Consider the following 72089-nt stretch of genomic DNA (forward strand, 5'->3'; position numbering starts at 1 on the left):
GGTTAGAATTTTTTCGAGGCACAAAATTAGAGAGAGATACTGAAGTACATAATATTACCAAAGTAAAATTATGCAAAAGATAAATTCGGATGCCATAAAAATTGCCTGTGGGCTAAATTTTTACGCATAATGAATTTACCAAAACCGATGATGGAAACGGAATGGGTGCGATTTTAATTTTTCCACCCTTAATGATAAAACTACCAAAACTATATGCCGATAAATAACCCCTGTGGACAAATTATGATCATAGTATGGTTTTTCATCCTAATTAACCCTACAAATATAACAAAAGTGCATGTGGGCTAAATTTTGCCATATCACGCAGAGTGAATTACAATATTCTTGCATTAACTTTATGTGAGTAAAACTTAATATGTAATTTTGGTAAATTAAAGATGTTGTGGCTACTCTTTAATTAACCAAAGAACATAATCACATTAGCAAGAAATCCTAATAAACAAACAAATTAAACCAAAATATGATAGACAATCTTTAGGTATACTCCCAGGAAAGTTGGTCGAGACGAAAATCGGTTAAAAACCAACTCCTTAGACAGAGTAGCGTCGCAAGGGGACTAGTAGCAACAAGGCTTTTAAGCCAGGGCCATAGAACTAGTATTCCTCCCCAAGAAACTTCCCTAGTTCATGTGTTCTCATTTTTGAAGTAAAATCTTTTGAGAGATCTAAAGAGTTGCAGTTTCACCTATGGATAAGGCTTTGAATAGGGTAAACTACGAATGGTTTATGTACTAAGTGCTTTAGGAACTTTATAAAACACGAGTGGAGTAATAACTGAAGAGTAAGTAAGAATATGCATAATATAACCTGAAAGTCACCAATTCACCTAATGGCACTAAATCATGCATAGCATATAATTCAGACCTAAAAGGCTCTAAATTTTTCTTAATGAACATGCTTTTCTATAGGCATATAATTATAACAGTCAAATAATTATTGCAATAAAGAGATAAATAGCATGCTCAGATTATGCATATTACTCACAAAATACTTCACAATTAAATTGCAACACTTAATACAATTTAAACTGAAAAACATTATTAAATTAAAATTCAACTGAAAAATTAAAACTGAATAATTATTCAAAGTTGAATAATAATTTAATAATAGACTTATAAAAAAATTCAATTGGATAATTTAATTAGAAGAAGTCCAAATATGATGAAGATATTAAACTGAATGAATTGATGTTATTCAAATATCAATTCAAGTTTGGCCCAAAACTATAACAAGCCCAGTAAAAAATTATTTATTTTTTTAATGATGAGCTCAAATCTGGCCCAATTGGACCAGACCTGGGCCAGACCTGGCCCATTAACTTATAGCATTCATCATCTTCTTCACTAATCTCCTAGCAGCAAACAGAAGCTGCCTTGGAGGATGAATTGCCAGAAACCAATAACAAATATCCAAATTGTTTTTTTTTTAATTCTTAATGCGAGAAATTATTTTCAGCAGTCCAGAAAATTTAATTCTGGACTCAAGAATATTTACACATGTATCTCAATTATATAACAAAGTATATAAAATATGCAAATATTTAAGCAATTAAAAAAAATAGGCAGAGATTATTTATGGCAACTGATACCAACTGTTAGACTAAAATATCACATGCATCATTATAATATGCGATAATAACATCGACTAACCTCCAGCCATAGCTCTTAACACGGTTGAACGATCCGGACTGCTGCAGAGATAACGAGTATTTTGTCTCTCACTTTACTCAGCTCTCTCTAGATGGTGTATGAGGTATGTAATGTGAGCAGTGAGAGGACTAGTGGCCTTATATAACCACTGACCATCATTGTGGTTGTATGTCTTTAGGTCTCCTAAACCCTAACTAGACTCCTAATCATAATGGTAGTCTAGCTATTAGGTTATTAGTGTTGCACCACATATCAAATACTAAATATTATCATAACTTATCCTAATGTTATAATAATAGTACGGATAAACGTTACATTAATTATATATTCTGTTTCTTTATAACATTAATTTAATATATAGTAATCTAAATTCAAAATAATTTTACATTGTAAATTAACTGCAAAATTTCTATGAAAATAAAAATGAGAATGCATATCAACGAACAGTCTTATGTTTCTATAAAAGCTGGATTATTTGAAACTGTGTATAGAAAAAAAAAACATTTCTACTTTGTATAGAAAAAAAAACATTTCTTAAGATATGTAGAAATTAATAGCTTCAATGATTATTGGAAATAAGAGGAAACAACCATTAGATAACAAGATCAGTTCAAAGTTTACCTTCTTATACTTTGTACTAGCCATTGGTCATGTAACAATTCATCCTCATAATGTAAGCACTGTTGACCAAAAAACAGTAAAAATTCAAATTACACTTTATTTTAATAATATGCCATTGCAAGTATAAATGTTCATAGATAGAATGTATATAACCGAAGGCAATAGAATTCGATATTTTTGGATACAAAATTTTCTTAGTGTCCATTCTTTCGGTTATAGAGACATTTTCATAAGCATTTTCCAACTTATTTGTAAAAGCAGTCCTGTATACTTTTTATATAGCTGTAAAAATTCATTTTAGTTAGTGACATAGAAATGGTAGCCGACTCGGACCAACAAAGACACCAACAAATACCTGACCCGGTATCATTTAAGAGTCCAATGGGTAGAAGTCTAACGAACAGAAGTTCAACGGGAAAAGTAATTTACTGCGGGTCATTTACTACCGCCCATTCAAGACATGGAAATAAGTGTCAGACTCCTCATTATGGTGTAGCTGTTACTTACTGTTAGGAGACTTAGTATAAGTAGAAGGCTCCTTGTTGAGCCGAGATACACTCTGATTTCGGTACTAAAACTATAGCAACATGATTTATCTTCACTCATTTATACAATAATATTATCCGGTAACATATTTACCAGGTGCTTTCATTGAGAGCCTGAGATCAACTCTCAAGCAGGCGAATACATACATCTTTCTCTTTCAGCAAACAAGCTTGAAGCAATAGCATGCTCAGGATCCAGCAGCTCCCACGGTGCCCACGGTTCCTGCAACTTGAACAACGGCAACACCTCAGAGGACTTCCGAGAGCAACTCAATAGCGGAAGAGCAGGAGACCTCCGAGAACAACTCAACAATGGAGGAACAGGGGCATCCGTCCAAATCATGAAACTCCAGACGACAACCGAAGCCATCCAGCAAGCGGCGACAGCACTAGAGCAGGCAATGGCGGGATTGCAAGGCCAAGTGCCCCCGCCACGGCCCCAAGAAATAGAAGTGGAATCACCACGAAGGGAAGTAACCCAGCAATGACAGGAAACAACCCGTGCAGCGAGGGACGTAGGATGTCACACCAGGACAGAGGGTCCAGAGGAGGGCGCCCAAAGATGTAGACCGGCCAGACGACAACCATGGCCTTCCCGGTCTACCCCGGAACGGTTGGGACAGAGGGCGTCCGTGCGGCGACGGTTGGGATCGCTAGCTGAGGGGTCCTACATTAGAGGCTCTCGCCGACACGAGAGTAGAGTAGCGAAGAAATCACCCACGGAGAAAATGGGCGAATCAGATGAGCCGGCCCCGCGACGGCACTTTGATGAGTTGGCCCAGCGCCGGCACTTTGATGAGCCGGCCCCACGCTAGCACTCTAATTAGTCGGCCCCGCGGCAGCACCCTGATCAGCCGGCCCCACGCCGGCACCCTGATGAATCGGCCCTAGTCGAAAAACTGCAAAGAAAAATTGAAGATTTATTAAAGAAAGTGGAAACGCGGGAGCAATCACCGAAACCCGAGGTGAGGATGGCAGCTCCATTTTCCCCAAGTATAATGGACGCGCCTCTGCCGAAGGACTTTAAGTTGCCCACCATCAAAGCATACACAGGGACCGTTGACCCGCGTGTCCACATGACAAGGTATAATGCTACTATGGTAATGATCGGGGCGAGGGATGCTATCATGGATCGAAGACAATGCTTACAAGATTCGAGGTCGAATGATTTTCAAGAAGGGGAGGATGATGCGGCCCAACATAATGAAGGTCCATCAAGAGTACCAATTGGGCCAATCACAAGGCCCAAGTCCAAACAATTAAGACAACTCTTCATTGGTGATATTCAAAGATGGTGGAAATCCAAGTCAAGCCCATTTGCAAAAGATGAAGAAGAATTCAAGGATTTTTATAATTGTTTAAGTGCTGATTTTGGAGATTAAATTAGTCCCAAATAAGCCTTATTATTTTTAGTCATCATTATTTTTAATTGTTTGGCATTAAATAGAAAACACTAGTTTTTATTTAGAAAGGATTCCTTAAATCCCTTTCTAAATAGAACTATATTTACTTGCTTTCTAGATTAGGTTTAGGACTCTTATTCCCATTGTATTTAGGATTACAATGCTGCCCTATACCTATAAATAGGGCACATCTATATCAGTTTTAAGGAGGCTTTAATTCAATAAAATTCTTAAGCTTTTCTTTACTCTTGTGTAAGAAACCTTATGGCTAATTGTGGACTCAATTAGTGGCTAGTTGTGGACTCGACTAGCAAATTGATTCGTGGACTCGAATCAATCTTCCTTTCTTCAACCTTAGATTTAGGTTCGTGGACTCTTTCTTGAATCGAAGGAAACTAGATCCGACTCTAGTTGATTGAAGATTGCATCATCGAGGTACTTGAAGCTACAATGGGATTCTTCCAAGTCTTTGAGGATTCAAGACAAAGGGTTTCTCATGAGGTTTAAGGTATTTCGATCCATCCCTATCTTTACATTGAGAGCAACCTTGGGGCAATACTCCATCTTATTTGAACCTTGGACTAGGTTCATATCAATTTGGTATTCAGAGCCTAGGTTTGTCTCATTATCATTGGAAATTTGGTTTCTTTGGTTCCCTAGGTTTATCTCGTTCTTATCTTACATACCACTTTTTTTCGTGTCTTATTCGTTAAAAAACCCCAAAAAAATTTTTCTTTTGCATTCTTGATTGTGTTCTTGAATCTTGATACATGTTCTCCAGTTTCTTGAAAAACAATCCCGAACGCGTTTTCCATTTTTACTGTCCAATATAAACGATACCTCACACCTCCTAAGCACCATATTACCACATATTCTGTCAAGAAAATAACCCCATCTCACCCTTACCTATATTCAAAGCGCATTTACGCGCAATCACGTCTCAATCACACCCTGTCCAGATTTCCGCGAGCTGTGACCAGTTTCAAAGAATTACCTATATCTCGAGATCCTCTGGTTAGTTTTATCTGAAATTTGGATATGTTGTAGATATCTTCTGGGGCGGTCTTTTGAAATATTACACACTGTTTAATTCCTTCTGGTTAGTGAGATATTGGTCTTCAAAGTCAGGGCATTGTTTCTGTTTTTCTGGGCGATTCTTGAAATTCTTGATTCTGTTTTGAAGGGGTTGTGTGGTTCCTCTTGGTCCGAATTTTTTTTTATTTATTGTAGTTATTTGGAGGTTACCTATCAAAAAAAAATAAAAAAATCAAGAAATTTGAAAAAAAAAAAAAGAAAAGAAAAGAGAAAGCAATAAAGAAGAAGAATAAGGTTGGGGAAAGAATTTGCCTGGTAGGAGAATTTTGGAGGGACAAGGAAGGGGAAAAGTATAAGGTTGGAAGGAGTTCTTGATAGATTCCTAATTGGTTGTGGTACACGTGAACCCCTTTTATATTCTATTTGTCTCTATCTTTTGATATTGGTCTTGCATATCTTTCTGCCATACTTCCTTCTTTGGTTTCCTTTTTCTTTCAAATCTTGTTTAGTTTCTTTGCTTGTATTGTCCTTTTTTCTTTGCTTCTTTCTCTCAATTTTATTACCTACCTCGCGATAAACCCTTACTCTCAAAGGCTTGTGAAGTCTTCCAATGTACGTTTTCTTGAACTTTGAGGTTGAATCCATATCAACTGGAGTACCGGACTAGAATTTTCCTTTTTGGAAAAAAGCTTGTGAGAGTATCTGCCACCTTGAGCGATACACGAGTGGAGTGTGTGTTTGTAAGAGTGTGTAGTGATCCCCCAGAGCCATATGATCCATCTCTTACCTGATATGAACCTAATCCAATATTCAAATAAGATGGAGTATTGTCCCAAGAATACTCTCAAAGTAAATATAGAGATGGATCAAAATACCTTAAACCTCACGAGAAACTCTTTGTCTCGAATCCTCAAAGACTTGGAAGAATCTCATGTAGCTTCAAGTACCTTGATGTTGCAATCTTCAATCAACTAGAGTCGGATCTAGTTTAATTCGATTCAAGAACGAGTCCACGAACCTAAATCTAAGGTTGAAGAAAGTAAGATTGATTCGAGTCCACGAATCAATTTGCTAGTCGAGTCCACGACTAGCCACTAATTGAGTCCACAATTAGCCATAAGGTTTCTTACACAAGTGTAAAGAAAAACTTAAGAGTTTTATTGAATTAAAGTCTGCCCAAAACTGATATGGATGTGCCTTATTTATAGGTATAGGGCAGCATTGTAATCCTAAATACAATGGGAAAAAGAATCATAAACCTAATCTAGAAAGCAAGTAAATATAGTCCTATTTAGAAAGGGATTTAAGGAATCCTTTCTAAATACAAACTAGTGTTTTCACTTTAATTCCAAACAATTTAAAATAATGATGACAAAAAATAATAAGGCTTATTTGGGACTAATTTAATCTCTAAAATCAGCACTTAAACAATTATAAAAAGTCTTGAGTTCTTCTTCATCTTTTTCAAATGGGCTTGACTTGGATTTTCACCATCTTTGAACATCACCAATGAAGAGTTGACTTAATTGTTTGGACTTGGGCCTTGTGATTGGCCCAATTGGTACTCTTAATGGATCTTCATATGTTGGGTCGCATCATCCTCCCCTTCTTAAAAATGATTCGACCTCGAATCTTGTAAGCATTGTCTTCGATCCATGATATCACTTGAAATTGGCCACTATAATACTTTCCTTTATCGAATGGAATTATTATTGGACCTTCTTGTTTCTTCCACCAATGATGCTTTAAGGTCGTAGTTATGGGCCTTTTGATGAGCCCACTATAGAACCTTATTGGATTCCATGTGTGCTGGTTCCTATTATTACCCGTGAGCTGAGAATAGTGAGGGAGCGAGCCAACTTTTTGGTTTCACTAACATGAATACTCACATATCTTCTATTTTTTAAATTTTGTTTCTCATCTACAGATGGCTGAAGAGGTTCCAAACACACGTAAGAGATTAGAACAAAAAATAGACAGGTTACTCAAACGAGTGACTAATTTAGAGCAACACTCACAGCAAATGCAACCACCACACAATGATGAGCGACACCTGCGACCAGCAGGATTAGTGGATCCTAGATGTCAAAGGATCCAGCAGTGTAATGCGGAGTTAGGAAACATTAAACTTGAAATTCCTAACTTCACCGGTGAGAAAGGACATACCAAATACATAGAATGGGAGAATGCTATTGAAACTCATTATTTTTACTCATCATTATTTTTAATTGTTTGGCATTAAATAGAAAACACTAGTTTTTATTTAGAAAGGATTCCTTAAATCCCTTTCTAAATAGAACTATATTTACTTGCTTTTTAGATTAGGTTTAGGACTCTTATTCCCATTGTATTTAGGATTACAATGCTGCCCTATACCTATAAATATGGCACATCCATATCAGTTTTAAGGAGGCTTTGAATGTTCACCCTATAAAAGAAGATGAGTCTCAAACTGAAAATATATTTTGTGCTAAAGAGTCAATTAGAGGGAATGTTTGTACTGTGGTAATAGATTCTGGAAGTTGCACAAATGTGGCTAGTGCAGCTATGGTTAAATTTCTTCAATTACCTTTGCTTAATCATCTAAATCCTTATTGTTTGCAATGGTTAACTGATGCAGGAGAAGCTAGAGTAACCAAACAGGCTCTTATTCCTTTGTCTATTAACAGTTATTATGATGAAATCTTGTGTGATAATATCCCAATGCAGGCTGCTCATATCTTGTTAGGTAGACCATGGCAATTTGACAGAAAAATAATTTCTGATGGAATGAGGAACACTTATGTGTTTCACATGAATGGAGTTACGTATGTCTTGCCTCGTTTATATCCTAAACAAGTAGAAGAAACTCAATTGACATTGATGCAAGCTCTCAAACCAGCCTCAAAGAAGGAAGAAATCAAAGAGAGAAAAGTGGAACCTCCATGTTTGGAATTGCAATCACCACTCCAATCCTCTAACTCAGTTTGTAGCCAACCAAAGGGACCACAATCAGTGATACAGTCGAAAGAACCAGCCCAAGGTGTCAAAGTGCAACCTCTCTTGGTAACTAAAAAGGATAGTATGCAAGAGAAAGGAAGGGGAGTCACTTTCTACTCACTTTTATTTCAAAAGCATGCATTAATATTCTCTAGATTTCTTTGCCATGTTTCTATTAATGACCTACTTGCTAGATGTGTTAGAAATTTGTTTGCATCCATACATCCAAGATTCCTTAACTTTGATTTTACTAAAACTTTATTTGATAGAGATAAGGAATCACTAGGAAGTTGTAAGGCACATTTGAAAACTTCTTATGCCAAATACTACTTGCTCAAGTGGTTTTGGTTCAAAGTCAATGGCATTGGAACTTTTTGCTTTGTTTTTGGCAATGCTTTAATTGTTGATTCACATAAGGGACAATTTGGTTTTCAAAAGAGTGATGATGTTTTGCATGGATATTTTCATTGGCCAAAGAAGAAAACAGATGTAGAATTTTATGTTCATAATTGTGCTACTTACCACCACAATACATCTAAATCATTACTTGATATTTCCATGGATTTTGTGTTTGGTTTAACCTTATGCTCTAGCAGGAAAGATTTTGTGCTTATTGACAATTCAAACAAGATGGCTAAATTTAATATGTCACATTTTGTTGAACTATTACCATTCATAATGTTTCAATTCCATGATGTGTCATTAGACTTAATTCCCTTACTTGTTGATTGTAGATGATGATTGAAGCTACTCGTGTCAAGCATCCCAAGAAAAAGTTCAATGAGCGTGATAAAACACAAAGTGAGCTTGCTAATTTGTCTTTCATTGAAGATTTGGATTCGAGGACGAATCCTTTTCAAGAAAGGGAGAATAATAGGAAGCAATACAAATGGAATCCAATAAGGGTCTATAGTGGGCACATCACAAGGCCCATAACTACATCCATAAAGAATCATTGGTGGAAGAAACAATAAGGTCCAATAATAATTCCATTCGATAGAGGAAAGTATTATAGTGGCCCATTTCAAGTGATATCATGGATCGAAGACAATGCTTACAAGATTCGAGGTCGAATCATTTTCAAGAAGGGGAGGATGATGCGGCCCAACATAATGAAGGTCCATCAAGAATACCAATTGGGCCAATCACAAGGCCCCAAGTCCAAACAATTAAGACAACTCTTCATTGGTGATATTCAAAGATGGTAGAAATCCAAGTCAAGCCCATTTGCAAAAGATGAAGAAGAATTCAAGGATTTTTATAATTGTTTAAGTGCTGATTTTGAAGATTAAATTAGGCCCAAATAAGCCTTATTATTTTTAGTCATCATTATTTTTAATTGTTTGGCATTAAATAGAAAACACTAGTTTTTATTTAGAAAGGATTCCTTAAATCCCTTTCTAAATAGAACTATATTTACTTGCTTTCTAGATTAGGTTTAGGACTCTTATTCCCATTGTATTTAGGATTACAATGCTGCCCTATACCTATAAATAGGGCACATCCATATCAGTTTTAAGGAGGCTTTTATTCAATAAAATTCTTAAGTTTTTCTTTACACTTGTGTAAGAAACCTTATGGCTAATTGTGGACTCAATTAGTGGCTAGTTGTGGACTCGACTAGAAAATTGATTCGTGGACTCGAATCAATCTTCCTTTCTTCAACCTTAGATTTAGGTTCATGGACTCATTCTTGAATCGAAGGAAACTAGATCCGACTCTAGTTGATTAAAGATTGCATCATCGAGGTACTTGAAGCTACAATGGGATTCTTCCAAGTCTTTGAGGATTCAAGACAAAGGGTTTCTCGTGAGGTTTAAGGTATTTCGATCCATCCCTATCTTTACATTGAGAGCAATCTTGGGGCAATACCCCATCTTATTTGAACCTTGGACTAGGTTCATATCAATTCTTGTCCACTTTGGATGGGCGGCCCAAGACTGGTTTAATACCATCCCGTATGGGTCGATCCAAAACTTTAGAGAATTATCCAAAAGTTTCTTGACATACTTCTCCGGCAACATACATCGTAAGAAACTCTTCTCTCACCTCTGCGTAATAAAGCAAGACAGAGGCAAGAGCATGGAAGATTTCCTGAGCAAATGGAAAAGGAGGTCAACAATGTCTACGACTTTGATTCCAAGGCGGTAATCTCGATATTTATCCATGCCCTAAGATCAAGAGATTTTTACAAGCAATTGAACACCCATCACCCTCGCTCTTATGAGGATTTGGTGAAGACTGCCTACCGTTATGCAGAAGCAGAAGAAACCGATGAGAAGAAAAGGGAAGAGGAAGAAGGCAAGACAGGATGAAAGTCCGAGAAAATGGGTCCAACCAATTAGGTGTCAGGCGCGGCTCCATCGAAGAAGGGAAGTAGATACCAATCTTCAGGAGAATCCCGTTTGATCCCTTCGCGTCATTTGACCCCACTTACCCATCCGGTTAGCATAATCCTAGACCAAGCCGAGGAGATGCGGATGGTGTAGTTCCTAGAAGAGTGCATGAAAGTTTCCCCTAAGGTAGACCAAACCAGGTATTGCCGGTTCCACGGGCAAGTTGGCCATGACACTGACGAGTGTCACGTTTTGAATAGATAAATAGAGGAGCTCAATCAAAGGGGATACTTCACTCAGTTTGTGAAGCATCCAGGGCAACAACGACAGCATCAGCAACAAGGCCAACCCATGAACAAAAACGTGTGGCAAAATAGAGAGGGCCCTGAGCCATACTCCTCAGACACAAAGAGGGGGTACGATCAGATCATGGAAGAAGGAGACAATGAGCTAAAGGTGGAACCCGTGCAGCGCAAAAAAAGCATGTTATTCGCTAAAACACAACAAGATCAACAATATGATTATTGATGTAACTATTGTTCATGGTCCGCCCTGATCAATTTTATTGAATAAGAAAAAAAATTTCATGGAGCCCTTGTGTTAGTAAAGTAGGAGGCCTGTCGTCATCCACCATGCTCGAGGCAGGAAACAAAGAAGAGAGGCCATGGCCAAGGCCCGGCCTCAGCCTCTACTATGGTCCCCGGCTATGGTAGCAGATGCAGTGCTCTGATTCAAAAATAATAATAAAAAACAAAATTAAAAAAATAGCTATTAATTACCGCACTCAACTCCCTAAGGGCCGGCACTAGATCCAGTCTAGCTAGCTACCCGACGGAATGGCGTTTCTTGGTCAAACTCATAGTTTGGTTACGAAAACGCTATCCCCGAAGAAATAGTACGAGGTCTAACCTCGCTCACTACTCTACGGAAGAGCTGACCTTTGACCGAGCATATGGCCGGTCAAAGTAAGCTACGAACACACACATGAAAAAAAAAAGTAGTCGAGTCCCCCTCGGCCACGCCAAACTGGCCGAGGTCCGCCTCGGCCAAAATCGGCCGAGGTCCGCCTCGGCCAAAATCGCCCGAGGTCCGTCTTAGCCAAAATTGGCCGAGGTCCCCTTTAACCAAACTGGCCGAGTTCGCCTCGGCCAAAATTGGTCGAGTCCGCCTCGGCCAAAATTGGCTGAGGTCTGCCTCGGCCAAAACTGGCCGAGTCCGCCTCGGCCAAAATTAGCGGAGGTCCGCCATGGCCAAAACTGGCCGAATCTCGAGCCAAGATTGCACCTCCGCAGCTCTGGTTAAGAAATAAAAGAAAAAGAAAAATGGAAGATCTTTGATGCAATTTTACTCCCAGGCCAGCTTCGCTACATTCGCTTTCTCGGGAGTAGGGGCTGGTGATAGAGTAATGGGAGCCGACTCGGACCAATAAAGACACCAACAAATACCTGACCTGGTGTCATTTAAGAGGCCAAAGGGCAGAAGTCTAACGAGTAGAAGTTCAACAGGCAAAGTAATTTACTGCTGGTCATTTACTACCGCCAATTCAAGACAGGGAAATAAGTGTCGGACTCCTCATCATGGTGTAGCTGTTACTTACCGTTAGGAGACTTAGTATAAGTAGAAGGCTCTTTGCTGAGTCGGGACACACTCTGATTTAGGTACTAAAACTATAGCAACATGATTTATCTTCACTCATACAATAATATTATCCGGTAACATATTTACCGTCAGTTAGTAATCTATGTTAATATAGAGTAAAATTGTAAAAAGCTTAAATAAGTGTTTTAGAGTTTATGATTAAGGTACTAATAGGTATTCCTTCTACGAATAATACTAAAAAAACCACAGAAATCCTAACATTTAAATCATCTTAGTGTTTCGATTATTTCATAAATTTAGAGATAAAGAAATGAAATTTCTAAAATTTAGCATAACTAGTACTCCACTCATGCGATGCACGCACAAAGTATGTATATATATATATATATATATATATATATATATATATATATATATATATATATATATATATATATATGAAATAACAAACAATGAATAATATAAAAGTTTTATAGGTTATTAAACACCTCTTGGGATTGATTTGTCGGTAATTTGCTCGGATACCATATAAGTGGCGCAACTATTACAATGTTAATTCTTTCTTTAGCAATTGAAGTTGTTTGTTTATAACTATTGAACATCACAACATACTATCAATATATATTCTAAAAATTTATCTTATTCTATTTTTATTGATAACACATTCAAAATATGTTCAAATATTATAATCTATATCTATATCTATCTATATATATATAAAAGTCACAAAGATTCGGCCAATGAAATGCTTCCATTTTCCCGCCCATGAAAAATGACTGTGTTTAGTATTTATTTTGTGTGTGTGTGTGTAAGACCTGACGACGTCATTCTAGATTAGTGTTTGATCAAAATATTTTATTTGAATGTTGTCCAATAAGCTTTTGCATATACGAAACTTTTTCCTGACAACTTAATTTTAAAATTTTATTTTTAAAAAATTTCATTCATATTCCTAAACACCTCTTCCTCTTTGTTGGTGCAAAGAAACGGCCCATAAATAGATGTCCAATCAGCTTTTGTGTTATACGAAACTTTTTCCTGACAACTTAATTTTAAAATTTTATTTTTAAAAGATTTCATTACGTCTTTGCTGGTGCAAAGAAACAACCTATATATAAATAGTTCTATGGTTGGTTCTGTGGTGAAACCCACATATACACTGAACGAGTATTCACCTTCATTTTTTATATTTACGCACATTTGAAGGACAGATTTTTTGTTCCTCATTTGTTTTGCAGTAAACTCAGGGAGGCAAAGCTTTACATGAATACACATGCTCAGAAAAGATAATAGAAACCCTTTTTAACGATTTCAATATCATACCAAGCAATACCACTGCATTAATTTTCAAGTGTTTTTACTGCCATTGACACCTGAAATTATTAAAATATGAGCATAATGGCAATATAACTCAAACCCAAGTATGTACATGCCTATTCTTAGGCTAACTCCAGCGGAGCGGCAAAATGCCCACCAATGCCAAAATGACGCCCATTTTGGCACTGAACCTTTTCCAGTGAAGGCGCCAAAGTGGGCGCCATTTTGACGATTTTCTACTGTGTAGCTGTAGCTTTACGCCAAAATGGTGTAAACCATTTTATCCCAACTTTGCCCTTTGTCTTTTTTATTAATTTCTTTTGTTTCCCTATTTTGTTTTTATGGATTTACATATTTTGTTAAATACATAAACATAAAATTTGAATAATTAAAAATAAACTATATCATTGAAAGATTGCATCAAGACGATTAAAACAAGTCTAATATTATATATAGATTAATTAAAAATTAAAGTACATCAAACATAATTTTCATAAAATTAAACTGAATACATATGAAATTATATATTTTGTTAAATATATAAACATAACACAAGCCTAATATTATATATAGATTAATTAAAAATTAAAGTACATCAAACATAATTTTCATAAAATTAAACTGGGATTTAATCCCACAGTTGAAAACAAATTATTATTAAAGTAAAAAATTATAGTTTTAATTTATGAGAAAAAAATTTATTTTAGTGTAGAAATAGAATTTGGTGTAATGGGTTGAAGATGAATAAATTTGATGTAAGAATATGCTGAGAATATTCCTTTTGGTGTAAAATTTGATGCAAAATTTGATGTAATGGGTTGGAGACGGCCTTACATTCTCAACGGCAATGTGCTCATATCTTAAATAGTTATCTTCCATTGTTGTCTCTTAGTTATTGTATGTTATGTCAATCGTTATTCCCTACACCACGGCGCAGTAGGAAGTTGTTGTGATTATGTATATTTGTTCATACAATTATGTATATTTGTTCATACAATTATGTACATTTTTTATACAATTATGTACATCTGAATCAGGAAATTTTTGTGTATTATATTAAGAGTTGATGTGTATTATGTTAAAAGTTTATGTTTATTATGTATTATGTTAGATTATGTGTATTATCTTTTAAAAAAGAGTACGTATATTTTGTTATATAATTATGTACATTCATGTATACAATTATGTGTATTCTAGTATAACATTATGTACATTTTTGAACATGAGTTTTTTTTTAAAGAAAAATTAACTACCAAACACTGGGGCGGAAAATTTCAAAAAAAAAAAAAATTGAAACGACGTCGTTTTGCATCTAGGCGCACAATGCAACGCGCGCCGTGGTGCAAGATATAAATTGCCATGTTATGTTCATCATCATATTTATGCATAAGTGAAGCAAATATTCACATGGACTCCTACTAAAGGAAATGGTAAAGTGGTTGATGACGTAACTCTAACATAATACAGATGTGTTGAATGTAAGTAAACTGAATAAGTTCAATTTTATTTTCGGACTTACCTACGTCTTTAGATCTGGTTTTTTTTTTTTTCTTTTGCTTTTGTTCTTTTTCCGAGTCATGTCTATAAAAACCTGGAAAAATATTATTAGAAAGAACAATTATGTAAATAAACAAGAAAGCTTAAAGATTTATTTTTGAAAAAGAAAATCAGAATTACGTATGTCTTTAGATTAATCAAAAAAGTCCTATATTTCTCTTTAACATATGTTCGAATTAATTTTTTAAAAAATATTTTCTATAATTTTGTATTTGGAAAAAAAAAAAAAAAAGTTAATTCCACCAGAGGTTCCTTGTCTTTGGTGATAATTCCAAATTTAGTATCAGACTATCGTTTTTACCATTTAACATCCCTAGACTGTTATTTTTTGGAGAGTTTTAGTCCTTCTCATCACTTTTCCTATTTTTAGTAAGGGCATTTTTGTCTCTTCATATTTTTCTTTTATTATTTTTTTGATTTCAACCGGTTTAATTGGTTTATAACTTTAACCTCTGAGTTTTAGTAATAATATTTTTCAACCGATTTTTAGTAAAGTTCTAAACCAATTGAAATGGTTGAAACCAAAAAAATAACAAAAAATAAATAAAAGAGTGAATTTCATTTTTGGTCCTACTGTTATAGGGGCGTTTCCAATTTTAGTCCACCTTAATTTTTTTTGCCACTTTATAACCACTATTATTGAATGTGTTCCACTTTTAGTCCCACCGTTAGTATTTCTATCAAGATGCCGTGTAATTTAGGAGTATTTTGACCTTTCTTCTCATCCAAGACAATGTTTGACTAAAGAAATGAGAACATTAAACCTAAAACCTAAGAAACCTCGCCGGCCCATGTTGGAACGAACGAAACGATGTAGCTTTGGCTTCCCATTCTCGTTGTTCGAGGAGCCATCTTCGAATATCGGAGGAGGAGGACGAAGTGCCTGGATTAAAAGAGAAGAGACAAACATAAAAAGATCAAAATACCCTTTGATTATACGGCCTCTTGACGGAAATATTAACGGTGGACTAAAAGTGGAACACATTCAATAACAGTGGTTGTAAAGTGGCAAAAAAAATTAAAGTGGACTGAAATTGGAAACGCCCCTATAACAATAGGACCAAAAATGGAATTCACTCATAAATAAAAATATGAAGAGACAAAAATGTCATTACTAAAAATAGAAAAAGTAAGGACATTTTTTAAAAAGATAATACATATAATCTAACATAATATACATGAACTTTTAACATAATAAACATCAACTCTTAACATAATACACATAAATTTCCTATTTCGGATGTACATAATTGTATAAAAAAGATGTACATGATTGTATAAAAAAGATGTACATGATTGTATAAAAAATTACATAATTGTATAAACAAATACACATATTTGTATAAAAGAATACACATAATCACGTCAACTCCCTAGATAACTTACCAAAACGACATCGTTTTGGGAGGCGCGAGGCGCACAATGCTATGCACACCGTGGTGCAGGGTATAACGATCCAAGAAGTTTGAGGTAAGGTTCATTTTTCATTGGACATGCTTCCCTTCCTTGGTGGAAGTTAAGGAGAACTATGCAGAACATGACTATGAAAACACCTAATATTTTCCCATTGTATTCCGGATTTTGGTGTTGTTCGTATACGCAAAAGCTGATGGGACATCTATTTATGGGCTGTTTCTTTGCACCAGCAAAGACGAAGAGGTGTTTAGGGAGGAGGAATGAAATTTTTAAAAAATAAAATTTTAAAATTATACGAAAAGCTGATTGGACAACATTCAAAAAAAATATTCTAATCAACCACTAATCTAGAATGATGTCGTCAAGCCTTACACACACACAAAAAAAAAAAAAAAAAAAATGCAGTCGTTTTTCATGAGCAGGAAAATGGAAACATTTCATTGGCTGAATCCATATATATATATATATATATATATATATATATATATATATATATATGGAAGGGATCAAGTGCGGGAGGGGCTTCCTGTGCGGTTGTGCGGTTAGACCCACATTAAACATTTAACTAACGCACTTTAAGTACACAACACACGCACATTAAGCACACAAACAAAATACCTTCAGAACACAAACTCACTCACCTTAAGCACAAAACTCACGCATATTAAGCACAACCCTCGCACCTTAAACACAAAAGCACACACATCTTAAGTTTCAACAACTACTCACAATAAGCACAAACTCACGCACCTTAAGCACAAGACTCACGCACCTTAAGCACAAAACTCACACACCTTAAGTACAAAACTCACGCACCTTAAGCACAAAACTCATGCACATTAAGTTTCAACAACTACTCACATTAAGTATACACTCACACACCTAAAGTACAAAACTCACGCACCTTAAGCACAAGCCTCACGCACCTTAAGTACAAAACTCATGCACATTACTCACCGCACAACTGCACGAGAAACATGCACACGCACTGTAACTTAATTATATATATATATATATATACATATATATATATATATATATACATATATATATATATATATATATATATATATATATATATATATATATATATATATATATATACTATACTAATAAGAGCCCAAGAGAGTTAGGCCTATAATGGGTAGAAAAAAAGGGCGGTCAAATTTTTTAATCAAATGAATGGCTCAGATTGATCAGATTTTATTTTTTCCTTTGAGATTTCCTAATTTATCCTTAATTTTATGATTTTCCGTTAATTTTTCCGTTAAATATTATCTTTTCCGTTAATTTCTATTAGTTCACCATTAACTTACTCATTGATTTCAATAAGAAATGTCTTAGGTTCGAACCTCATCCCAATCAAAGTTGGCATAATTATTACTCTATTTTACTCTTATTAAATTAAATAATAATTTAGTAGGTACAATAAAAAAAATACATATGCATTACTTTAATTTAGAATTATGTTTCTACAATGCCTTTATTCAAAAAAAAAATATTCATTATCAATAAATTAAATAAGAGAAATAATTTCATTAGTTATATTTTCTTTATTTTTCTCCAATATAAAAATTCTTTACATTCAAATTCATCAATTGATTATATTCACTACATTGTCCCTACAATGTCTTTATTCAAAAAAATTATTTCATTATCAATAAATTAATTAAAAGAAATAATTTTATTAGTTATATTGTCTTTATTCTTTCTCCAATGTAAAAAATATTATTTACATTCAAATTCATCAATTGATTATATTCACTACATTGTCTATTATCTTTTTTTGTGCAGTGTTTTTTTATTAAATACCAAATTTATAATACAAAATAATGCTATATATTTATTTACCAAATATTTTATTAATACCATGAAAAAATTAAAAATTATAATTAAGTCAATCATATTAACAACTTGAGAGATTTGTTGACAAAGAGAATATTCAAATCACACAACAAATTGAAGTAGGTAACTACCTCGCAATGTCCTTATTTGACAATCAGTAGTTAGCGGATTTGACCAGCGAATTATATCAACCGTTGTTAAACTATATTTTGAAAAATTAACTGTTTAGATTAGCATGTAACATGACCTAATGGTATACATAATAATAATAATAATAATAATAATAATAATAATAATAATAATAATAATAATAATAATAATAATAATAATAATAATAATAATAATAATGGATTCATTCATTGATATTGTATATATGTGCATTTATTAAATATATTAGAACCCTTTGCAACAAAAATACTTGGTAACTATTTTTAAAAAAAAGTTTAGTAACAATTATAATGAATATTCTATATTACATTGTATTCATATACTATGAGTTAGATATTTAAATAAACAAATTCGACATTAAATTACTTATGTATGAACTTCTCATATATACTCTTGCATTAATATACTTTTAAATATTTAATTAATTATAATCATTGGGCATTATCCCAATCGCGCAATGCGCGTAAAGAACTAGTATATATATATATATATATATATATATATATATATATATATATATATATATATATATATATATATACACACACACAGAATATATCATAGATATACCTCTTAGACAAATATACATCCTTACTTAGAAGTGTGGAATTGACGTTACTTTGTAGTGAAATCTTCATATCTGCTTCTAGATCAAACATGCATGTATTCGAAAACTCAACTCTAAGAAAAATAAAATTAAACTCAATTTTGGAGATTAAACTCGGTGAGATATGATAAAAATAATAATTTAGAAAATATGCAAAAAAAAAATTGATGGATTAAGTTCTTTGCTAGATGAATTCATTTAGACACAAACATGCTAAATAACATTCAATCTATTCATTAGAAATACATTTTTTGGTAGATCTATTCACTAATTAGTATAGATCTGAAATAACATTCAATCTATTCACTAACTGTTTACTTGAAAAACACAACTGTTAAATTTTCTTCCCTGAGACAATTAGAGAGTAGAAATTGTTTTGGTACACAAATAGATACAGTTAGCGAATTTCTTAGGGGCATAATACATAGATCTGAAATCCACGATGACCTAAAACAGAGGAAAACATGTGAAATATCCAAGCATTTGTATCAGTTTTAAGGAGTTATATCTCGACCCAAAAATAAAATATTTGAGATACGAACAAAGCTGCAAGGTAGATCTGAAAACTCAAAGCTAATAGGTTTAGATTTTCTCACCAATTTAGTTAGAGCATCCAATGATAAGTGTACTCATGCGTTTGTGCTGTCGATTTGAACATGTACTTCACTTTCCACATTCAACAAAAAATTAGGGTAGAGTCAGAAATTTCACTTCATCCGTGTAACTTTCTTAGCATTACAAATCCCGTGAAGAAGAAATAATAAAAAACATAGGACATAAAATATTATATAGAACCACGAATCTACATAGTCGAAAGCAATTTCTATTTCTATACGAAGCATACTGTGACTGAGACGAAGCATAGAGACATCAAGACTTGTATTGAATTTGAACAAGAACACATAGAATTCTAGAGACAGCAATCATTGAGAAATATAGGGATTTCGTGTAGTCAGCTAGCAGTAGATGAATGAAGAAATGGCTTCATCCCTCCAGAAATGAGATTCCGGCAAAATGACATACGCTTATGTGTTTTCTACCATTGATTTTTTCATCTAAACTAACCTTCATCACACGCAAAGTATCATTACCCGTGTATTCCTCAGATGTAGATAGGGTTGTAATATCTGGAGTCACATGATTTGTTGCCCCAGTGTTTGAAATCCATACATGAGAACCATTCTAATCTGGACTATTATTCTGATATGTCAAATTTGCTTGTTGAGGATGATCATAACGATTGTAACATGCCAAGGTCGTGTGACCGGTACGACCACAAATCTGACATTGGGTATGACCGCTGTTGCCACCTTGACCTCCGCGGCCACGTTGACCACCGTTGCGGCCTCCAAACGATCGGCCACCACCGCGATTGCCGCTGCGGTTCCGCCCTGCTCGTTGGGCGGTAAAAGCTGGCGGCAAACCACCATTAACGGCTCCTCGGATGAATTCTTGACCGCCTAGAAAGTCGGCTAGCTTTGTAAGGGTAACGGGCTAGCCCTGAACTGAAAGCAATGTGGTTAGGTTTTGATACTCCGGCCTTAAACCCTGAAACACATAAAGATTCATCTTGTCCAATCCAACCGGCCGACCGGCTAGGGATAGGTCCTCCATAATAACATGTGCACGACCAATATAGTCGGCAATCGAGGAATCTCCTTGACTAAGAGACTGAAGTTGGCCAAAGAGATTTAGTGACTGGGCACGAGATGCGGAAGCCAAAGACTGTTCGATTGACTCCAAAACTTCTTGCGACGTACAACGTCCAACAGCAAGATGCATAACTTCCTTAGAGAGAGAAGAAATCAACATAGACATATTAGCCCGGTCATGACGAAACCACACCGTGTAGGCGGGGTTAGACGCCGACAGGACGCCATCGGCGGCGGGGAGGAATGTGGCAAGACTAGACCTGGAAATTCGTGTATACGGGTTCGTTAACAGGTTGACATGATAACGACACGAACACGATAAGACTAAACACGAACACGACACGTTAAGACTAGCGGGTTGAAATTTTTAACACGAATACGATTTGTAAACATGTTAAACGGGTTGACACGATAGACGGGTTTTGTTAATAGGTTTCGGGTTATGTCTACACGAATATGACACGAAACCTGTTTAAACTCACTAAACATATTTATATATTATTAAAATTTGAAGTAAAGTTATATATATTAAAAAAAATAAAATAGAACCTACAATTTAATCCATCAAACAAACTAAAAAACTATTCAATTCTTAACTTTCATAAAACGACGAAATAACATCCAAAAATCATAGTTAAAGAAGTCCATAATAATATTTTAGAATAAACTTAAACAATAAAATTCAAATTGCATATTGATGAACATCAATAATTGGTGTAAGGTCTTAGCCTAATGTAGTAAATTCATCCATAATCATATTCATGATATCTTTTGTAATCTCATTCAAGTCGGTTTGTCCTGAATCTACAAATTTTCAAAATATAGAATTATAAAATTACAATATGTAAAACTCCCTATATGTAAATCTGTAATATATTTATTACAGATTATTTGTAATAAATATATTTCAATTTGCAAATGTACATACAATAATATGTGTAATTTTGCATTTTCTCTTTTTAAACAGATTAACTGGATTAATCAACTGACGAAATGGACTGACTGATTCAGCAATGAAGCCAGTCAGTAATAACAAATCATAGAGAAGTTTAAAGACAAGATAACAGCACAAAGCCAACGACACAGAATGTTTACCCAGTACGATACAGTGTGTATCTATGTCTGGGGGACGATCACATAGGCGTCCAATCCACTAAATCATAATCCAATGTACAAAGGTAGATATACAATAATCTTACCCAAGTGCCCCACACAAGGTACATACCCAGTCTACACAGGTTTAGTGGATTGTTGAAGATGGAGAGCCATGCATACAGAAGTCCAATGAAATCCCTTCACTTGGAGAGCCCACTCTGATGCAGTCCACTTCAATGACGCTCTTTACAGTTGTTCCCACAACAGTGTGATCACAGTGTCCTTTCGTTTAAGCAGCAGTGATTCTTCTCAAGTTCGTCATCTTAGTCACCATGAACATGTTGTATTGAGAAGAGGCAAGGTAATCAAAGATCTGATCTCATAAAATTGATGTGGAGTGTTTCTTCTCTCTAAAGGCGTAACCCAAATTCTCTTAGAATGAGGGTACTTATAGATCCGCCAATAGAACACTCCTTCCATAGTTGTCTTTGATTGTAGATGGTAGGACAATATTTGAAGAATGCAATCTTAAAGATTCGGTCCATACCTTTCCAAAGCAGATACGCTGATCTTCCTTCCAAATCTGTCTTCTGTAAACTGCGTACAACTTTTAAGTAAACAACTTCTTAAATCAGATCTTCAGTTTCAGTTCTTCTGTTGTTGCTTCTGATTGATCAGTCTTCTGTAAAGCTGAACGGACACGAAGCTAAACCTATCTTAGTATGCCATAATAATATTTCCAATTATACGATGGGGTTTTTGAACAATTAAAAACACTAACAAACTCCCCCTTTGGCTATTATTTGGCAAAACAACTCGACTATGTAGAAAGACATAAACATAAGGAACTAAGATAGGTTATCATAAAGAAACAACCCATGAGTCTGATCTGATTACATAGCAGAACGAAAACCAAAACACAAACACAGCATACATGTCATGCTGGATAAAAAAAAACAGTCTAAGAACATTCTTCAAATAAGTAGTGGTGCCATGAAAACAATCAACGCCCAGCCAGGGCCAAAAGGTACAAAAACAACAACTCCCCCTGAGTTCATACTACTCCCCCTTTTTGCCAATGAGAGCCAAAGGTCATGCATTGGAGGGAGTGTCACTATCGGATTTCGCAGGTTCAGTAGCAGCAGCAGATTCAGATAGGCTTAAACGAAGAAGAACGGTTGCCAGCTCAGTACAGGCCCCAGTCAGTTGTTTAGCAATTATACCGTGAACTATCTCAAGCTCAGAGACCCGTGCCTTTAACTGAATGGAGAGATGAAGATCTTTGGCATGGGGCGAGTCATCAGCCACAGTATCAGCTTCAAAATTGGGGGGGGGGGGGGGGGGGGGGAGGCAGTCACCGGTATAACATCTTGAATGTGATCTCCAGTCAAAAGACGCCGATCAACAGTATAGAGCAGAGTTGGACTTATCACTTCACTCGGCATAGGCTCAAGACCCTGAGTTGTAAGAATGCCATAAATCAGATTAGGAAAGGGTAGCCTTACTTTCTGCTCTCGTGGATGGATCATGGTGAGGATGTGGTTGTAAATCCAGTTTCCCAGATCAATCGGCATCTTTGTTCCAATTTGGTACAAGAAACCAGCCAGGTGCTTACCAACCGTGTGGAAGTGAGCTGATGGGAGCCAGTTATGAAGAGCCAGACGATGCAGAATAACATATCTGGATGTGAGTTGAGAGCTCTGCAGATAATCCTTGTCACCCGTAGGCCAAGTGTCAATCTGTCCACCCGTTAGAGTCTTGGCCACCAAGTTCCAGTCTGTAATTGCCTCTTCTTGCACAGTAGTCAGTCCATAGTATTGGTTGATCATGTCAGGCCCAAAGATGTACCACTTCTCTCTAATGAAAATCTGCATTGGTCGTGGCCCGGTTAAGATGTCAATCTCGTCATTGAGATTACAATAGAATTCATACGTGAGGAGCTTTGAGTATGGGCAGATGGCTGTGACAGTCTTCAGCAGCCCTACTTCATTCAGCAGTGGTTGAATATCACATACAGAATTCAGTTGATTCTCATCAACAGATTGTTGAACAATAAGATCTCGTCTAACCATAGTGGATCATTTTCCCTGAGCAGCTGGAGAAACAAACTGAGGCTTGTAAACAGATGTGTCAGACCCTTCAACAGGTTGAACTTCAGGAGTTATGCTTCGACCTCTGGAACGTGTGGATGGTTTACCCTTTCTAGCAGATGATGTAGGTACAACAGCAAGTTGAACAACCGTAGGGCCCTTTTGTTTAACAGAAGACCGTAGAGTCTTAAACACTTGTTGAACAGGAGGATTTGTCTCAGGTTTTGCAGACTCAATAGACTTCCTTTTCTTCTCTGGTTGATCTACATCAGCAGTGTCCTCACCAGAGTCAACCACAACCTTCACAGGAACATTCTTCCTTTTCAACCTTCTTGTCTCCTTGGATGGGGAGTGGACAGGAGACACAGAGTGACTAGAATCAGATACGTGAGCAGATGAACCACCAAGGAGATTAATGACCTCTCGTATTTTGAATGTGGTGGAATCAAGATGAGCAGTACCCTCAACAGTTGGAACCCGAGATGTAGGGGCTTGGGTGCCATAGACTTCAGCCAGTATTTTTTCATCTTCACTTGAGGATTCAGAAGGGTGAATCACTCTGTAGGGTTCTGGAATGGAGGCAGCAGGAAGACTAGCAAAATGCCTAACATGATCAAGACTCTTCGCCAAAGATGAGGAGGTGTAGACTGGAATGCCAACCATTTTCTTGGGTTCACGAGGGCTTGAGGATTACACATTCTCAATAGCACCAGGCATATCAGAGGGATTAACAGAGGATTCGACTTCTTGTGGGACATTAGCAACAACAGCAGGAGACAGAGAAATATTATTAGACTCAAACACAACCAAACTTAGATTGTTGGGCTCATCAATCGGTTTGTCTTCCTCTACAGATGCTTTAAGCAACTCACTATTCAAGGGATCAGACTTCACAACAGGTAAGCAAGGAGGATCAACAGATACATATGATTTCTCAGGGCTCCCAAAGGTTCGAACGGCTCTGATACCAATTTGTAACACCCCAAAATTTGACTTCCAAAACTTTCATTAAATGACATTACAATTCAAAACATAGTATAAATAGAATTACTAAAACTAAATTTTCTTATAAATTGTACTTCAATTCAAGTCTCAAATAATTCGTAATTCAAATTCTAACACTTATAGGGTGCTACCGCCACATCTAACCTATCAAGACTAGATGCAAGGCTAATCACAAAACCGTCAAATACTTCATTTACATCTATTACATTTATTCTCTTCTTCTTCTAACGCGCTCTTTCACTTCAAGCTTCATAAATCCCTGTTCACATTTTTTTTCAAGAAACACATAACAACAGTGGAGATTAGCAAAACATGCTAAGTAAGAGTTACTTTGCCGGGAAACAAATTTTAAAATAAAATAAGGTACATTACTTTCAAAAATAACTTTCCTTCAAAATCACTTACAAAACCTTCTTCATTTCATCAACAACCAATACACACATCAAAATGTACCTTTATATATTTAATCCATTTTCCACATACAAATAATCATTTTGGAAGAACATCACCACAATAATAATTAGCCAAAAGACTTACTTAAAAACCGATATGTGCTTTTAAAATATTTGATTTCTCTTTTCAAGTAAATACAAGTTTTTATGGAAAATCACCAATCACCTAAATGGGCACGAAATCACAAATCCGGTAACATAAATGGGCATAAGATCCCATAGCCAATATAAATGTGCGTAAAATCCCATAGCCAATATAAATGGGCATAAAATCCCATAGCCGATATAAATGGGCATAAGATCCCATAGCCGATATAAATGGGCATAAGATCCCAAAGCCAATATAAATGGGCGTAAAATCCCATAGCCAAAATAAATGGGTATAAAATCCCATAGCCAATATAAATGGGCATAAAGTCCCATAGCCAAAATAAATGGGTAAAACAACAAACTTTATATATATAGACAGTAATACATATTTATACTAAAGAATGAGAAATTATTTATTTATTTATTTATTTATTTATTTATTCCATACGGCAAATACATATATATCCAACGAAACACATATTTATTTGTTTCTTGTAAAGCCACCTTCACGTACTACCACAAAACAATTAAATATATATTTATATAAATAAATATTATTTAATATTGTTAAACATAGTAATAATCTTATAAAACAGAAAAATTATAGAAAAATTGCATTTAATAACCATTTTAATAATATTCTACTTCTTTCAAAATTCATAATCCAAATCATTTTCTTTTATGACCATCAACCAACAAAATTCATAATTTTCTTTTGAAAACGATAAGGGCAAAGTAAAATGGAAACAACCACTTACTTGAAGAGAGTTCCACTTAATTTTTCTCTTAGCCATTTAAGAATTCAAAGGCTCCTCTTTAGCTTGAAGGAACTTCTTGGCTCTTGAAAGAATAAAGATTTTTTTTTTTTTAATTTGGGAATGGGGAAATGAAGAAGAAGAGAAGAGAGATTTTTTTTTTTTTTCCTTTGAGAGAATCGGCTATGTGAAGAAAATGAAGAGGAGTAAGGATTATATCATTATCTTCACTTCTATCTTTAGTAAATCAATATTGAATGGGAGAATAATCTAGATTGTAACTCCCAATCTATAAATTGTAACTCCTAATCGAAATCAAAACAATTATAATTATATTATATATAAATAATTTAGACTATACTTTATATACTATATTAGAGAATTGTTACCCTGATAATATATATACATAAATATATATACTACACGCCACATACACATATACTTCAAATATTCCATATATATTTTACTTACATACAAAAATAATATATGTTACATACAAATAATATATGTAAATACGTTACACATATAATACATAATACATAAGTATATAAAATGCACATATATAATTTTACAATCCAAAATAATATAACACACTTGTTCTAAAATAATTAGTTTGTAGTTCAAAAATAATATATACATACTTATGTACAAAATAACAATTATACACTTATTATTTTTATTTTTTTTTATAACGACAATAATAGTAGAGATGAAATTTTCTAATGGCTCAATCAAAATGGCTTGATCAGAAAGAAGTAATTGAGAAAAGGAAGAATTTCAAATTTTAGAGAGGCTAGAAAATCCGGGTGTCACACTAAAGCAGGCACATTCTCAGAATCAACATGAACAATAGATGGGGCAGCATTAGACACTAGATTCTCAGGTTTATCAGGTGAAATTTCTATAGGAGAGTCAGAGGAATTTGACCTGTTTCGCAGAATCTCAATACGATGCCTGGCTTCATTCTGAGCAGCCTGAAGATACAGGGGTTGAGCAATTTCTCGACGACGGGAGATTTCTTCAGACTCAAGGGCTCTTTGAGCAAAGTAATGGAGGAACGCCCCAGCGCGATTTCCATCCGAGGGTTCTGGAATAGATGCCCGATAAATGTCATCACCTGCTTCGGAGGCCAACAGCAATAGTTCACTGGTGTCATCGTCTGACTAGTCTGCATAAAACTCTGGATAATCGAACAGTACAGTGACAATGATTTCATCTCGGAGAATGGGATCAAGCTTCATTTTTTTCTTCATAGCCAACATAAGCAAGGTTTTGACATGTTTGGTGGCTGTTTCTTGTGAATGCACCTTTCTTCCAAGCTTGATGATCATATTACGAACTGCATCCGCCATTGATGAGAGATTCGAGAAGACGAAGTAGTAAACCCTAGATAGGAGATCAAGGAGAATACAGTCTGTGTGCAGAGAGAGTCTCTTGTGTGTTCTCTCAAGTCTTACTCGATACTCGATTATAAGCCCAAGGGAGAAGAACCCCAATAAATGCAACTAGTCAGAATACATGCAGAGCTGATGTGATTGACGCAACGGTATACCTCCTTTTTAGGAAAGAAACGGATGCTAGGCATATTTCAAATTTGAAAAAGCCTAATTACTTTTATGGTAATTTAGGTTAAGATATACTCTTAACAAAAAGAAGGGAGTTTTTAAAAGGAAGTCAAAACTGAAATTTGACCAGAATACGTAAACATTGCACTCTCCTTCTGATTGACGATCTGCCCTATTAGTCAATTCTGCAGATTCCCAGAGCAGATCTGAGAATCTCAAACTGGTTTGCGTCTAGGGGCTTAGTCAGGATATCAGCCAACTGTTTCTCTGTTTGAATATATTCCAATTCAATCTCCTTTGATTCTACCAGATCTCTGATGTAGTGATGCCTTATATCAATATGCTTCGTTCTGGAGTGTTGAACTGGATTCTTTGAGATATTAATAGCACTGACATTGTCACAATAGAGTGTCATAATTCCTTGAGTAAGACCATAGTCTAATAACATCTGTTTCATCCATACTAACTGAGTACAACATCCACCAGCAGCTATGTATTCTGCCTCTGCAGTACTTAAGGAAATTGAGTTCTGTTTCTTACTCAGCCATGACACCAGCACCAAGTTCTTACCAACAAAGAAGCAACCACCAGATGTACTCTTACGGTCATCAATGTTCCCTGCCCAGTCAGCGTCACAGTATGCAATCAGACTCAGTTCACTGTCCTTGGAGTACCATAGACCATTAGACCATATTGAATCGTTCCTTTTATATATTTCAGAATTCGTTTAGCAGCTATGAGGTGTGATTCCTTTGGATCAAATTGGTACCTTGCACATAATCCAACACTAAACATTATGTCTGGTCGACTAGCCATCAAGTACAGCAGACTTCCTATCAGGCTTTGGTAGACTGTGTTATCCACTGATACACTAGTGTCATCTTTGGATACTTTTGTGGAGGTGGAGATCGGTGTCCTGGATGGTTTACATGATTCCAGATCAAACTTCTTGACTAAATTCTTAGCATATTTCTCTTGTGAGATAAAGTACCCTTCAGAACTTTGCTTAACTTGTAGTCCTAGAAAGTATGTCAGTTGACCAACCATTGACATCTCAAATTCTTCCTTCATAACTTTTACTAACTCATATGTGTATTTCGTAGAGTTGATCCAAACACAATGTCATCTACATAGATCTGAGCAATGGTGACATGATTCCCAGTAGTTTTCACGAATAAAGTTTTGTCAACACTCCATCGTTTATAACCATGCTGTAGCAGATACTAAGTCAATCGTTCATACCATGCCCGTGGGGCTTGTTTAAGACCATAGAGAGCCTTTCTAAGCTTGTAGACATGTGATGGATGTTCTGGATCTTCAAATCCCTTATGTTGCGCCACATAGATATCTTCATGCAGGTACCCATTCAAAAACGCTGTCTTGACGTCCATCTTAAACAATGTAAATCCCAGAATGCATGCAACAGATAGCAGAATTCTGATTGACTCTAGTCTAGCCACAGGAGCAAATGTCTCATCATAGTCAATTCCTTATATATGAGTGTACCCTTGTGCCACTAACCGAGCTTTATTCCTTGCAATATTCCCAGCTTCATCAGTTTTGTTTTTGAAGATCCACTTTGTTCCAATTATGTTGACACCATCAGGTCGTGAAACTAGATCCCAAACATGATTTCGTTCAAACTGATGTAGCTCCTCCTGCATAGCCTTGATCCACAGATCATCCTGTAAAGCTTCTTTTACATTCCTGGGTTCTATCTTTGAGGTATAACAAGCAGACCCAGATATTTCTATCAGATTATTTCTTATTCTGTTCCTGGTCTTCATCCCATCTGTTGGATCACCAATGATGTTATCTGATGGGTGGTTTTTCTGAGTTCTGGTGGGTTTGTCTTTACCTGTATCATTTATGAGAGTTGTCTCCTGTTCTGAACTTTCTTGATCTTCATCTGAGGATTCTTGTGATTTGGGCTGACTGTTGCTGTCTGCGGTATTTAGTTCACTGAGAGGAAACTTTGTCACTGGATCTGTCACTGTTGTGTCTACTGATTCTTCTGGACAGTCATCTATAACCACATTTACTGATTCCATCACAGATTGAGTTCTCTTGTTGTAGACTTTGTAGGCACGACTGTTTGGAGAGTATCCAAGGAAGATGCTCTCATCACTCTTAGGTTCAAACTTCCCTCTTTGTTCTCTATCAGCCAGCACATAACACTTTGTCCCGAACACATGAAAATACTTCAGGTTTAGCTTCTTTCCCTTCCAGATCTCATATGGTGTTTTGGTCGTTCCTGGTCTAAGATAGACCCTATTTACAGTATGACAGGCTGTGTGTACTGCTTCAGCCCAGAAGCACTGCGGCAGATGAGAGGCATGTAGCATAACTCTAGCCATTTCTTGTAATGTTCAATTCTTTCTTTCCACCACACCATTCTGTTGAGCAGTTCTAGGAGCTGAGAACTCATGTGATATACCATGCTCGGAGCAGAAATCTGAATATAGTGAATTCTCAAATTCTTTTCCATGATCACTTCTCAGTCTCTGAACTTTTATTATAGACTCATTCTTTTCTTTCTGAACCCTTATGCACAGAGTTTTAAATGCCTTGAATGCTTCTGATTTTTCTCTTAGAAAGTAGACCCAGCTGTATCGAGAGAAATCATCTACACACACAAATATGTATTTCTTTCCCCCAATGCTTTCAGTCTGTGTTGGCCCCGTGAGGTCTATGTGAACAAGATTTAGACACTTCTCAGTAGTGATACCTCTGACTGCTTTGTGCGGAGTTCTGAGTTGTTTCCCAATGGCACATGCACCACAAACTTTTTCCAGATCTATTCTGAACTTAGGTACACCTTTCACAGCTTCCAGTTTTATCAGCTTATCCATATCTCTGAAGTTTACGTGACCCAGTCGTCTATGCCAGAGTTTTGATTCATCAGATTTGGATAGGTGACATGCAGTTTCATTTGCCAAAACATAACAATTGTCTGAGGACCAGGTTCCTTCCATGACAAGTTGATTTGCTTTGTCACTAACTCTGCACCAGTTACGATCGAAGCACACATTCCAATTTTGATCACACAGCTGACTGATGCTAATCAGATTAGCTTTCAACCCGCTGACTAACAGAACTTCTTCTAATTGAGGCAAACCTGGTACATTCAGGGTACCTTTCCCAACCATTTTCCCTTTTTGTCCATCTCCATATGTTACAACTCCACTGCTTGGTTGAACAGCCATCAGACACTTTACATTTCCAGTCATATGTCTGAAACAGCCACTGTCGAAATACCATCTAGCTTCGGTTGTAGATGCAGTCAGAACTATAGTGGGGTAGCATATAACTTCTGACTTTCTGACCCAAACCTGTCTTGTAAACGGTGTAATAGTCTTGTTCTGATATTTCTCCTTCCTTTGATCTCTGTAGGAAAAATAACATTCAGGTCGAGTATGACCTTTTGTTTGACAGTAGTGACAAATGGGTGTGTAATGTCTAACTTTGACAAGCTTATTTTTGAACCTTGAATAATGAGATTGATGGGTTACTTTGGCAAGGTCAGTATCTGCAGTCTGGTCATATCTCCTTCTCTTGTCAATTTTCTGCACTGACCGAGATGACTGTCCTTGTTCAAAGCTGTGAACTGCTGTGGTCTTAAACATACCCTCTTTGACAAACATAGGTGCATTATTTGAAGATTCACCTCGTTCAAAACCTAGACCTTTTTTGTCATTAGGATTTCTGCTAGAGTCTAGAATCTTGTCTAAGGTTGATGTGGTGTCCATCATCTGGATATTTTTCTTCAAACCCTCTAGTTCCTTTATCAGTTTTCCTTCTCTGGATCTTATCTGAGTGATGAGATCTTCTTTTATGACAAGGTCTGTATTCAGTTTTTTTAGAAGATCATCCCTTTGCTTCAGTTCGTCATTCAGATTTTTATTGACTTTCACTAGTTGTTCCCAGCTTGCAACAAGTTTTGCAAATTCTATTTCAAGTTGAGTATGTCTCTCTTCAAAATCATCAGTTGATATGTAAGATTCTTCATCTAATTGGTTTCCGTCTGACTGAATGTCTGTAGCTGTAAAGAAGGCTACACAATTTCCCACATTATCATCTGACTGATCATTGGATGTTTCCTCATCATCATCGCTTAATGTAGCTACTGACATAGCCTTTTTCCTCTTGAGATACGTTGCACATTCAGCCTGTATGTGACCATACCCTTCACATTCTCTACATTGCATTGACCGGTTGAGGGACTTCCCTGTATCTGTGGAACTGTTTCTGTTCTGTCTTGTTCGACCAGTCTGAGATTGATTGTTCTGTGAAAAAGGAGTTGTTTCGGCTTTCTGATATGAGGAGTTATTGCCTTTGTATTGTGTCCTAGTGGGCTGAACTTGACTCTTTCTATTGAAACCTTTTAATATTTTCTTGAAATTCTTGGTTAGAAGTGCCAAAGTTTCATCATCTATGTCGTTTGTGTCAGATTCTCGATCAGCCTCAGCTACAAAAGCCACTGACTTTCCTTTTCTGTTGCTTGCAAGATCATTATCGACAAGCACTTCTAGTTCGTATGTGTGTAAGCTTCCCATAAGTTCTCCGACAGTCTTCTTTTCCCAACTTGTGTGTTCCTGAATAGCAGTTACTTTCATCCGGAAGCGTTTAGGCAAAGATCGAAGGATCTTTTTGACTACTCTCTCATCAGTGAATGGTTCACCAAGAATTGAGGCTCTGTTCATCAGATTCTGAACCCGACTGTGAAAGGTCGAAATGGTTTCCTCTTCATTCATTCTAAGGGCTTCGAATTCTGACAGAACCATTTGTAGCTTTGACTGCTTGACATCACTAGTTCCCTCAAATCTGGTTTCAAGAATTTCCCATACACGTTTAGCTTATTTTACCCCGGTGACAAGAGTAAATACAGATTCATGCAGAGATCCTACAATTGAGTTCAAAGCTTTGTTGTTTAGATCAGAGGCATTCATTTCATCGTCTGTCCAAGTCTCCATAGGCTTATCTCCAGTGGTTCCATCCTCATTCTGAACAGTTGGACGGCTCCACCCAGTTAGGACAGTATGATAAACCCTAGTACCTTGTGCTTTGAGATATATCTCCATGCGAGCCTTCCAGAAAGAGTAGTTGTGACCATCTAGTTCTGGTGGTTTCATACTTGCATCCATCCTGAACAAAAACAACCAGCCAACGAACACACACAGAGGCACTTCCAAAAGACAGAGAACAATGCAAAACTAAAACAACCCGTACGGATCAAGTCACTATGTAGACTTAAAAGCTCTGATACCACATGTAATTTTACATTTTCTCTTTTTAAACAGATAAACTGGATTAATCAACTGACGAAATGGACTGACTGATTCAGCAATGAAGTCAGTCAGTAATAACAAATCATAGAGAAGTTTAAAGACAAGATAACAGCACAAAGCCAACGACACAGAATGTTTACCCAGTTCGATACAATGTGTATCTACGTCTGGGGGACGATCGCATAGATGTCCAATCCACTAAATCATAATCCAATGTACAAAGGTAGATATACAATAATCTTACCCAAGTGCCCCACACAAGGTACATACCCAGTCTACACAGGTTTAGTGGATTGTTGAAGATAGAGAGCCATGCATACAGAAGTCCAATGAAATCCCTTCACTTGGAGAGCCCACTCTGATGCAGTCCACTTCAATGACGCTATTTATAGTTGTTCACACAACAGTGTGATCACAGTGTCCTTTCGTTTAAGCAGCAGTGATTCTTCTCAAGTTCGTCATCTTAATCACCATGAACATCTTGTATTGAGAAGAGGCAAGGTAATCAAAGATCTGATTTCATAAAATTGATGTGGAGTGTTTCTTCTCTCTAAAGACGTAACCCTAATTCTCTTAGAATGAGGGTACTTATAGATCCGTCGATAGAACACTCCTTCCATAGTTGTCTTTGATTGTAGATGGTAGGACAATATTTGAAGAATGCAATCTTAAAGATTCGGTCCATACCTTTCCAAAGCAGATACGCTGATCTTCCATCCAAATCTGTCTTCTGTAACCGCGTACAGCTTTTAAGTAAACAACTTATTAAATCAGATCTTCAGTGTCAGTTCTTCTGTTGTTGCTTCTGATTGATCAGTCTTCTGTAAAGCTGAACGGACACTAAGCTAAACCTATTTTAGTATGCCATAATAATATTGCCAATTATACGATGGGGTTTTTGAACAATTTAAAACACTAACAATATGCAATACAGTTCGCATACATATAATATATACAATACAATTTGCAAATGCAGACGATAGCTTATAATATTATACACAAAGAAATTGAACATATAAGATTGCAAGTATATATTACAAACTTACCGTGAGTGGCGATCAAAGGATTAGATTATTTGTTAAGCTTCAATCTTCAAGGGAGTATTTGGTGATTTAATGGTTGGTTACTTGATTCTTGAAGCGTTTGAGTCGTAAGAAATTAAGAATGAAAGCAAGTCTGAATTCTGAAACCATCTAAATTCCTTAATTAATTAATTCCCATAATACCACGTGAATAAGAATAAAAATTTCCAAATTTCAAGTCTTTTTAGGGTTTTACTTTTTAATTTTCTTTTATATTAATTATTAAATAAGTAAAATAATATTATAACAATGATTCTTAACGGGTTATAAACAGGTTCGTATAAATGGGTTAACACGATAACATTAACGGGTTAAACGGGTGACCCGTTAAGACACGAATCATAACGGGTCAACTTGTTAACGACCCGGAACATGTTAAGGCTAAACACTAACCCGTTATTTTCGTGTCCGATTTCGTGTCGTGTTAACAGGTCGTGTCGATAATTGTCAAGTCTAGGCTGGATACAGATGACTCCCATTGACAAACGACATGAGGCCGTGACCATCCAGGAACGGGACGACTTGAGTCCTCCAAAATAGATAATTTTTGTGGGTGAGCTTAATATTGATAAAGTGGTGAGCAGTAGAAAGTGAATTAACAGCCATGCTAGCGGAAGGCGTGATAGCGGTATCAGAAATGGTTCGTTCGGAGGAGTTAATGGATTCGTCAGCCATAGGAATAAAGAGAAAAATCATAACTTAACTGATACCAAATGAGAACTATATAACTGTATTAGATAAACTGTAACAGGGCGTTTGGTTGGAGAGGGGGAATTACGTGGGAAAGGAATTGCAATTCCATGGGAGATAAATTACTGGGAATAAAGTGGGAATTTAAATTCCAGTGTTTGGTTTACAAGAATAGAATTACTGGGAATTTCAATTCTAATGTTTGGTATACATGGGAATTGAAAGGGAATAAGTAGTACAAAGTCAAAAATGTCCATTGTTGTTGTTAGGCATTAATTTTAGGTTAAAAAAGGAACGGGTAATTTTGACTCATCACCATCTTTTTTTCTTCTTAAAATCCCAGGAATTAAAATTCCAGAGGGGGGACATGGGATTTTAATTACATGAAAATGGGGGAATTGCAATTCCATGGAATTGCAATCCTTTCAACCAAACAAGGGAATTTTGTGTCCTTTGGAATTATGTGGGAATTAAGTGGGAAGGGAATTTAAATACCCTTCAACAAAACGCCTTGTAAGGTTACAACTGTATAGACATGGGATTATATACAAGAGGAATCATATGGAAACTAGGACAATGAGTCATACTAATACTAATCGTAATAGTGGATACATGAACAATAATTCATGAGCCAAAAGCGCTATAACCATATAATTCAAGAGGGAAAACGTGATTTTCCTTTTTTTTTTTTTTTTTTTTTTTTTTTTTTTTTTTTTTTTTTTAACAACTCTACAAGTTCTAAACTCATAAGGAAACATCTTTTCGGGAACAAATACAAATTTTGATCTCACGAGTATTATTAAAATGACAATTTTGGTACACATGTTTTATTCCTACCAAAGTATTATTTAAGACATGTCGAAATTTAAAATTTTAAGGGTGTATTTTTGTCATTTTCAAAGTTAGATCCCAATTTGAGCATGAATAAAATGGATTTAAGCCATAAGATTGATCTCAATTCGCTATTTTCCTCTTCATCCTACCTTAATTTGAGGAGGAGAACTGCGAATTGAGATAGATCTTAGGACTTAATTCCATTTATTCATGCTCAAATTGAGATCGTAATTTGAAAAATGTCAAAAACACCCTTAATAATTTCTTATTTCAACCTATCTTAAATGAATGAGTGATCAACATAATGAATTTTGACACTAAAACAACAGTCGTGAATGAAAATGAGTACTAAAATAATAGTCGATGAAAATTAGTAGAAATTAAACATGTCATTCAAAACTGCCATTTTACTACCAAAATTGGTATTTGCTCATTTTTTGGATAACATGAAATTATCCACACAGAGGGAGGCTAAAGTCGGTATTTCAAAATTTCTACGTCATCTCCCTCCAAAACTTCTGATATTCTAGTTCCCCAGTTTGCTAAAGGCACCGAATCTTGGCTAGGGTTCAGGGTTTTGTAAGAGTGAAAACAATGGGAAGGTACAGAAGCCGGAGTCGGAGCTACAGCCCTGTGAGAAGCAATCGCTACGAGGACCGTCGCGACCGGCGCGGAGACCGCCGTTCCCCTGCTCCCTCTGGCCTTCTCGTCCGAAATATCTCTCTCAAGTCCAGGTCTAATTCTCCTTCGTTTTCAGTTTTTAGATACGTATGCGTGTGTGCCGCAGTGACGATGCAGGCATATACTAGAGCGTATTTAGCCATTGATGTTTTTACGGATTGTAATGATGTAAATGTTTACCCTTTTAAAATAATTGCATTAACAATATTTTTAAGGATGTTTTGGTCTCTGTATGCTTTAAATTCTTGCTAATTACTCTTCTTATACTATCGTTTCGGGCACTGCTAAATTCTAAATGCTTGAGATTTTTTTTTTTTTTTTTTTTTCAAAGGTTCCAGAGATTTTTATGAAGGCATTCCTGATTGTTCTAGCATGCAATCCTTTTACTTTGTACTTCATTTTAATGAACCCTTTTACGCTTTTAATGAACCCTTTTACGCAAAACAAAATGATTATGTTTTTTTAGTATTTTTTGTTAGAAAATTTGAAATTTGATTATGACTTGTCCTTCTGCAGGCCAGAAGATCTCAGAGTCCATTTTGAGCATTTTGGTCCACTAAGAGATGTTTATTTACCAAAAAATTACTACACTGGGTATGTTATGCTCTTGCTCCACTTTCAGGTCATGGTTTAATATGTTTCAGTAGTTTGTGGGTCATTTTCTTTTTGTCTTCTGGTTAATGTTGTCTTACATTTCTATTAGTGTGCTTTTATGTCATTTTGATTAAATGTTCTCCTGCTGGCTTTTGCGTTTATAGAGAACCACGTGGCTTTGGCTTTGTGAAGTTTCGTTATCCCGAAGATGCCGCTGAAGCAAAGAAATACTTAAATCATACTGTCATTGATGGGCGTGAAATTCAAATTGTATTTGCTGATGAAAATAGAAAGACTCCACAGGAAATGCGTAGGCTTTCAAACACAAAGTATGCTGATGCTGTGGCCTTTATTTATTCTTATATTTATTAATATTCCCCTGTATCTCTTGTTTGATGGATCTCAGTGTGCTCTGTGACTCAAACTTGTTTGGTTTTTATGTTATATAGTGGTCGACGGAGCTCCAGAAGACACAGTCCTTCAAGATCACCTCGGCGGAGATATCGCTGTCAGTTTGATTTTGTCCTCCTTTTACTTATTTCTCTGAAGCAAGACACCTTTTAGCATCCTGTTCATAGATTAATACAAAAATTTAATATTTATCATTCTGGTGTAAAAAGGCTGTGTACATGGGACAAAGAAATTTATGAGCTTCATAAGTACATTTCATTTTTCATCTTTCTATGTTTTTGAATATATTGTTATTGTATGCAGCTTCCTGGTGCTTTCTTTGAATGATAATGTTACTTATAGATAAACAAAAATAAATGAATAAAGAAAGCTTTTTAGCATCTTCTTTGTTCAGAAATGCTGATTTGGTAGCAATCAAAACACACACACACTGTGACACACATGTTTATGTATGTATCTATGTGTGTGCTTCCTTGTGCATAAATGTGTATAAGGTGATGGAATCCAATTTTATTTGTGTTTATTGATCAAATAACTTATTATTGCTATACTTATTTATTCTGCTTCTCTTTCCTCAAAGAATAATGGTTTACAATTTTCTGTGGCAGCCTATTCGCGCTCACCCACCCCAACACGACAAGATTTGAGGTCTGTTTATAATCACATAGCAGAAGTTATACTTGCTCTCTTACCTAAATGTCCAGCTTTCCTCTGTCTTCATGTTTTGACTTTTCAGTTTGCAATATTGCTGTAATACTTCTACCCTTTATAAGTACTCTGTGAAAGAAACAACATCTAATCTTTCTTGTGTAGACTGTATTCATCTTTTTGCATGGTTTACAAGGTATTGAAACAAGGATCATGTTAATCATTGTATAGCAATATCTTTTCCTTTGATGGACAATGCTTAGAGACTTCTTTGCTTTTGGTTTATAAAGGCGGATGTGGAATAAGAGCTAAGTTGGTTAGTGTTTCATGTATGCAAATGGTATGATGCCAATATATTCATTTACCTTGTAGGACTGTAAGCAAATCTAGTGCCACCAAGTTATCAGCTAATATATTAATCAAACTTTTGAATGTCATTTTATTATTGGAACTTGAGCCTGCTTTTGAATGTTTGAGCTGGAGTGGGACACTTAGGGGCTAAGAGCAGCTTGGTCACAGCCCTGAGCCTGGCATTTAGATGAGTTCTCTTAATTCTTGATAGTGTTAGGTTCAGTACCCTTTGCTTATGAGCACTACTTGAATTATAATTTCTTGAAGAAATAATTCTAGTAATATGTAGTAAAACTGTGAATCTGTTGGAGGTTAGAATCTGACATCTAGAAATCTACTTTTAATATTTCCTTTTTCTGAGGTTATAGGTCTTCTTGACATCTAGCTGCAGACATCAAAATGAAGTTACAGTTTTATTGGTTTCTTACCTTTTCAACTACATGTGTGTATTTTTGTGTCCTGTGTTGCTAGGATGTTGTGCTTCCCAGTTTAAAGTAGTAATTTTTGTTTTCCTTTATCATTTTCTGTTTTTTCTTTGGTTGATGATAAGCACTAGGAGTTCTGATTTAAAGTTCCCAGGCATAATTTTATTTTTATGGTAGATCTATTTAACAAATGCTAGTTTCTTTCCGTTTGAAGTCTCTAGATTGGGGAGACTTGGGGGAGTCAGGACTGGTAAAGAATTGAGAAAATGGATTATAAAGATGAATTCAAAGACTATTTGCACACATATTTGTGAAAGCTTCACCAAATGCTTCTGTTTTAAATAGACCTCAACATGGGGTATTTTTTTTTATTATTTAAGGACTTTTGAGCATGAGGTTTTGCTTTTTAAGCAATTAATTCAAAATGGTGTGTTACTGATTCCGAGACGAACTTAGTTTATCTATATATTAATATTTATTTGATTTCTTCATGTTGCATATTATTCAGTTAGAGAAAGAATTTATAGCTTAGTTGGCCAAAGAAAGATTCCATCTTCAAAGATGCAAGATTTTATAGTTTTGCTGATTGAGATGTGATGGGATTTGACAAAGGAACCATGGAGACTTTGAAGCTTACTGATATCCTTAAACAATGTTTGCATCAAAATGTAATTTTCCCGAGACTTTGAAAGAACATACAGGTAATAGTCATGATTCAATCACTGGATTTTGCAAGGGAACATACACTATGGTTTGTTTGATGTTGACAGTGATTTGTGGGATTCTTGTGTAATTTTGATTTTTGAGTTGCTATGCACCTACTCATGAGATAACAGAGTCATTGTCAATATGGTTACTTTTAAAGAAAAATCATCAAATGTTGCTAATGAGTTGATATGCCTTCTTTGCATCCTCTTGTAGTTTCTTACCCTATCTGTTTTGCTTATTTGTCTAAAGAGACAGAGATCGTCATGGAAGGGGTGACTACTATTCTCCAAGGAGATCCAGATCACTATCAAGATCTCTCTCCCCTAGGGGTGACAGGTCAATGGATAGGAGGGCAAGGCGGTCCAGATCCATACCCCAGCCTGTTTCTCCACATGGTGACAGGAATGGTAAAACTCAAAGTCCAAGAACTAAAAGCCAGGCTCCCCATGCTGAGGATAATGCTCTGAAGCAGTCTGAGAGTCCAAGAGAGAATTCACGCGTTTGATCAGAGTCTCATATTAGATCCTACAGGTTTGTATGAAATTCTCTCCCTTTTGGTTAAATTAGACTTCAACCTTGCATGGGAAACCAGTTAATGTCAATGTTGGATGATCATATATATACCCATACGTATACAACATTTTGAAGAGGCTAGGAAACTATCACTCTTATTGAGTGATGCCATTTCTTTCGTGCTTTGATTGACAAGTTCAAAGGGCCATTGACACTGTTGCTGTGTTCTGTGCAGTTCTCTTTGACAGCTGTTTTATTCTGGTGATACCCCCTCGTAGCTTTTGCTGAAGTATATATGTGCTCTCTTATCTAGCTGGCATGTCTGAAGCTATGAAGCATTGTTGAGTTAATTTTGCTGTTATTTATGTTTTAATTTATACTCCTTATTTGTATACTTAAGAATACTTTTATGTGTCCTTGTGACTCGATTCAAGTGTTGAGTTAAAAGGCGAGATTGCAGTAACTTGTAGGGTTATTGTCATATTATATATTTACTGTTTTGAGCAAAAAAGTTAAAAAGAAGAAAAAAAAAATGAGTTGATATTACAGAGATGATCTCCATTGAAACTCATGTATTTCTTTCCAATCTCCTGTCCTTTTTCACAAACTGCATCCTAATGCTGTAAAAACTTATTTGGTAGTGAAGTGCAACATATTTGTCATATATGACTGACGTCAACAAGAAGTTTGTGTATTATGAATTGAACCTACAATTTAACGTCTGATTCAGAGGATATATGATGAAATTGAGGAGAGTGCAACGGAAATGACAATGCCCCAAATATGGCTCCAACTCCGGAGAATACACAAATGCACCCACAATTAGTCCTTGTCCTTGTACTTGACTTTATGCCATTTTAAGCAAATACAACCATATATTAGTTCAAAAGGACATCATTAAAGCACAAATTAACTCTAAATAACCCCATAGAGTAGAACATCTTTGGCACTTATTAAACAATTAGTATTTTTGATGCGCGATGCGCAAAAAATAGGTGCTCAATATTAATATATTATATTAAAATTTTAAATTTATTTAGATTTTAGATATTTAAATTTTATTCTAAATAATAATAATAATGTAAATCATTTTTATAAATTTGATATTTATATTTATAAAATAATTAACATATAACTCAAATATTTAATGTGTATATATTATTATTAATGAAGAAGATAAGAAAATATATGGTGGATGCATGCGCATGGTAACAATAATGGAAAAGATAACGGAAGTTATAACGGTAGGGGTATGTTTGTCCAAAATATTTTAATGTACAACCTTTATAGCATAATGTACAAAAAAACTTAACGGAAAAAACGGACATAAATCAGGGGTATAACTTTAATTCACACTTATTATGTTTTTAGATTGTAAATCTTAGCAAAAGCATCCTGCCAATTATCTGTTGGTCAATACACGAAGGATAATAGACGTTTGAGTTTGTTTCCCTTCAAATGGAAAAATTCAAATGGGTCTATAAATACCTTCATTCAAACCCAAATGAAGGGCTAGTCATTTTTAGAACAAAGTATACAAGTGCGAACAAGCAAGTTAATAAGAAAAGTAGAATAAAACTTTGAAGATGTTTGCTTTATCGCTTGTATCATATCACTCTTGACTTCTTCGTCAGATTCCCATGTTGATCTTTAAGTCTTCATGCCTTTTTATAGATAATCAAATGTATCCATTGGAGCGGAATAATTTGATTGAAGTCTTGAATTGGTACTTGTAGACTGATAAGTTGACAATTTGTTCTTCTCTTTCTGCTTGATTTTCAAGTTGCTTTTGACATATTGATCTTCTCCTTTGTCTTGATTTTCAAGTTGCTTTTGACAGATTGATCTTCTCCTTGGTCTTGATTTTCAAGTTGCTTCTGAGAGATTGATCTTTTTCCTTGCAACTTGGTATGTATCTTTAGGCCTTGTTGACTTTGTAGTTCCTTTCACACTTACACTTGACATGTAACCTCCTTGCATTTTCATAGAATTCTTTATTTGTAGTAGATGATCGTCTTTGAAAGACTACTTCATGATTCCTTTGGTGTTGAGATGTTGTTGTTGTACACTTGATGTAGCTTGGTCTTCTACTCTGTTTAATTTAGAGATTTTGATCTCTTCTCTAAAACATTCTCATATGACAGGGGTTGAAACTCTTCCAGGCCATTTCGGGTAGTTTATCCTTCCCTTTCTTAGCATTTTTTCCCTTGATTTTGAATAAGAATTTGGCATTTATAAAAGAAAGTCGTGTTCTTTGTGCCAATCTTCAGTCCCAATCCATCTGAGAGCAAAGTTTTCTTCTTCTTCTTCCATTGTGAGACCTATCTTGGAGAACATAGAATGATAATTATCCAATCTCCAAGTTCTCTATGATTTTACTAACGGATTTAGTTACATGCAGCGAAGAAGAGAAAACAAAGAGCTAAACAGAAACATAATGAATATCTTGTATTATGAAGAAGACGAGTCCTTTATATACATGCATACTTGACAGTTATAACTAACCCCAAGGGGGAAACGTCACAACTGCCCCTTCTACTATTTACTGCTATCATCCATATTGTCTTTCTCTTTATTCTCACATATGCTATCATCCAATACTCCTCCCCCCACCCCCTCCCGTAAATTGGAGCATGGAGATCCTCAATGCCCAGTTTAGAAATAAACAGTTGAAACATAGAGGTTGGCAGAGCTTTGGTGAGACCATCAGCAATTTGAGTGGAAGAAGGTACAACCAGCAACTTGATTAAACCTTGGCTAACTTTTTCCCGAACAATATGACAATTAATGTCTATATGCTTGGTTCTCTCATGAAAAACATGATTCTCGGCAATGGCGATGGCAAATTTGTTGTCACAGAAGACGACTGCGAGTTTGCATAACTGGATTTTCAAGTCTTTAAGAAGAGAGGTGATCCACTGCACCTCACATACAGTGGCGGCTAGAGCACGGTACTCAGCCTCGGATGATGAGCGAGATACTGTTGCTTGTTTCTTTGATCTCCATGAAATGAGAGATGATCCCAAGAAGACAAAAAAAATAGTAATAGAGCAGCGTGTTTCTGCACACGAAGTCCAGTCTGAATCGGAGAACACATTAAGTTGCATGGTGTTGTTCTTCAGGTAAAACATGCCTTGACTGGAATCTTTTCCAAGTTCTTTGTTAGATATGTTGAGGTATCAAGGCTTGTTAGATGGGTTCCTCACCATAAGGGTTGAGACATACCCGAGCTTGGTTAAGGAGTTTTATCATCACATGGTTGTGACTAAAGACGGTGGGAAGCTAGAAGTTACCTCTAAGGTGAGAGGCGTAAAAGTTGTTTTGTCTGATAAAAGACTCGCTCAACTCTTAAGTCTGACCGCTACGGGAGTTTCACAGTACAGTGGTAACTCTTGGGTTAGTACGGATACCATGGGGTACCGGGACTATTTGAGTTATCTGTTGGGTCGGACGAGTGAGTTCACTTAAGCCTCGAGACCGGAGAAGAAATGGTTGTCTGCCGAGCAGAGGATCTTGGTGATGCTTGTGTCGGATTGTTTGTTGCCCCATAACAACAAAAGTCGGTTGTTGGGAAAGCTAGAGTGTACCTTTGCCTTCTGTCTGAAGACCATGGTGAAGTTAAACCTGCCTGCCTTGATGTTGCAACACATGGTCTTATGCCGAGACCACAACCGGAAGAGCCTGCCATACGGGATGGTTTTGAGTTGGATTTTCGCCAAGAAAGGCGTGAGTGTTGAAGGTCGTGTGCCGAAGCCTGTAGGAAAGATGGTGTTGGATGCTATCAATTTGCGAAGCTGCAACTTGTTCCAGTTGGATGATGGTGAGTACATCACGCTTGAGGAAGTTGCTAGGAAAGCCCCCGAGGAGAGAGACGAGTTGGTGGTTGAGCTCGAGATTCCAGTCGGAAAGTTGAACCTCGCGGTTCAAAGTCTAGGAGGTGATGTGGGGGACGATGAAGAAGAAGGCCATGAAGAGGAGGACGCGGTCGTTGGAGCAGCTGCCGAGGTTGAGGAGAGTGACCCGGAGAGTGAGGAGAACCGGAGGAGGAGAGAAGCCCAAACCAAGAGAGAGCACGTTGCTATGACGCACGAAGAGTGCGTGGTCACCCTTCTACGCCAACAAAATAGGATGATAGAAGATGGCTTTGCTTTTATGAAGACGCAGTTCGTCGCAGTTCATCAGAGGTTGGATCAGATAGAGGCCAGCTCGAGCCGAAGAGGAGATGATGAGGAGTCCGATGAAGACACCGAAGAATCGGAGAGCGAGTCGTTCTAGCGCGGTTTTGTGGTAATCCCGTCTGCCTTTCCTTAGTTTGTTGTTATCTTTTTCGTTGTTGCTATCGTTTGCTTGTTGCTTTGTTGGTTGCTTTGTGTGTTCGTTCTTGTTTGCTTGTTGTGTCGAGTAGTTAGCTTTGTGGGTTGTGCTAGGAGTTAGTTGTTTAGACTTTGGTGTTGGTTAGAAGTTTGGTGGTTGTGTTTGGCTTAGTGTTCGTTATGCTCCAAGAACTCTATTGGTTATTTCTTTCAACGTCTCAATGCTATGACTCCCTGCTTGTTTTGGTACCTTTTGAATCCTTTAAGTTTTGACCAAAAGGATATTCTTGACACTCTTGTCACATTGTTGTTCCGTTTTACCATGTTGCTTTTAATTCGTCGTACCCAAGCTTCGGGGACGAAGCTTCTTTTAAGGGGGAGAGGATGTGACACCCCGTCAATCCGAATTCCATTTAAGGATTAATTAAGTAATTAATCCTAATCTAATTGGTAATTTATTCTTTAAATTCCTGAAAATTTAATAGTTGGGGACTAGTAATTGACTAGTCAACCCAAGTCAATGAGTTGTACTCTAAGCTTTGTGAATAGTTCCCTTACACTTTTCCATCTTAGTAAGGGTAATGAAGACATTTCACCTCATGATTGTATTCCAAGCTAACCTAGAGTTTGCCTTTCATTCTTTCCCTTACACTCTCAAAACAAAAGCTCCTCATTCTCTCTAGAATTTAGCTAGCTTCTCCTTCAAGCTAAGTTTGGGCATTCCAAGATCTTCCAAGTTTGTCTCCAAGATTCCACCTTTCCTACTCTTGAGCATCTAGGAGGGTAAGATCTATGGTCCTTTTGTGTTTTTAGTTCTTTCTAAGGTATCTTTTTCCAAAGATGAAATCTTTATGGTCTTTTGGTGTGTTCTTGAAGTTGGGGTTGAAGGAGAGCCTTGTTAGGAGCTTGAAAAGGTGTATTAAGTGAAAGTTTTGCCTACAAGAGGTAACCCATGCTTTACAAAATCTATTTTACTTACCTATATGCATTGTTGCAGTAGGCGCTGGGCGCTAGTCGGGCGCCCTGGCAGCGCCTAGCGCCTAAGCGGCCTAGTCGGCGCCTAGGCGGAATCTATGCGGCGCTAGGCGGTCGTGAAAAAAACAGTAGCAAACTTGCAATTTGACAATTTTAATGAGGCTGTTTTCAACATTCAATCAAATAACACATCCAAATAAATGACATAATGACAATTCATAAGTCATAACATCAAAAAAATATTAAAAAAAATAAAAACTCAAATGAAATACCCAAATACTTTAATCATCCAAAGATTGAAAGTATCAAACTAATCTACGAGTGTATATATGTCATATTATATGTATTTGTCATATAAATGGAAAAAATTAGCAAGGTCGAGTTGGTCGGGTTAACTCGACTAACTCGATAGAAATTGACGAGTTAACTCGGCGTAATCGTACGAGTTAGGCGCTAGGCGGCTGAATTAGGCGCTAGGCGGCCGATCTCCTAGGCGGGAGCCTAGGGCGGAAATCGCCACGGCCTATGGGCACCCAGCGCCTAGGCGCCGATTACTCGGTGCCTAGGCGGGATTTTTACAACCCTGCCTATATGATGATTTCTTGGATTCTACTTGTGATTTTGCTATGAAATGTGAGATTTGATGCATTGTCTTGTGGGAATGCATATCTAGAGCTCGTTATTAGGGTTCTTGTATGCCATTGCTTGGCTATTTCCTTGATTCAAGTCATGTTGTTTTATTTTGTGAGATTTTGGTTGTTTTGGACTTGAATTTGAGTTTGGTGTTGAAAATCCCGAAGGGATATTTTGGTACAGGGTTGTGTACCCGCGGGCAGAACGGCGGGTAGGGGTCCACCCGCCGCCCCACCCGCGGGGTACGTGTGTTGTGGAACATGGTTCCCGCGGGCGGAACCTCGGGTGGGGGTCCACCCATGGCCCCACCCGCGGGGTACAATGGTGGCTTGTGTGGGGATTTGTTCCCCGTGATTCTTTTGATTCGGTATTTGATGTTTTGACTTCCCGATGTTCTTTTGTGGAACTATTTGAGTGTCTTCTTGATGTTTCGTATGTCTAGAACTATGTGGTAGGAATCCATGTAGGTTTTTGGTGTCTTGAATTGTGCTAAGTGTTCAACCTTGTGATTCGTTGAACCATGATGAGTCTTGTATGTTCTTCGGAACTACGTTTGGTTTACCCGTTTAATAAGCATGCTAGTTCGGTGTTGAAATGCTAGCGTGTGTTGTTTGTTCTTTCCTATTGTGGATGATAACTTGTGTTGATCATCGTTGTTGTCGGATTGTGATCCTTTCCTTGTTGAGTATGGTTTCATATCTTTGTTGTGATCCATTGATTGATTCCTATGATAGTGTGGTGTGTGTGGTTGTACCTGGATTGCACGATTAATGGTATGGGACATTAGTCACCAAGGTACGGCAGTGGTCCTCGTAGTGGCCATGATGTGATTATGGAGTTTGTGACCTGTGTGTAAGGTTCACGTGTTCTTGGGTGGCTTCGGCCGTGTGTGTGAACGGTACCCTCGTGTACTATGAAATCTGTGGATATGTTGGAGATTGTCGGAGTTGGGACGACGGTCTTCGGAGGTAAAGGTTGGACCTAGTTATAAGGTTGGGGGTAACCATAAGGTTGGAACCGGGCATAAGGAAGGATTATTGAATTCGTGATGTGTGATGTCACGAAGGCATGTGTTGCCAATGTGTGTTTCTCTATTCGTGATGAGTGATGTCACGAAGGCATGTGTTGCCGTTGTGTGTTTCTTTATTCTTATTTGTTGAGCATGTCGGGTGTTATTCTATTGAGTGATGGTAGAATACGCCTTGAGTCTTACTTGTGTTGTCGTTGTCACTTCTTGATGTGTCTTGGGATGTGTTCCCTTGTCCTTGTTGTGAGTGATATAGAGTCTTTGTGGTTGACTACTATCTTTGGTTTTGAACTGATATATATATATACAGTATTCCGTTTCGAAAATGATTTTGTAATAAACTATCTATCTATATATATGCTATTGATGCGTATTGATGGGTTACCAGCATTATTCGCTGACCAGGCGTCGTCCCATTTATTTATGTGCTTTTCAGGTCCCGAGTAGTCGGCAAGCGCGATAGAAATGGCTAGTTTAGTCCCCCAGACTGTTTTAGTTGTGTTTTGGGCCTGTGTGCCCCTTATGCTAGACATATTAGATTGTGATGTTGTTTTGACCTTGCCTATGCGTTCACTTTAGTGTGGACATGGCATAACACTTTCCGTTTTCTGGCTTTATATAAATAGACTTTCGCTGTGTTTTGCTTATGATTCGTGGTTAGATTTCTTGCATATTTAAGTTTAAAATGGCATGAAAATCGGGGGTGTTACATTAGGGTACAAATCCCCTTATAAGCCTAATTAGTTTTAATTAGTACTTTTGTTAATAGTTGAGATCCGGTTTAATCCACAGGTTCCCGGTAGCTTGGCTTTGTGAGTTGAGCCTAAGTTGGCGTTATTTTGGATGTTTATTGAATGAGGTAACCCATGCTTTACAAAATCTATTTTCTTACCTATATGATGATTTCTTGACTTCTACATGTGATTTTTGCTATGAAATGTGAGATTTGATGCATTGTCTTGTGAGAATGCATATCTAGAGCTTGTTATTAGGTTTCTTGTATGCCATTGCTTGGCTATTCCTTTGATTCAAGTCATGTTGTTGTATTTTGTGAGATTTTGGGTGTTTTGGACTTGAATTTGGACTTGGTGTTGAAAATTCCCGAAGGGATTATTTTTGGTACAGGTTGTACCCGCGGGCAATGGCCTACCCGCGGCCCCACCCGCGGGGTACATGCCTCGCGGGAAGTGGTTCCCGCGGGCGGAACCACGGGTGGAGGTCCACCCGTGGCCCCACCCGCGGGGTACACAATGGTGATGTTTGGGGATTTGTTCCCCGTGATTCTTTTGACTCGGTAATTGATGTTTTGACTTCCCGATGTTCTTTTGTTGGGCTACTTGAGTGTCTTCTTGATGTTTCGTATGTCTAGAACGGTATGGTAGGAATCCATATAGGATTTGGTGTCTTGAATCGTGCTAAGTGTTCAACCTTGTGATTCGTTGCACCATGATGAGTCTTGTATGTTTTTCGGAACTATGTTTGATTTACCCGTTTGATAAGCATGCTAGTTTGATGTTGAAATGCTAGCGTGTGTGGTTTGTTCTTTCCTATTGTGGATGATAACTTGTGTTGATCATCGTTGGTGTCGGATTGTAATCCTTCCTTGATTGAGTATGGTTTCATATCTTTGTTGTGATCCATTGATTGATTCCTATGATGATGTGTGTGTTGGCTGTACCTTGATTGCACGATTAATGGTATGGGACATTAATCACCAAGGTACAGATGTGGTCCTCGTGGTGGCCATGAAATGATATTATGGAGTTGTTTTATGGGCTTCAGGCTCACTTGTTGGTGGTTGTGTGATTGAAATGAACGGTACCCTCGTGTACTATGTGTTGGTGGAATTGTTGGTGGTGTTGGTGGGGGAACGACGGTTCTCGGAGGCATAAGGTTGGACTCAGAAGTACAGGAGTTCTTAGAGGTAATGGTTGGAACTGTAATAAGGCCGGGGGTAGCCATAAGGTCGGAACAGGGCATAAGGTTGGAACATGTGACATGAAGTGTCACGGTGGCATGTAGTGCCAATGAGTAATGTCTATCCTTTTCTGATGAGCATGTCGAGTGGTATTCTACTTTGTGATCAGTAGAATACACATCGAGTTGTACTCGTTTATTGATGTTGTCTTTGCCTTGATGTTTTCTACTTTGTGATCCATAGATTATATCTTGAGCTGTGTTGAGTTGTACTGTTGTTGTTCTTATCTTGATGTTGTCTTGGGATGTTGATTTCCCATGTTCTTTTGAGAGTGAAATAGAGTCTTTGCAGTTGACTTCTCCCTTTACGGTTTTGAACTGATATATACTGTATTCCATTTCAAAAACGATTTTGTATTAAATTATCTATATATGTTACTTAACGCGTATTGATGGGTTACCAGCATTATTTGCTGACCGGGCGTCGTCCCATTTTCTTATGTGCTTTACAGGTCCTGAGTAGATGGCGAGAGCACTAGCCGTGGATAGTTTAGATCCCCTGGACAGTTTATTTAGTGTTTTGGCCTGTGTGCCACATATGTTGAACATACTAGTTGGATGGTTTAGACTTTGCCTGTGCGTTCACGTTGGGGTAAACGTGGCATAACACTCCTTGGTTTTCCCTGTTTATTTAGACTTCCGCTGTGTTTACAATCATGACTAGCAGCTTCTGTTCGGCGGTTAGGCATTTCCTATGTGGCCGGGTGGCCGAGGTGAAGCCGTCTTCCTTTCCTAGTAGGTCCCCGAGGTAATCCTTGTACCGGCCTTGGGTACCGATCCATGCCTTCCAGTCATAATCTGACACACCTGTGGTGGTCAGTTTCAGGAGTTCGGCCAAGCGGCCTTCTGAGAACACTATCTCTTTGCCTTGGACCTTGGAGGTGACTTCCAACTTGTCCCCCTGTTTGATGGATATCAAGTGGTGATAGAATTCCTTCACCAACTTAGGGTACGTATCTCCTTTGATTGTGAGATAGGTATCCAAAAGCCCTTGGTAATTAAGCATATCAACCAATTCCGGAGAGAATTGGTCGGGTTCGAGGGATTTACCTCCGATCACCGTGTAGTCGGCGTTGTTCCACTCCGGGGTTCGGATCCCAACGAGCTTCTTTGGCATTGCGAGATTTTCCAAGGTGGTGTTTTTCCGGCGATGCTTTTCCGGCGAGGCTCCGATGAAACTCCGGCGGGGTTCCCGGCGACGAGGCGGCGGTGTGGCTCGGTTTCTGTGGCGTTTCGGGGTCGATGGCGAGGGAGCGGCTGGCCTGGGCGGAGCAGGAGGCCGTGTTGGCAGTGAGAGCTGGCCGGGCGAGCGACGGGCGTCGTGTGGCAGTGGGGTGCGGCCGGGGGACTTCTGGGGCGGTGACGGCAAGCGTGTGGGTGGCGTCGTCGGCTGGTCGTGGTGGCGGGCCGTCGGCGGGAGCGGGGTGGGTGATCGCCGGACGGTTGACGGCAGTGCGACGGTAGGTTGCGGAGGTGAGGGAGGTGTCGGCGGTTGTGGAGGGGAAGAGAGGGAGAGAGAGGGGAAGTGTGTGGGAGGATAAAGAAGGAGGGTTTTGATTTGGGGATTTTGTGGGTTTTAGGGATTTAGAGGGGTTTAAGAAGGGAGTGTTCCCTTGAGGTTTCAAGAAACACTCCTAGCTTAATGGTTAAGACTTTGATTTTGTAAGTGAGAGGTTTAAGGTTCCATTTCCATTGATAGCATTAGTCTTCTTTGTTGTGCAGTGGTAAGAGGTTTTACCGGTCCTCCTTGTTGAACTTTCGCCTCCATTGTGTGTGAATTTTGCGACTCGTGGGTTCATGGGGGATGTTTAGTCATTCTTTTTATGCTAATTTAATTGACTTTGTCTTTTATTTATAAAAATTTCTAAATAACTAAACTAAACAAGTGGCTTCACTACGAGCGTGGTTTACAAGGGTTCACTGGTCATCCTAAGCAGAATTCTTCTCCCTGATTTTCTTCCGATTGATTTGCGGGGTCCTCGTCTCCCGGGGCCACGTTTTCTTCGTCGAAGTTGTCATCGTTTTCGAGATCGGCCTGAGTGTGGCTCATGACGAATACTTTTCCGGGAGCACCGTAATTCCCTTGATTATTTGCGCCCCCGTGTTGGCTCATGATTGTAGGGCGCGAGTTCGGGGGTTGAGTGCACTGGAAGGACTTGTGTCCTTCTTCCCCGCAGTTGAAGCATCGCCAGGGGTTTCCCAGGCAGTCCTTGCCTCTATGGTACTTGTTGCATCTTCGGCAAAGGAAGGGTCTGGTGTTTGCTTCATTATATCTCGTGGGCAGCCCTTGACTGGCTGGGTTGACCGGTCTCGTGTTAGGGTCGTTTCTAGTCCTTTTTACAGGCGGCGCCCCACCTCTTGTGTTTCTTTTACGGAGCTGTTCCTGAACTCCTCGTTGTAGTAGTTGGATTCGATAGAGATTGGCGGCGCTGGTGTAGGCTTCGTTGAGGGTTTGGGGTCTGCTTACGATTAGGGCCTTTCGGGCTTCGAAATTGAGGCCTGACACAAACTTCTCTATCTTGGTCGTCTCTGTGGGGACTAATTCGGGCGCGAAACGAGCTAGCTCGAGGAACCGTTTGCGGTATTCCATGACGGTGGTTATCTCTTGTTTTAAGTGGAGGAATTCCTCGTACATGGTTGCCCTTACGTGTGCGGGATAGAATCGTTCTCGCAGCCGTGTCTTTAGGCTTTCCCAGTTGAATCTCGGTTATTGTCCGTAAGTGGGTTCTTTGTGGATCCACCACAGGTCGGCCTCGTGTCCGAAATAGAACGAGGCTATTTCTACGTGGCGCTCCTCTGGGCATTCCACTAACCCGAGGATTTTGTCGAAGGTTCGGATCCATTCTTTGAGGATCGTGGGGTCCTCTTCCCCTGAGAAGGCGGGTGGCCGATGATTTAAGACTTGTCGAGTGATATCCGAGTTTCCGTTTGGCGGTGGTGGTGGTTGGTTGTTGTTACGGAGGGCTACGTCGCTTAGTGTTTGGGCGACCTAAGTCAGTTGCTGTAGAGTCTGAGCCAGAGGATCGTGAGTGGTAGGTTCAGGGGTCCTTGATTGCCTTCTGTTTGGTGCCTTGCCGATGGTCTACAGGGCCAATGTTTATTGTAATGATGAGTTAGTGTATTGCACCCTTACCTTGATGCGATAAGCGTAGGGGGAGTTCTTTAAATTAAGTGTAGAATAGAGTGAGGGGAAAGTTATGTAATGATAGGTAGGCTCACAATCTCACTGCGCGTCCTAAGATTCCTGAATCCTAAAATACCTAGAATTCAAGCTTAATGTCCTACAGTCTTATCTTAAGAGTCTTATCCTATGGTCAAACTTAGGCTCTGATACCAACTGTAACACCCCTAAAATTTAAAACTTTGAATGCTTATGAAATAAAGACAATACTATCATTAATCCCAAAACAGAGCGTACTTAAACATAAGTGTTTGGGGTGCTATGCCACATCTGAGCTGGAGAACTCAGATACACAAGCTAAACTATCTAATTATCCTCAAAACAATGTCATTACATCATCATGGCACGCAGCCCGAAAGGAAACTAACTATCTAAGCCTTGGGTCCTCTGGCGCGCTGCGGAGCTACTCATCTGTGCCTGAAAGCCAAATATATCTGTTCAGCGAATAATGTTGGTAACCCACTCCAACGCGTTAAAATACAATATAGGTATATATATATATATATATATATATATATATATATATATATATATATATATATATATATATATATATATATATATATATATATATATATATATATATATATATATATAGGAAAACCATTTTGAAGCCGGAAGATATATACTTTAGAAGACGCTAGCTTTAAAACCGAGAATAGACTCAGCAGGTAAGGACAAGCACATATAACAGTTATAAACAAGCATATCAAGATACTAGCACACTTCCTAAGGTCACAAGAATACTTCACATCATTCGTATCATCTTTCAATCATTATCTCAACACATAAGCACACTTTGGTGGCGCCACAGGACCAATCGCATGCCTATACATGAGGGTCAGCACATATAGCGCTAACACGGACCCGCAGCACCCTGCCTCGTACCACAGCACGAAAGGGTTGATCGCAACCAACCGATGAACCGCAGCTCATCATAACGTTTGATCGCAACCAAACGGTGGACCGCAGCCCAAAAAGTGTATTTCTGATCGCAACCAGATTATGAACCGCAGCTCACGTGTAACGTTTGATCACAACCAAACGGTGGATCGCAGCCCTATATAATATTTATATACCTGACCAATCGCAATCGGCCTGGTTAACAGCCGATGGTTCTCAACCCATCCAACTGTCCGTATAGCCAATTTGATCACAACCAAATTGGGGTATCAAGCACACATAACACATAGCAAGCACATGCAACCCACATTAACACATTGGGAAGAGGGAAAAAGTATAAATAAAACTTATGTGTGGTCAACCACTTACTAGGAATAAGCCTAAGGGGTTCATACATCTTTCACCTAGGCCAACAGGATACCAATTCAACTAGCATGCAATACACAAGACTCTTTTATCCTACGAATGGTACCCGAACATCAAACTAGACTCAGGCATGACAAACAGGGTCCGTTGGGACACCACGGGGAACGGGGAAAAATTAAACGGGGAAAACCACCATCCCACACTGGGAAAACCAGCGGGTAGCCGGCGGGTGGAGGACCACCCGCCGGCGACACCAATAGGGGCAGTGGGTAGGTGGCGGGTTCCCCTACCCCCACCTATCCCCCACTGACTCTTTTGTAATATCTTGGTCCCGGGATCTTTCGTGGAACCCAAAACCATGTGTAGACACTTTTAAACGCAAACGACGACGCCAAGTAGTCAAGTAATGGATCAAAACTAAGAAATCACATTAAACACATCCTATCCTGACTTCTAAACATAATCAATACCCGAACATGCGAAATCCCACCCAAACATACCAAGAATATCACAATACGAATGTGATCCTCTTATAATCATCAAGATTTATCAAGAACAACAGACAACTATCAAGATCCTCTTATAATCATCAAGATTATCAAGATCATAACATAAGATCATCTCATCAACATCAAGATCATATCATAATCATCATAAAAGATTTATCAAGACACAAGCATAGAATTGTATATCAAAAGGAGCCAAAGAAGAAGATTATAGCAAGGAAAATAGGTTTTGTTGAGACATGGGTTACCTCTTAGCCTTAATTAGAATCCTTGGCTATTAAGGTTCTTTCTCTAAGATCTCCTCTTTCTTGATTTCTCCTATGTTTGGTGATAGGAGAATTCTTGGGAATTCTTGTGTGGTGAAAGCTATTGTGGTGTGAATTCTAGGTGCCTCCGATGTCTTTATATATATCTAAGAGTCCTAATTAGGGTTTGAATGGTATGGGTTTACTAATTCTATTCCCTATAGGAGTAAGGGTTTGGTTTAGGGATAAAGGTCCATGGTCTATGGTGGACCCTTCCTAATTAATTAAGGGAATTTATTTCTCTTTTAAGGGTAAGTAATTAAATAATTAGTTTGGGTTAGATGCCGTAATACAGGGTGTTACAACGGTACTCAAAACATCGTACGAGACTCATAAACATCAAACGGGGTACAACGAGACATAGGGAAACGTCAAACGGGGAAAACATCATGCCACACCCCCAATTCCCAGCGGGTGGGCAGCCATGATTCCAGCGGGTGCCCGGCGGGCACACCACTGCCCGCTGGCTGCCAGCTAGAACTGGGCAAACTGGGCAGCGGGTAGGTAGTGGGGACTCGTCCCCCCACCTATCCCCCACTGGTACAAAGGTAGATTTCCTGGTTCGGGATTCGTTCGCGGAACCCAAAACCATGTCCAAACACATTCTGACACGTAACAATAATATCACGGATTTAATTAACGAAGATTAAACCAAGAATCACTCGAATTACGTTCTAACACGATCCCTAAACATGTCAAGACTCGACATCAATCACATAACGGTTCAGGAGCGTCCGGAAGCTCACGAACATCAAGAAGTCTATATGCAAAGCCCTAAAGACAAGTCCTAGGCTAGACTCAACACCCGAGCATGCATAAACCCACCCAAGAATACCAAGAACGTCACAACACGAGATTCACAATATAAACCCTAGGGACAAGCTCTAGACATAAATAAATACAAGATCACACATTTAATCAATCACAACATCAAGATTATCAAGATTATCAAATAAACACAACATAAACCCTAGGCAAAGCTCTATCAAGACTCAATCATAGAATCACAAATCAAGATATAGTAAGGAATATAGGTTATGTAAGACATGGGTTACCTCTTAGCCCTAATCAATATCCTTGGCTACTAAGGTTCTTCTCTAAGATTTTCCTCCAAGCGATCTTCCTAGGTTCGGTGGTGGGAAATTCCTTTGCTAGGTTTCCTCGGGGGTTTTCTCGCGTGGTAGAGTTAATTGTGGTAGGGTTCCTAAATGCTTTCTAATCCCCTATATATAGATTCGGGAGTCCTAACTAGAGTCTGAATAGTAAAGGCCCACTTTCCCCATTCATAATCAGATTAAAGACTTGGGCAAGGATAAGGGTCCGTAGTCCTTTGTAGAAGACCACACTAACTAATTAAATGAGAATTCTAGTCCAATTAAAGCCTTTTTTTAATTATACATTAACGGAATTAAATTCCATAATTGGTCCGGATTCGGAGGCCGTAACACGGGGTGTTAATGTTCTGCTACTCGGCGGAACTAGGTGGCGGACCCAGAGGGGATCCGCCACCTAGCACTGTGGCTCAGCGGAGCCAGGTGACGGAGCTCCACTAGTTCCGTCACCTAGCTCCATTGGGTGTTCTGGAAGGGCAGGGCCCTTGTGGCTTAGCCCACTTTCGTTGTTTCGAACCGGGAATCATGGGCCCTTGTAGCTCGGAGACTCGGGCTCGTAACGATACGTTACTATGAAATGTGTTTATGTGATTTGTGAATAAAATTGTGACACCCCTTAATCCAAATTCAATTAAGGTATTAATTGAGGAATTAATCCTAATCCAATTGATAATTTAATTGCTTAAATTCCTGTAAATTCAATAGTCGGGGACTAGTAATTAACTAGTCAACCCAAAGTCAAGTGTTGTACCTAAAGCTTTGTGAGTAGTTCCTTTGTTCCCTTACACCTCTTCATTTTAGTAAGGGTAAATTGGAAATTTCCTTTCATGATTGTATTCCAAGTTAACCTAGGAGACATCTCTCATTTCTACCCTAACACTTTCAAAGCAAAAAGCTCTACCTTCTCTCTAAAAACCTAGCTAGCTTTCTCTCCAAGCTAAGTTTAGACTTTCCAAGATCTTCAAAGTTCATCTCCAAGATTCCACCTTTCCTACCTTTGAGCATCTAGGAGGGTAAGATCTATGTTTCTTTTGAGTTTTTAGTGTTTTCTAAGGTGTCTTTTCTTAAAGATAGAATCTTTATGATCTTTTGGTGTGTTCTTGAACTGGGTGAGGAAGGTGAACCTTGTTAGGAGCTTTGAGAAGTGTTAGGTGAAGGTTTTTGTCTACAAGAGGTAACCCATGCTCTACAAAATCTATTTTGTTTACCTATATGATGATTTATTGGATTCTACATGTGATTTTGCTATGAAATGTGAGCGTCGATGCATTGTCTTGTGAAATGCATATCTAGAGCTTGTTATTAGGGTTCTTGTATGCCATTGCTTGGCTATTCCTTTGATTCAAGTCATTTTGTTGTATTTGGTGAGATTTGGCATGTTTTGGACTTGAATTTGAGCTTGGTGTTGAAAATCCCCGAAGGGATAATTTATGGTACAGAGGTGTACCCGCGGGCGAAACGGCGGGTAGGCGTCCACCCGCCGAGCCACCCGCGGGGGAACGTTGGTTGTGGGAAGTGGTTCCCGTGGGCGGAACCATGGGTGGGGGTCCACCCGTGGCCCCACCCGCGGGTACGTATGTTGGTGTTGGGCGAGGATTTGTTCCCCGTGATTCTTTTGACTCGGTATTTTATCTTTTGACTTCCCGATGTTCTTTTGTGGAATTATTTGAGTGTCTTCTTGATGTTTCGTATGTCTAGAACTATATGGTAGGAATCCATGTAGGTTTTGATGTCTTGAATCGTGCTAAGTGTTCAACATTGTGATTCGTTGAACTATGATGAGTCTTGTGTGTTCTTCGGAACTATGTTGGTTTACCGTTTGATAAGCATGCTAGTTCGGTGTTTAAATGCTAGCGTGTGTGTTGTTTGTCTTATCCTATTGTGGATGATGACTTGTGTCAATCATCGTTGTTGTCGGATTGTAATCCATTCATTGATTGAGTATGGTTTCATGTCTTCGTTGTGATCCGTTGATTGATTCCTGTGATGGTGTTGTGTGTGTGGCGGTACCTGGATTGCACGACTAATGGTATGGGACATTAGTCACCAAGGTACGACAGTGGTCCTCGTGGTGGTCATGACGTGATTATGGAGTTTGTGACCTGTGTGTCAGGTTCACGTATTTCTTGGGAGGCATGTGTTGCCAAGGTATGTGTTGCCATGTGTGTGATCGGTACCCTCGTGTACTATGAATTGGTGGTTTTGTTGGCGGTTTGTCGGCGGATGGGGACGACGGTCCTCGGAGGGAAAAGGTTGGACTTGTATGTACAGGGGTCCTGGAGGCAATGGTTGGAACTAGCTATATGGTTGGGGGTAGCCATAAGGTTGGAACAGGGCATAAGGAAGGCATATCAATTCGTGATGGGTGATGTCACGAAGGCATGTGTTGCCATTGTTGTGTATTTCTCTATTTGTGACATGTGTTGTCACAAAGGCATGTGTTGCCAATGCATGTGTTGCCAATGTGTGTGTCCTTATTCTCTTGAATTATGTATGTCGGGTGTTATTCTACTAAGTGATGGTAGAATACGCCTTGAGCCGTTCTTGAGTGTCGTTGTCACTTCTTGTTGTCTTGGGATGTGTTCCCTTATCTTTATTGTGAGTGCAAAGAGTCTTGTGTTTGACTTCTACTCTTGGATTTGAACTTATATATACTATATCCCGTTTCGCAAATGATTTTGTATATATAAACTATCTACATATGATATTTCACATGTATTGGTGGGTTACCAGCATCATTCGCTGACCGGGCGTCGTCCCATATATCTATGTGTTTCTTTCAAGTGCTGAGTAGACGAGAGCGCGGTCTAGAGACAGTTAGTATAGATCCCTTGAACCTGGTGATGGTTTGGGCCTATGTGCCTTTGTTAGACTCTAGACTTAATGTTGTTGCCTTTGTCTTTGGATTGATATATTATGTTGCAGATGTTTACGCCTGTGCGTTCACCGTTGTGTGAGCGTGGCATAACACTCTACATTTTCCATTTATTCCATATTTAGTCTGCCACTGTGTATGTTTTTATGGCTAGTTATCTGCATGATTAAGGTTTAAATTAGCATGGAAATCGGGGGTGTTACAAAAATCCACTTTTCCAAACGAAGCATGATTCATGATTTTACTAAGTGTTTATTGAGTACCGTTGAGCATGAAAGTTGTGTACCATGTTGGACTTGAGTTATGAGATGAGTTGATTAAATGACTAGTGGTGTATCTAGTACATGAGTATTGAGATTGGCATGATCATATGGTTTCATTTGCATATTGTACTATTTCATAATCTTTGTGATGAGGACATGACTACATCAATATAAAAGATCATTATGTTGGTCCAAAAATATGAAGGAGAATGCCCTAGAAGTCCCATGAAACCTGATCATCATTGAAGCATAATTAAAACCTAGCTATTTTAGTGATTTAAAATGTATTATTTTAAATTTAATTTGTGACCTTTTGTTTTCCTTATTTCTATGTTACTAGTTAAGGGGGATGAATGTTCTTTAATGCCTTGTAAATAGTCTTCTATAAGGAATGGATGGCACCACAAGATTGGTATTATCTTGATAAGCCTAAAAGCACATCTCTCAACACACAAGAGAGACAACAAAATGCCTAAACATTTTCTTTTGATTCAATCTCCAAAATTCTCCCCACAAGATTATGTTTTAGCCTCCATTTTAGAAGACTATTTACAAGTCATTAAAGAACATTCATCTCTCCTAACTAGTAACATAGAAATAAGGAAAACAAAAGGTCACAAATTAAATTTAACATAATACATTTTAAATCACTAAAATAACTAGGTTTTAATTATGCTTCAATGATGATCAGGTTCCATGGGACTTCTAGGGCATTCTCCTTTATATTTTTGGACCAACATAATGATCTTTTATATTGATGTAGTCGTGTCCTCATCATTCCCTCACTCTTTGTGATGATTCGTCCTCGAATCACACTTGCCTCAGTCAAATGGAAATGAGTAAATTTCCCACCGTATTAATTGAATATCTTCAGCATAGAAAGTGAGTGAACACATGTTTCCTTGAACTTGGCACAACAACACCACAAATGCATTTAACTTTTGATGTTCCATTGTCATTTCTTCCAACATGTTCTCAATACTTGAATCGCATCCATTAACCTACAAAGAACTTAAAATAAAGGTTACGGAGTTCTCAAAATCTTCTCCCTCATTCTTTTTCTCACAATGTTCAAAAGACAATTCTTCTTCCTCATCTTCACTTTTTTTCTCAATCTTTCATTCTTTTTCACTCAAATATTCCTCATCTTTGTTTTCAAATTTGTGTTCACACATGTTTACATCCTCATTCATTTCTTTTGAGCCCTCATCATATGACAAGGAAAAAGGTATCAAATTCTCAACCTCTTTTTGCTGCAATTTCTCTTCAATTTGTTTGGCATGGTATAGTAAAGTAAACAAGCACTTGCACCGATGAGGAAGCAATCGTGCAATTTCTTTTCTAACGCCATACACAAATCTGTTCTTGGTAATTGCAGTTGGTTCAATCACCTAATCTCGGATCATCAAATCTCTTAACTTGTAGTAGAATTCTTCCACACTAAGTGATCCTTGTTGAAGTTTATTTAACTCAAAAGACTCCATGGATGATGTGAAACAATGAACAATAACTAGAAAACACAAGGGATGGCAACACAAATCTGCACTACAAGAAAAATCGTGATTTGCGACGGAAAAATTCCGTCGCAAAAACGCAAAATTCCGTTGCAAATTGCGTTTTGCGACAGAATTTTACATTTTCACAACGGAATTCATTCCGTAGTGTCAAGGCTTGTCGTATTTCATTTCGTGACGGAAATAATCCGTCACGAGCCGTGGCGACAGAAAATGGTGACGGAATTGTCCGTCGTGAAGTAAGCGACAGAAGTTTTTAATGTGTGAGTCCGTAGTAATTTTGGCAACGGAAACGTTTCTTTCTGTCGCCATCGCGTGAAAAATATTCCGTCGCGAAACTCATATTCGGTTGCATATTTTTGTCGTGAAATATAACGATGAAAATAATTATTGTCGCAATTCCGTCGCTAACCTTTTCGTTGCAAGTTTGTATTTCGTCGTAAAAAATAACAAAACAAATTGTCGTCGCAATTCCGTTGCTAATTTTTCTGTTGCAAATTTCGTATTCCATCGCACAAATTCGTCATAAAAAAACGACAAAACAAATTTCCGTAGTAATTCCCTCGCTAGATATTTTGTCGCAAAATTTGTTTTCCAGTACAAAATTTCGTCGTAAAAAAATTACGGAACTAATCATTGTCGTGAAGTAATGTATTTCAAAATACACAACAATTCATCATCTCCTTCCAAATACAACCAACAACTCATTATTACAATCACCATGTCTAAATATTGTTCACAAAATTCTTATCAATTCATTAGCTGAATAATGCTTCATACTAGAAGCTCAAATAAGGCTACTGAGAACAAATATATAAAGTTTCTCAAAAAATATATATATATATATATATATATATATATATATATATATATATATATATATATACGGCAAACAGAATGGTATGTGCAATACAGACTTTGACAAATATTTCCCTCTACTTTGGCATCATCCTTCTTACCCAATTCTTGATTATCTGTCTTATTTTAGCCTTTTTATATATCTTACCCAAGGACTTCAGTACTGCCTGCATCACCTTGCTTAAATGAGCTACAATGGAACTTGTCCGCTTCTCGTAATACTCATAACTCATTGAACATACCCTGCCACATTCAAACTTCTGAATTTAAGAATATTTGTAAATATGTTAATGATCATCACTAGCACAATGCAACTACCAATTTCTAGCAATAATCACATTAATGGCTGGCATCATGATAGGAACTAGAGTACTGAACTCAACTTTCAGTTTTGAAATCAGTGGAGAAAACTGTAATACTACTGATAAATAGAGCTCAGGTATTTCATGGGTTATGAATAAGAAATAAACTTTATTTTCAGTGTACTATGGCCAATTCTAGCCATTACATAAATCGAGTACGCATAGAATCCCAAAATAGAGTTACAAATACCTGAAGATTGAGTTTGTTGCAGGTGGCTTTAACTTGCACAACACTAGTTCGATCTTTTTTTCCATAGTGTTCTTGGGAAAGAAAGGCAGTTGTGAATATGCGAAAATAATTTGATAAAACATTTTGTAGAACAATGATGTTTTTTTTTACATATAGCATTTTCTTTTGTTCTTCGTCGCAATGCTCTAATGCTTTTACGACCAGCCAAGAGACTTGAAATCTTCAATATCTATTCCAATCGGTGTGCACAATGATATGAGTTAAATAACCATCAGCTAAGCAAGAGATTGGATCTCAAAACATGCTCTACTGTTAATATATATATTTTAGGTACCCAAAGTGAAATTTACTATACTATGGAGGAAGAATTGTATACCTTGCCAATCTTTAAGGTCACCAAAGCAATCCAAATAATCATGTAAAGGCATAACATACAATTTTATTATCAGAAATGTATATTTAGAAACATGACGGATTATATCAATTCAATCTTACTCAACACTTCTAGTTCAGTTGTGCAAAATGATAGGCATCAACATGTCATTGCAATTATGCACTATGCCTCTATGTAGAAATTTTTTTAAAATAATAATAATAATAAAACAGAAACAACTAAAGCAAACTATAAGTGAAAGCAAGATGTTGAAACCTAAACTGAAAATAAATATATAAAGGAATAACCTAAAACTCATTAAATTTGAAAAGAAAGTTGGAACTTGTTACCAATTACTATTTTATTTTAACCTTTTATATATCTTACCCAAGAAGGACTTCAATACTGCCTGCATCACCGTGCTTAGATGAGCTTCAATGGAACTTGTCAGCTTATCGTAAATTTTGCTTTCATACCTATTGAGTGATAATCACGTTAATTATCAACATGCATATAGTTTATATAAAAACATGAGATATTAAAGGCTGGAATCATTGTGGGAACTGCAATTATGAAAAATGGAACCTGCAAGATATTATCCATTGTAGTTAGTTGTTCTGTTTATCCACTCACAAAGAACTTTTCTTAGCTTCTAGCTTATCAAACTACACGTCTAATTGAAGAACAAATACAAGCATAGATTGCACTAAACTATGAAACTTGCAGCGGACTAATATCCCCACGTGTAATCTGCAATGGTTCTTAGATATGAGCATTTATACTTTATGAACATTATATATCCAGTGGGAAGCATGCTGTCATCTAATCTACTCATTCACTAACATTGTAAGAAGCATAGTTTGCATTAAGATAGCATATATAGATCATTTCTCCACTGTGAATTTTCTTGAAAGGATATTATATTACTCTGGCCATTTCATAATATCCAATCTCTATGAAAAGAAGACTCCAAATAAAGAACAACCTCCATCCCCCAAATATATGAAACCTGGCGACTCACCAGGAAGTAGAGTCTCTCTATCACGAACTGCTATATCCGATCCCGTCTAAAATCTCCAGTAGCTTTTTGGTAAGTAGTAGTCTCTATAACAATTTTGCCATGAACATTTTACCCATTTTTTCTACATCAATAATAATTATGCTAACAGAGAAATATACAATAAAATGAAACAAAAAAAACTAGTACCTCGATGCCATGGACACCATCCCCCTCCAATCTGGTGGCTGGAGCTAGGGTTTCCACATCGATGGTCCGATGATCGGCGAAGGAAGCTGACAGTGCGGCAAAGCTAGCGGTGTAGTCACCACCTCTATCCGCCGGCAGGATTGGACGGAAATAAAGAAAACTGTGCGTCGGCGGAGGCGATAGGCGGCGATGGAAGCGCTGACGGCGACGACATGGTCCAGTGGTGGGCGATGACAGAGAATGTTTTGAAAAAAAAAATTGAAAAATACTTGTGTACAATGGCGGCAAAAACTAGAGAAGAAAAAAAGAAGAAAATTTTGTAAAATATTGGAGGGAAAGAGGTTATAGATTTAATAAAAGAATATATTAAATTGGTTATAGAACCCACGTAGAAAGTTATATATTAAAAAAAAAAACAATGTGATATGGGGTCCTTCGAGTATAGTGATTTTGTCACGTTTAGTCCTAAGTTTTCAAATTGACCATCTGTGGTCCTTCGACTTTCAAATTTAACCATTTGTGGTTCAAGATAACTACCCATGGTCGTTCAACTATTAAATTTTAACTAACCAGGGTCCTTTCAAGAGGATTACGACTGGTTAAATTTCAAAACTTGAAGGACCATGGGTGGTTAACTTGGACCACGAATGGTTAAATTTAAAAGTCAAAGGACCGCAGATGATAAATTTGAAAGTTTAAGACTAAATGTGGCAAAATCACTATACTCAGAGGACCTCAAATGGTATTAACTCTTAAAAAAATTACTTATTATATATAGAGTTAATACCATTCGAGGTCCTCCGAGTATAGTGCAATTGATGAAATTGGTTTGATCGATTATATTTTCTGATGTTATCCTTGCTTGAATTCGAGCAAATAATTCTCAATTACACATGTGATGCACAGAATAAATTTCTTTTATTATATATTTAGATAATAAAATTAAAGATAAAATTATAAAAGGAATTCTAATATTGAACGTGCACATTTATTTGATTATAAGATTAGTGCTAAAGTATCACTCGGTTAATTGAATAATATATGACTCGTTTGTCTGTAATTATCTTAAAAAGATTAATATGTAATATGATTTATGTAATTTTATTATTATTAAAATAAATATGGAAAAAATGAGAAATAATTAGCATTTAAATTTTGTATGATTAATATAGTGCATAAGTATATATATGTTGTATGTATTTAAAAAAAATATTCTAAATATTGATGAACACATATTTTGTTAATTTTATATTTGTTTTTCTTTAATTATATTTCTTATTTTATTAATTACAAATAAGGAAACTGCATGTACAAATGAAAAAAATTTAAGTATTAAATTTGTATGGATTAATATAGTTCGTAATATATTGAGCATAAATCCTTAAAATTGTGAATCGTTACCATTATCTATAGTACAATTCATTCTGTAATATAATTTTAGCTATTTTATGATATTTTGAGCATAAATCATTATTTTATTATTAATATAAATCATTACAACTATAAATCATTATCATTATTTTAAGCTTAAAGTGCGGTGAAAGACAACACATAAACGACAGTGAATAAATAAAATTATTTTAAAAAAACACACAAAGGCAACTTTGAAGTGGTGTGTATTTAAAATGCGGTAAAAGACAACACACAAATGATAAGGCGTCACATTTTCTGTCGCCAATTTGTCAACATATTGGCGACGGAATTTCTTCTGTCGTCGCATTTTGTAGCGAAAATAAACTTTACTTAAAAAATTAAATATTTTAGTAACAGAAAGAATGATCATCGTAAGTTCCATCCCCAACATCAAACGTCAAATCTATCATTGCGCCAAACATCACAATAGAATTAAATTCCGTTGTTGATTCCATCGCCATAGCGTGACAAACATATAGGGCGTCACATTTTCTGTTGCCAACGTGTCAACATATTGGCGACGAAATTGATTCGGTGGTCCAATTTTGTAGTAAAAATAAACTTTACTTCAAAATTTATATATTTTCGCAACGGAAAAATTCTCGCCGCAAATTCCGTTGTCAACCTCTGTCGCCAACCCCTTGGTGCAAAGATTACATGGGAATATTTTTCACTTTGCGCCAAATATCGCAACGGAATTTATTCTCGTCGCCGGTTTTGTAGCAAAACTGCGACGGAACCATCGACTGTTGCCTTTTCCATCGCTATTGTGGTGACATAACTTAATTCTGTCGCAAAATCCGTCACCAAAATGTGGGCGCCAAAATTTCCCATATTTTTTTCTACTTTGCGCCAAAAATCGCTATGGAATTGCATTCCGTCACTATTTCTGACGCAAAATCCGTGTGTTCCGTCGCAAAAACCGTCACGAATTGACAACAGATTATATTCTGTCGCAATTTTTCTATCGCGATTCATGATTTTTCTTGTAGTGCTGGACAGATTTTAAGAGTGACTTTGATGAATTTTCTAGAATGTTATGGATGATATTTTGACCCAAATTTTTTATGGTTAGCAAGAAATATGGGTTGTATTCAACCATAACAATTTTCAGGTCAAAAATATATGTGGAAGTATTTTTTTCAAAAAATATCTTCTGGACTGGACAGGAAGAAAATTTCTGGGCAGAATCTTACGGTTGTGTTGAACTCAGCGATTTTTCTGTCTTTCTAGGAATATGATTTTTGCACAAAAATTTCATGAAGCAATAGAGTGATAGGTTGGGTACTTCCGGAAAACATTTCAACACAATTGGATATGTAGAAGTAACTTTTTGAAAATTTTCTTTCTAAAGACGCACGCTGAAAATTTTCTGCAGAAACAAATGAAACAAGAAGTGATTGGTACAGTGTTAACCTTTTTTTCATGAGGAATGAACCCAAAGCTCTGATACCAAATTGATATGGATCTTTGGGGGTGAACTTGAGAGTCGATTCACCAACGAGTCCTCCGGTTGCCCGATCTTTTCCTCACAAAACAAGAAGAACAGAAATTACAGTTTAAGGGTGTTGGAGATGGAATTAGTTGATGTAGGGGTTGGTTATGGGATTATTTTTGTGTTTTTGTATACCGCCACACCTTCGTCTTAGGTGATAAGGAATGGATGGCACCATAATATTGGAAGTTATCTTGATAAGCCTAAAAGAACATCTCTCAAATCACATGAGAGAAAACAAAATGCCTTAACATTTTCTTTTGATTCGATCTCCAAAATTCTGCCTACAAGATGATGTTTTAGCCTCCTTTTTATAGAAGACTATTTACAAGGCATTAAAGAACATTCATCTCCCTTGAACTAGTAGCATAGAAATAAAGAAAACAAAGAGTCACTAATTAAATTTAACATAAATGCATTTTAATTAACTAAAATAACTACATTTTAATTATATGACTTCATTTCAATGATGATCAGGTTCAATGAGCCTTCTTGGACCTTCTTCTTTATATTTTTGGATCGACATAGTGATATTTTAATTTACTTGGGTCGTGTCCTCATCATCTACCGGGTAAACAATGTTGTCGACATTGAACTTAGACAGTAATGGCTTGGATATGTCTGCCTCCATGCAAATGCGTGCAAACTTTCCCCCTAGTCTGCAAGCTTGTAGTAACATCAACCTTAATCGCACTTCTGATCCTGCTACCAATCTTTAGTAGATAGGCCTCATCAAAATACTATATTGGCAAAGTAGGAAAGCGAATCCAGACCAACAGCTTCTTCATATCATTTGCCTTGGGGTTGAAATTTGGCACCCATTCCTGGACAATTAAGTAGTGGTCCAGTAGCATCCATGGCCCCCCGTATTTCGCATAATCATAATCTCTTAGGGACTCAAATTTCGCCAAATAGTAGTCTTGGTCTAAGTCAACCACTTATTAAAATTACTCTAAATAATGCCTAGAAATTAAACTTATCATCTCTCTAGATTCTAGGTCATCTCTAGCCTCTCTCGTTGTTGAAGACTCTTGGAGAAGAAGATTGACAACCTTCAATTCAAGAAGCAACTGTAGACGTAATCAACTATTGCAATCTATTTTGGTACTCTCTTATCCTCCTCTATCGTCTCTATCATCTCGGTCTCTTCTCCCTTATTGGCATCATCCTATCGATTTGACGTTGGGGCTCTAGTCAACTCAAAAATCGACTCTTTGATATCTGCAATTTCCCGTAGTGTTTTCATTTGGTTTTCGCCGATAATTGCTATGTTCTCAGTGACAACGCCCATCCTTTCGAAAGCTAAATAAACTTGATCCTTTAGACCAAACTAGTTGTGCTTCACAAAGTGCTATTTTTTGGATCTTCTCTTGGCCTTGGTGTAAGTTATTCATCCCTTCTAGAACAACGTCCATTGATCGCATCGTTGAGGCAACCATCGTCTCGGTGCTTTCAAATGACGTTATCACTAACTCGAAAAACTTCTTAGCACGAGACGATGGTCCAGTTGGACACATCTAAGGAGACTGAGTCTCAATAAAGTCTCTAGTTGCATTGGCTTCTTGAATCACATAAGCCTTTGTCTCATCAGCTGCCTTTCTGGTGTTGGGGATTGTTTTCCTCATTTCCTTAAATTGATGTTTGTTTTACCTGGCCATGGCGTTGAGAGCATTGAGAATTGATAAAGCATCGCTCATGGGCCTTGAAGAATGAGGTGGCATCGGCCTTTGTTCAGCACTAAATGGCTCAAAGTCGTCTTAGCTCGAGCCAAGTGGCGCATTCCTATCTCAACCACTAGCTGAGCTCGGACTCGGCTCATAAACAAATCCTGGCTCAATAGGTGGACAAGAGTGTGTTGGGTGAGTGGTTGCTGGCTTGCCATCACGCCTCGGTTTACCTGCCTCTCAACTGTGAAAGATGGTTAGCGGCCTAATGTGCCTCGAGGTAAGTCCCTCCTCGATACTTCAACACCTCGGGGTGGTGAAGGACTACTCGACAGATCAATGACTTTAGTCGGTCTCCACGGTACTACATCCTCTCAAGCAAGAGGGGCTGAGTCGTCCACTCCTGGGTATAAAATTATTTGCATCGAATTGGTTGCTTCCCCAACCTGCTCAGTTGACTCATCGGCAATTGGTGGGGTTGCGTCCTCGACCATAGAAACATTGGGTTGATCATCTGTAGGCTCAACCTCGGCAACAAAAGTGCGATCCACTTCATCGACCATAGTGTCATCTTCAGCTCGAGTTATTTCATTTCACGTCTCCTCAGTTATATCATCTCGGTTGCTTGGGCCAGCAGAAGGATTAGAATCAATGAACTCAAATTCAAAACGAACCAATCATTGGGCTTGCCTTAGTTGTTTCCTGAAGGCTTTGTTAGGGTCAACGAGAGTCAAACCATCCTCGTCGACCTCTCTACCCTTGAAATCAAAAGTTTCATATTTCAGATGTCCTCCATCCTCGAGGCACTTCAGAACCTTCTTCGCCAACTCCTTGTCATTGATGTACTTCAAGTAACCGGCGGTGTCAAGCATTGATCCGGTCTTCACCTTTGGTTTAAAAGTTTCAATGATTGGAGAATCTGTTACCAGCTCCAGAGATTCTTCAGAATGAACAGAAGATTGCACAGATTGTTCAAATTGCTCAGAGGCAGTGGTTGAGTGAGATGATTCTTCAAAATTTGTCGTTGATGAAGGATGAGAAGTTTGAAGAACTTAGGGTTTTTTTAGAGAGGGTTTGAGAGATTTTGAGAGTGTAAGTGTTTGCTATGGTTTGATTGCTGAAAAAGTGAGTCTTTTGGGTTTAAAGGGGCCTTTTATACTCCGAGTACTGGGTCGGGTTGTCTTGGGATTGTCTCGGGTTGGAGTGAATGGAAAATAGACAAGTTGCCTTAAATGCCCTTGAGATTTTGATTTTGCAAAGAGAATGTGGGTCGTTTTTCAGCCTATAAGTACGGATGACTGATAAGGTGAGAGAAATATCACCAATTAGTGAAATTTGCATTTAATGTGAGAGAGAAATTCCACTCGAGTACTGAGTAGAGCATTAAATGCCTGTCTCTTCATTATTCAGGCGTGTTAGAGATGTGCGCGAGTAGGAGCGACTTTCCCGCTTAGTGCGCTCTAACCGCTTCCATGCCTCAATGAGTGACATGCTCCCCCTGTCTACTTGACTTCCACACTGTTGATATGATCAGATCGTTCATCTTTGCAATCATTCGAACCTTAAATGTGCTTAGATTCGACCAGATTTATTCCTTTGATCATAAATGAGTATTTATTGATTATCCAACGATTCGTCTTCTATCAACTCCGCCTTTCCTCAATCTTTGCTGCTTCAGCGAATCATTCGGCCAGTTCCTCGAATTGTTACAATGACTCGGTTTTAAGTTAAGCAGTTTTAAGTTGGACATCTTTGTTATCCATTCGGTCTACTTGACTCGAATCGGTTGAGATTATCCATTCGACCTTTCCATTCTTCAACAATCAACTCGGTCAAGTTGTTTATAACCATTCGACCACCTTTATTATACTGTTTTTTTCTTTGTTGTCTATTCACTCTTATTGGTCCCTTTTTGAGATGATTCGAGAGTATTATTCTCGTTCAGGCTTCTTTCAACTCCTCGAATCGTGATAACGATTTGGCATGTATTCGAAGGATCTGCATATCCTCTCGAATTGATAAAGACTTAATGAATTTGTCATTAATTCATTTGGACCAATTTTTGCGTGTTTTGAGGAATTGAGAAATGCTAGTGCTGCTTTGGGTAAAATAACAAACACAAAATTTTTTATTCATTAAAGAAACACAGGTCAGTACACCAACAACTTTTAAACATCCATTACTTCTTCTTTTTGGATTTCTTGCTCGATGCAGTAGAGCAAAGGGATAGTGCAGTGACCTCTGGAGTTGATAGAGGTGAGAGGTCCACCATGTTGTCCACGAGTTCTTCAAAGAACCTCCTGTAGTGTGTGTTAGTATCCGGACTACTGGGCACTTTGGGGATTGCATTAATGTGCTCCAGGTGCGGTGGAAGTACTGGTTGCGGTGGTGCTGCTAGTTGAGGTTGTGGTGGAGGTAGAAGTTCTTCTTCTTCAGTTGAGTACACGATGATCCCATCATTGCCTAGGTAATTGATGTCCTCGTCAGTAGAAATGAGAAGAGGATCTTTGGACGAATCTCCAACTTCATAGCCTCCATGTACAGCTTTCCTCTGTCTTAGCATCTCACGCCTCTTCAACTCGGCAATTCATCTCGAGAAACGCCTCCTAAAGTTCTTTCTGGTGTTCTTCTTAGAATCCATAGCTTCCTGCAAAGAAAAACAAGAAAAAAAACTCCACACAAGAGTTGATCAGCTCTTGCTCCCTTTTTATAGGTGAAGATCTAGTACTTTTGGTCACAAGCATTGATTTTTTGATGTTTGGAATGACAATACAAGGCTTGTCCGTTTCACAAACTCCAAAAGATCTTGAAACTCCCACAATTAATAGCGATGCACTCTTCACGTGAGCATTTTAACTGCTAACTGAAAAGACTCTTCACTTATCAAGTCAATGGGATGAATTTTCTTTAATTCATCTCTATCAATCCCAACTCGAGCCTTAGAGTTTAAAATCTACTTTCATTCAAAGGTTTGGTTAGAATATCTGCCAACTGATTATCTGTGTGAACACATTCCAAGACGATATCCTTCTTCTCGACATGATCTCGAATAGCATGATATTTAATGTCGTTGTGATTGGTCATTGAGTGAAGTACTGGATTATGTGTGATGGCAATAGTACATGTGTTGTCACACTTAATGCTAACTTCTCGAGCTATAACACCATAATCCTTTAGTTATTGCATCATCCATAAAATCTGCGCACAACAACTTCATGCTGCGATGCACTTCGCCTCGGCAGTACTCGCGGCTATTGAGTTTTGCTTTTTGCTAAATCACGAAATGAGTCTTCCCCCTAGGAATTGTCATGGCCATGAGGTGCTCTTTCGATCTATCTTACAACTAGCAAAATCTGCATCTGAATAGCCTATCAACTCGAATGATCCACCCATCGGGTACCAAAGTCCTACACTTTGCATTCCCTTAAGGTATCTCGGGATCTTCTTCGTAGCGACGAGATGACTCTCATTCGGGTTAGCTTGAAATCTGGCACATAGACCTACAGTGAACGAGATGTTAGGCTGACTGTCGTGGTTAGGTAGAGTAGAGAGCGAGTGATGCCTCGGTATTTGGCTTGATCCAATTCCTTCCCTTTGTTGTCAATGTCCATTCGTAACGAGGTGTTCATTGGACTTCTGACAGACAATTTTCCATCAATTCCAAACTTATTGATAAGCTCATTAGTATATTTGGCTTGATTGATGAATATTCCTTCTTAATCTTGCTTGACTTGTAGACCTAGAAAGTTGTTGAGTTCTCCCATCATGCTCATCTCGAATTTTCCTTGCATGAGTTTTGAGAACTTTTTGCATAAGGATGGATTGGTGCTCCCAAAGATGATGTCGTCAACATAGATTTGCACAAAGAGAATGTGATCTCCATCCTTAATTTGGAAGAGGGTTTTGTCGACTTGTCCTTTCACGAATCCATAGTTGACTAGAAAACACGAGAGGGTATCATACCAAGCTCTTGGCGCTTCTTTCAATCCATACAAGACCTTTTTTTAGCTTGTAGACCTTATCTATACCCATCTCCGATTGGAAACCTAGAGGTTGCTCTACATACATTTCTTCCTCCAATAAGTCATTTAGAAAAGCACTTTTAACATCTATTTGAAAGACTTTGAAGTTCTTGTATGCGGCAAAAGCTAGAAAGATACAAATCGCCTCCAATATGGCTATGGGTGTGAAGGTTTCATCAAAATCAATTCCTTCTTCTTGGCAGTAGCCTTTAGCAACGAGTCGAGCCTTGTTCCTAACAATGACTCCTCGTTCATCCAATTTGTTCCTAAAGACCCATTTCATTCCAATGACGTTTTGATATGAAGGTCAAGAAACTAGCTACCACACATCGTTCCTTTCGAACTGATGGAGCTCTTCTTGCATGGTTGTGGCTCAATTTGGATCACTGAGTGCTTTGATGTGAGCCTAATTTTGCAAATTATTAGTATTAATTTATCTATATTTTTTAGGCTTAGGGTCATGATTTTGGTGATTTAATTGCATAATCCTTTATTTTATTATTTAATTATGGTTCACACTTGTTTTGAA

At 37.6% G+C, this 72089-nt stretch overlaps 2 protein-coding genes across 5 annotated transcripts; one reads left to right on the top strand and one right to left on the bottom strand.

Moving 5' to 3' along the window:
• Nucleotides 1-22936: 22936 nt before the first annotated feature.
• On the bottom strand, nucleotides 22937-23916 carry LOC109168247. The gene is made up of 2 exons (XM_019317284.1): nucleotides 23203-23916; nucleotides 22937-23104 (listed from the first exon to the last, which is right to left on the bottom strand). Exons 1-2 carry the CDS (start codon nucleotides 23914-23916, stop codon nucleotides 22937-22939), a joined length of 882 nt encoding a protein of 293 aa, XP_019172829.1.
• Nucleotides 23917-36155: 12239 nt separating this feature from the next.
• LOC109168197 (serine/arginine-rich SC35-like splicing factor SCL28) lies at nucleotides 36156-40520 on the top strand. 4 transcript variants are annotated; one of them, XR_002052015.1, is made up of 7 exons: nucleotides 36156-36429; nucleotides 36893-36970; nucleotides 37135-37299; nucleotides 37420-37478; nucleotides 37990-38029; nucleotides 39314-39506; nucleotides 39763-39877. XR_002052015.1 is itself a non-coding variant. In XM_019317245.1 (7 exons), the coding sequence occupies exons 1-6, from the start codon at nucleotides 36290-36292 to the stop codon at nucleotides 40016-40018; spliced, it is 738 nt and encodes a 245-aa protein (XP_019172790.1). In that variant the 5' UTR covers nucleotides 36156-36289; the 3' UTR covers nucleotides 40019-40045; nucleotides 40256-40520. The 4 variants fall into 4 exon arrangements, 3 of the variants coding, with proteins under 3 accessions (XP_019172790.1, XP_019172789.1, XP_019172791.1); XM_019317245.1 differs by lacking the exon at nucleotides 39314-39506 and adding an exon at nucleotides 40256-40520 and having other exon boundaries at nucleotides 39763-40045; XM_019317244.1 differs by lacking the exon at nucleotides 39314-39506 and adding an exon at nucleotides 40262-40520 and having other exon boundaries at nucleotides 39763-40044.
• The last annotated feature ends 31569 nt before the right edge of the window (nucleotides 40521-72089 follow it).

This window comes from Ipomoea nil, unplaced genomic scaffold (genome assembly GCF_001879475.1).
Source record: "Ipomoea nil cultivar Tokyo-kokei standard unplaced genomic scaffold, Asagao_1.1 scaffold3195, whole genome shotgun sequence".
NCBI lineage: Eukaryota > Viridiplantae > Streptophyta > Magnoliopsida > Solanales > Convolvulaceae > Ipomoea > Ipomoea nil.

What these genes read in the sequence shown, in the direction of transcription:
- LOC109168247 (XM_019317284.1), bottom strand. Translation starts at nt 23,916, where the DNA reads ATGGTTAGACGAGATCTTATTGTTCAACAATCTGTTGATGAGAATCAA. An exon ending in ACATTCAAGATGTTATACCG is followed by an intron (nt 23,105 to 23,202) that starts GTGACTGCCTCC and finishes CTCTCCATTCAG; the next exon opens with TTAAAGGCACGGGTCTCTGA.
- LOC109168197 (XM_019317245.1), top strand. Translation starts at nt 36,290, where the DNA reads ATGGGAAGGTACAGAAGCCGGAGTCGGAGCTACAGCCCTGTGAGAAGC. An exon ending in CCAAAAAATTACTACACTGG is followed by an intron (nt 36,971 to 37,134) that starts GTATGTTATGCT and finishes TTGCGTTTATAG; the next exon opens with AGAACCACGTGGCTTTGGCT. An exon ending in CGTAGGCTTTCAAACACAAA is followed by an intron (nt 37,300 to 37,419) that starts GTATGCTGATGC and finishes TATGTTATATAG; the next exon opens with TGGTCGACGGAGCTCCAGAA.